Source organism: Procambarus clarkii, unplaced genomic scaffold (genome assembly GCF_040958095.1).
Source record: "Procambarus clarkii isolate CNS0578487 unplaced genomic scaffold, FALCON_Pclarkii_2.0 HiC_scaffold_103, whole genome shotgun sequence".
NCBI classification, from domain to species: Eukaryota; Metazoa; Arthropoda; class Malacostraca; order Decapoda; family Cambaridae; genus Procambarus; species Procambarus clarkii.
The window spans coordinates 3,572,430-3,644,338 of record NW_027189136.1 but is presented as its reverse complement, the minus strand read 5'-3'; the positions used below and the strand labels follow the sequence as shown (position 1 = coordinate 3,644,338).

At 48.1% G+C, this 71,909-nt stretch overlaps 1 protein-coding gene across 1 annotated transcript; it reads left to right on the top strand.

Annotated features, from left to right (window-relative positions):
* The first annotated feature begins 35,587 nt into the window (after positions 1 to 35,587).
* Positions 35,588 to 69,901, top strand: LOC123753220 (H(+)/Cl(-) exchange transporter 3). The gene is made up of 5 exons (XM_069320167.1): positions 35,588 to 35,718; positions 36,199 to 36,409; positions 44,636 to 44,799; positions 62,872 to 63,085; positions 69,411 to 69,901. The coding sequence occupies exons 1-5, from the start codon at positions 35,673 to 35,675 to the stop codon at positions 69,499 to 69,501; spliced, it is 726 nt and encodes a 241-aa protein (XP_069176268.1). The 5' UTR covers positions 35,588 to 35,672; the 3' UTR covers positions 69,502 to 69,901.
* The last annotated feature ends 2,008 nt before the right edge of the window (positions 69,902 to 71,909 follow it).

Here is a 71,909-nt window from a genome sequence, read left to right as displayed (position 1 = left end):
CTACAACATAATTGCTTCACAACGTAACTACAACATTGTTGCTTCACAACGTAACTATAACATTGTTGCTTCACAACGTAACTACAACATTGTTGCTTCACAACGTAACTACAACATTTTGCTTCACAACGTAACTACAACATTGTTGCTTCACAACGTAACTACAACATTGTTGCTTCACAACTTAACTACAACATTGTTGCTTCACAACGTAACTACAACATTGTTGCTTCACAACGTAACTACAACATTGTTGCTTCTCAACGTAACTACAACATTGTTGCTTCACAACTTAACTACAACAGTGTTGCTTCACATTGTAACTACAACATTGTTCCTTCACAACGTAACTACAGCATTGTTTTAAGTTGCTTCACAACGTAACTACAACACTGTTACTTCACAACGTAACTACAACATTGTTTTAAGTTGCTTCACAACGTAACTACAATATTGTTGCTTCACAACGTAATTACAATATTGTTACTTCACAACGTTACTAAAACATTACTTCACAACGTCACTACAATGTTACTTCACAACGTAACTACAACATTGTTACTTCACAACGTAACTACAACATAGTTACTTTACAACGTAACTACAACATTGTTTCTTCACAACGTAACTACAACATTGTTACTTCACAACGTAACTACAACATTGTTACTTCACAACGTAACTACAACATTGTTACTTCACAACGTAACTACAACATTGTTACTTCACAACGTAACTACAACATTGTTACTTCACAACGTAACTACAACATTGTTATTTCACAACGTAACTACAACATTGTTACTTCACAACGTAACTACAACATTGTTACTTCACAACGTAACTACAACATTGTTACTTCACAACGTAACTACAACATTGTTACTTCACAACGTAACTACAACATTGTTACTTCACAACGTAACTACAACATTGTTACTTCACAACGTAACTACAACATTGTTACTTCACAACGTAACTACAAAATCGTTACTTCACAACGTAACTACAACATTGTTGCTTCACAACGTAACTACAACATTGTTGCTTCACAACGTAACTACCACATTGTTACTTCACAACGTAACGACAACATTGTTTCTTCACAACGTAACTACATCATTTTTACTTCACAACGTAACTACAACATTGTTACTTCACAACGTAACTACAAAATTGTTACTTCACAACGTAACTACAATATTGTTACTTCACAACATAACTACAACATTGTTACTTCACAACATAACTACAACATTGTTACTTCACAACGTAACTACAACATTGTTACTTCACAACGTAACTACAACATTGTTACTTCACAACGTAACTACAACATTGTTACTTCACAACGTAACTACAACATTGTTACTTCACAACGTAACTACAACATTGTTACTTCACAACGTAACTGCAACATTGTTACTTCACAACGTAACTACAACATTGTTACTTACCGTAACTACAACATTGTTTTAAGTTGCTTCACAACATAACTACAACATTGTTACTTCACAACGTAACTACAACATTGTTTTAAATTGCTTCACAACATAAATACAACATTGTTACTTCACAATTTAACTACAACATTGTTTTAATTTGCTTCACAACGTTACTACAACATTGTTGCTTGACAACGTAACTACAACATTGTTGCTTCACAACGTAACTACAACACTCTTACTTCACAACGTAACTACAACATTGTTACTTCACAACGTAACTACAAAATCGTTACTTCACAACGTAACTACAACATTGTTGCTTCACAACGTAACTACAACATTGTTGCTTCACAACGTAACTACCACATTGTTACTTCACAACGTAACGACAACATTGTTTCTTCACAACGTAACTACATCATTTTTACTTCACAACGTAACTACAACATTGTTACTTCACAACGTAACTACAAAATTGTTACTTCACAACGTAACTACAATATTGTTACTTCACAACATAACTACAACATTGTTACTTCACAACATAACTACAACATTGTTACTTCACAACGTAACTACAACATTGTTACTTCACAACGTAACTACAACATTGTTACTTCACAACGTAACTACAACATTGTTACTTCACAACGTAACTACAACATTGTTACTTCACAACGTAACTACAACATTGTTACTTCACAACGTAACTGCAACATTGTTACTTCACAACGTAACTACAACATTGTTACTTACCGTAACTACAACATTGTTTTAAGTTGCTTCACAACATAACTACAACATTGTTACTTCACAACGTAACTTCAACATTGTTTTAAATTGCTTCACAACATAAATACAACATTGTTACTTCACAATTTAACTACAACATTGTTTTAATTTGCTTCACAACGTTACTACAACATTGTTGCTTGACAACGTAACTACAACATTGTTGCTTCACAACGTAACTACAACACTCTTACTTCACAACGTAACTACAACATTGTTACTTCACAATGTAACTACAACATTGTTTCTTCACAACGTAACTACAACATTGTTTCTTCACAACGTAACTACAACATTGTTTCTTCACAACGTAACTACAACATTGTTACTTCACAACGTAACTACAATGTTACTTCACAACCTAACTTCAACATTGTTACTTCACAACCTAACTACAACATTGTTGCTTCACAACCTAACTACAACATTGTTACTTCACAACGTAACTACAACATTGTTTTAAGTTGCTTCACAACGTAACTACAACATTGTTTTAAGTTGCTTCACAACGTAACTACAACATTGTTTTAAGTTGCTTCACAACGTAACTACAACATTGTTTTAATTTGCTTCACAACGTAACTACAACATTGTTGCTTCATAACATAACTACAACATTGTTGCTTTACAACGTAACTACAACATTGTTGCTTCACAACGTAACTACAACATTGTTGCTTCACAACGTAACTACAACAGTGTTTTAAGTTGCTACACAACGTAACTACAACATTGATACTTCACTACGTTTCTACAACATTGTTACTTCACAACGTAGCTACAACATTGTTACTTCACAACGTAACTACAACATTGTTACTTCACAACGTAACTACAACATTATCACTTCACAATGTAACTACAACATTGTTTCTTCACAACGTAACTACAACATTGTTACTTCACAACGTAACTACAACATTGTTGTTTCACAACGTAACTACAATATTGTTGCTTCACAACGTAACTACAACAATGTTAATTCACAACGTAACTACAGCATTGTTTTAAGTTGCTACACAACGTAACAACAACATTGTTTTAAGTTGCTACACAACGTAACTACAACATTGTTACACAACGTAACGACAACATTGTTACCTCACAACATAACGACAACATTGTTACTTCACAACGTAACTACAACATTGTTACTTCACAACCTAACTACAACATTGTTACTTCACAACGTAACTACAACATTGTTGTTTCACAACGTAACTACAATATTGTTGCTTCACAACGTAACTACAACATTGTTAATTCACAACGTAACTACAGCATTGTTTTAAGTTGCTACACAACGTAATTACAGCATTGTTTTAAGTTGCTACACAACGTAACTACAACATTGTTTTAAGTTGGTACACAACGTAACTACAGCATTGTTACACAACGTAACGACAACATTGTTACTTCACAACGTAACGACAACATTGTTACTTCACAACGTAACTACAACATTGTTACTTCACAACATAACTACAACATTGTTACTTCACAACGTAACTACAACATTGTTACTTCACAACGTAACAACAACATTGTTTTAAGTTGCTTCACAACGTAACTACAACATTGCTTTAAGTTGCTTCACAACGTAACTACATCATTGTTATTTAACATAACTACAACATTGTTTTAAGTTGCTTCACAACACAACTACAACATTGTTGCTTCACAACGTAACTACAACATTGTTGCTTCACAACGTAACTACAACATTGTTGCTTCATAACGTAACTACAGCATTGTTGCTTCACAACGTAACAACAACATAATTGCTTCACAACGTAACAACAACATTGTTGCTTCACAACGTAACTACAACATTGTTGCTTCACAACGTAACTACAACATTGTTGCTTCACAACGTAACTACAACATTGTTGCTTCACAACGTAACTACAACATTTTGCTTCACTACGTAACTACAACATTGTTGCTTCACAATGTACCCAGCAAACAATTTTAGGTTGCCACAACATATCTGGAAAGTATTTGAAAGTATTGGAAACGTTTGTTTTATCGTATCAGATACGATATTGTGTGTGGACTTAAATAGGTTTCCAAAACTTATAACCAAGACATATGTATCTAACACTAATTTGAGATGTTGTGGCAACTTTACACTCCTAACATGAGTCATTCATAATCCATTCATATACCAATATGAATCTCTTATGAAAGGTTTGAGCCAATAATCTGAACCCTTTTCACATCTTTGTGTTTAAAGTTAAATTTCTTGAAATTAAATTATATTTTATATTATATTATTTTTATTATATTTTATATTAGATTATTATTTTCAATTTAAATATTAAAACCAATTGAAGGGTAAAAAAAATCTAATAATTTATATTTCTTTTATTATTTACTAACAATTATAATTATTTACTAACGGAGAGAGGGGAGGCTGTACGGCGGAGAGTGGCGGCTGTGGCGGACAGTGGCGGCGGTGGCGGATAGTGGCGGCGGGCGGACAGTGGCGGCGGGCGGACAGTGGCGGCGGCGGGCGGACAGTGGCGGCGGGCGGACAGTGGCGGCGGTGGCGGATAGTGGCGGCGGGCGGACAGTGGCGGCGGTGGCGGATAGTGGCGGCGGCGGACAGTGGCGGCGGTGGCGGATAGTGGCGGCTGTGGCGGATAGTGGCGGCGGGCGGACCGTGGCGGCGGTGGTGGACAGTGGCGGCGGCGGTGGTGGACAGTGGCGGCGGGCGGACAGTGGCGGCGGCGGGCGGACAGTGGCGGCGGCGGGCGGACAGTGGTGGCGGCGGGCGGACAGTGGCGGCGGCGGGCGGACAGTGGTGGCGGCGGGCGGACAGTGGTGGCGGTGGCAGACAGTGGTGGCGGTGGCAGACAGTGGTGGCGGTGGCAGACAGTGGTGGCGGTGGCGGACAGTGGTGGCGGATAGTGGAAGCGGGCGGACAGTGGCGGCGGGCGGACAGTGGCGGCGGTGGCGGATAGTGGCGGCGGGCGGACAGTGGCGTCGGGCGGACAGTGGCGGCGGTGGCGGATAGTGGCGGCGGGCGGACAGTGGCGGCGGGCGGACAGTGGCGGCGGTGGCGGATAGTGGCGGCGGGCGGACAGTGGCGGCGGGCGGACAGTGGCGGCGGGCGGACAGTGGTGGCTGTGGCGGATAGTGGCGGCGGGCGGACCGTGGCGGCTTTGGCGGCGGTGGTGGACAGTGGCGGCGGGCGGACAGTGGCGGCGGCGGGCGGACAGTGGCGGCGGCGGGCGAACAGTGGCGGCGGCGGGCGGACAGTGGAGGCGGCGGGCGGACAGTGGAGGCGGCGGGCGGACAGTGGTGGCGGCGGGCGGACAGTGGTGGCGGCGGGCGGACAGTGGTGGCGGCGGGCGGACAGTGGTGGCGGCGGGCGGACAGTGGTGGCGGTGGCAGACAGTGGTGGCGGTGGCGGACAGTGGCGGCGGTGGCGGACAGTGACGGCGGTGGCGGACAGTGGCGGCGGTGGCGGACAGTGGCGGCGGTGGCGGACACTGGCGGCTGTGTCTGGCGGTGGTGGCGGGTGGCGGCGTCTGTGATGAGTGGTGGCGGCTGGCAGTGGTGGGTGGTGGCGGCGGTGGTGGTGGGTGGTGGTGGCGGCGGTGGTGGTGGGTGGTGGTGGCGGCGGTGGTGGTGGGTGGTGGTGGCGGCGGCGGCTGGTGGTGGTGGGTGGTGGCGGCTGTGGTGGTGGGTGGTGGTGGCGGCGGCGGCTGGTGGTGGTCGTGGGTGGTGGCGGCGGGTGGTGGGTGGCGGCGGCGGCTGGTGGTGGTGGGTGGTGGTGGTGGGTGGTGGCGGCGGGTGGTGGCGGCTGTGGTGGGTGGTGGCGGGCGGTGGCGGGCGGTGGCGGGCGGTGGCGGGCGGCGGCGGCTGTGGTGGGTGGTGACGATCGGTGGTGGGGGGGGCTGGTGGCGGCTGGCGGTGGGTGGTGGCGGGTGGCGGGTGGTGGTGGGTGGTGACGGGTGGCGGCTGGTGGTGGGTGGTGGCGGCGGCGGCGGTGATGGGTGGTGGCGGCGGCGGTGGTGGTGGGTGGTGGTGGCGGCGGCGGTGATGGGTGGTGGCGGTGGCGGCGGCGGTGGTGGTGGGTGGTGGTGGCGGCGGCGGTGATGGGTGGTGGCGGCGGTGGTGGTGGGTGGTGGTGGCGGCGGCGGCTGGTGGTGGTGGGTGGTGGTGGTGGGTGGTGGCGGCGGCGGGTGGCGGTGGTGGGTGGCTGGTGGCGGGTGGCGGCTGGTGGTGGGTGGTGGCGGCGGGTGGTGAGTGGCGGTGGTGGGTGGCGGTGGCTGGTGGCGGGTGGCGGGTGGTGGCGGGTGGTGGCGGGTGGCGGCTGGTGGTGGGTGGTGGCGGGTGGCGGCTGGTGGTGGGTGGTGGCGGCGGGTGGTGAGTGGCGGTGGTGGGTGGCGGTGGCTGGTGGCGGCTGGTGGCGGCTGGCGGCTGGTGGTGGGTGGTGGCGGGTGGCGGCTGGTGGCGGGTGGCGGCGGGTGGTGGGTGGTGGCGGCGGGTGGTGAGTGGCGGTGGTGAGTGGCGGTGGTGGGTGGCGGTGGCTGGTGGCGGCTGGTGGTGGGTGGTGGCGGGTGGCGGCAGGTGGTGGGTGGTGGCGGCGGTGATGGGTGGTGGCGGCGGCGGTGGTGGTGGGTGGTGGCGGCGGCGGTGGTGGTGGGTGGTGGTGGCGGCGGCGGTGATGGGTGGTGGCGGCGGTGGTGGTGGGTGGTGGTGGCGGCGGCGGCTGGTGGTGGTGGGTGGTGGTGGTGGGTGGTGGCGGCGGGTGGCGGTGGTGGGTGGCGGTGGCTGGTGGCGGCTGGTGGTGGGTGGTGGCGGCGGGTGGTGAGTGGCGGTGGTGGGTGGCGGTGGCTGGTGGCGGGTGGCAGCTGGTGGCGGCTGGTGGCGGGTGGCGGCTGGTGGCGGCTGGTGGTGGGTGGTGGCGGGTGGCGGCTGGTGGTGGGTGGTGGCGGGTGGCGGCGGGTGGTGGGTGGCGGGTGGCGGCGGGTGGTGGCGGCGGGTGGTGAGTGGCGGTGGTGGGTGGCGGTGGCTGGTGGCGGGTGGCGGCTGGTGGTGGGTGGTGGCGGCGGCGGCGGTGATGGGTGGTGGCGGCGGCGGCGGTGGTGGTGGGTGGTGGTGGCGGCGGCGGTGATGGGTGGTGGCGGCGGCGGTGGTGGTGGGTGGTGGTGGCGGCGGCGGCGGTGATGGGTGGTGGCGGCGGTGGTGGTGGGTGGTGGTGGTGGTGGTGGCGGCGGCGGCTGGTGGTGGTGGGTGGTGGTGGTGGGTGGTGGCGGCGGGTGGCGGTGGTGGGTGGCGGTGGCTGGTGGTGGCTGGTGGTGGGTGGTGGCGGCAGGTGGTGAGTGGCGGTGGTGGGTGGCGGTGGCTGGTGGCGGGTGGCGGCTGGTGGCGGGTGGTGGCGGGTGGCGGGTGGTGGCGGGTGGCGGCTGGTGGTTGGTGGTGGCGGGTGGCGGCTGGTGGTGGGTGGTGGCGGGTGGTGGGTGGCGGGTGGCGGCGGGTGGTGGCGGCGGGTGGTGAGTGGCGGTGGTGGGTGGCGGTGGCTGGTGGCGGGTGGCGGCTGGTGGTGGGTGGTGGCGGGTGGCGGCCGGTGGTGGCGGGTGGCGGCTGGTGGTGGGTGGTGGCGGGTGGCGGCTGGTGGTGGGTGGTGGCGGGTGGTGGGTGGTGGCGGCGACGGCGGTGATGGGTGGTGGCGGCGGCGGCGGTGGTGGGTGGTGGCGGCGGCGGCGGTGATGGGTGGTGGCGGCGGCGGTGGTGGTGGGTGGTGGTGGCGGCGGCGGTGATGGGTGGTGGCGGCGGTGGTGGTGGGTGGTGGTGGCGGCGGCGGCTGGTGGTGGTGGGTGGTGGTGGTGGGTGGTGGCGGCGGGTGGCGGTGGTGGGTGGCGGTGGCTGGTGGCGGCTGGTGGTGGGTGGTGGCGGCGGGTGGTGAGTGGTGGCGGCGGGTGGTGGGTGGCGGTGGCTGGTGGCGGGTGGCGGCTGGTGGCGGGTGGTGGCGGGTGGCGGCTGGTGGTGGGTGGTGGCGGCTGGTGGTGGGTGGTGGCGGGTGGCAGCTGGTGGTGGCGGGTGGCGGCTGGTGGTGGCGGCTGGTGGTGGGTGGTGGCGGCGGCGGCGGTGATGGGTGGTGGCGGTGGTGGTGGGTGGTGGTGGCGGCGGCGGTGATGGGTGGTGGCGGCGGCGGTGGTGGTGGGTGGTGGTGGCGGCGGCGGTGATGGGTGGTGGCGGCGGTGGTGGTGGGTGGTGGTGGTGGTGGCGGCAGCGGCTGGTGGTGGTGGGTGGTGGTGGTGGTGGCGGCGGCGGCTGGTGGTGGTGGGTGGTGGTGGTGGTGGCGGCGGCGGCTGGTGGTGGTGGGTGGTGGTGGTGGGTGGTGGCGGCGGGTGGCGGTGGTGGGTGGCGGTGGTGGGTGGCGGTGGCTGGTGGCGGCTGGTGGTGGGTGGTGGCGGCGGGTGGTGAGTGGCGGTGGTGGGTGGCGGTGGCTGGTGGCGGCTGGTGGCGGGTGGTGGCGGGTGGCGGCTGGTGGTGGGTGGTGGCGGCTGGTGGTGGGTGGTGGCGGGTGGCGGCTGGTGGTGGGGGGCGGCGGGTGGTGGGTGGTGGCGGCGGGTGGTGAGTGGCGGTGGTGGGTGGCGGTGGCTGGTGGCGGGTGGCGGCTGGTGGTGGGGGGTGGCGGCTGGTGGTGGGTGGTGGCGGGTGGCGGCTGGTGGTGGGTGGTGGCGGGTGGCGGCTGGTGGTGGGTGGCGGCTGGTGGTGGGTGGCGGGTGGCGGCGGGTGGCGGCTGGTGGTGGGTGGCGGGTGGCGGCGGGTGGCGGCGGGTGGTGGGTGGCGGGTGGCGGCGGGTGGCGGCTGGTGGTGGGTGGTGGCGGGTGGCAGCTGGTGGTGGGTGGCGGCTGGTGGTGGGTGGTGGCGGGTGGCGGCTGGTGGTGGGCGGCGGGTGGCGGCGGGTGGTGGATGGCGGGTGGTGGCGGCTGGTGGCGGGTGGCGGCTGGTGGTGGGTGGCGGCGGGTGGCGGCTGGTGGTGGGTGGTGGCTGGTGGTGGGTGGCGGCTGGTGGTGGGTGGTGGCGGGTGGCGGCTGGTAGCGGCTGGTGGTGGGTGGCGGCTGGTGGTGGGTGGTGGTGGGTGGCGGGTGGCGGCTGGTGGTGGGCGGCGGGTGGCGGCTGGTGGCGGCCAGCTGGGACACACCCTTCACCACTGAAGGTCTGAGAACAACTAACCATATGTCTCTCTCACCCACCAGCCCAGTGTTGCCAGCTCGCGCTCTCAAAATGTTTCCTTCAAAGATTGTATATTATCTTTGAACAACAAGTTTGATTATCAAGGAAATAATGCATATATTATTGTCACATTAATACTGTGCAACATCTTATTACATTCCTGCTAAATAATTATAATTTGAAACAGGACAAAAAATCCAACATATATATAAAAACCAACATTAGAGATCACGAGGCCTAGGCCTCGCCTGTGACCACACATCCTGCCTCCCTGGCCTGCTACCCTCTCACACCTCACACTCTTAACTCTCTCATAATCACTCTCACTCTCTTACTCTGTCACTCTTACTCTCTGTCACTCTTACTCTCTGTCACTCTTACTCTCTGTCACTCTTACTCTGTCACTCTTACTCTGTCACTCTTACACTCTGTCACTCTTACTCTCTGTCACTCTTACTCTCTGTCACTCTTACTCTCTGTCACTCTTACTCTCTGTCACTCTTACTCTGTCACTCTTACTCTGTCACTCTTACTCTCTGTCACTCTTACTCTCTGTCACTCTTACTCTCTGTCACTCTTACTCTCTGTCACTCTTACTCTCTGTCACTCTTACTATGTCACTCTTACTCTCTGTCACTCTTACTCTCTGTCACTCTTACTCTCTGTCACTCTTACACTGTCATTCTTACTCACTCTCAGTCACCCTTACCCATTCATACTCACTCTCTCTCTTACTCTCATACTCTTACTCTCAATTACTCTTACTCTCAATTACTCTTACTCTCAATCACTCTTACTCCCAATCACTCCTACTCCCAATCACTCCTACTCTCAATCACTCCTACTCTCATTCTTACTCTTACTCCTACTCCCAATCACTCTTACTCTCAATCACTCTTATTCTCATTCTTACTCTTACTCTCACTCTTACTCCCAATCACTCTTACTCCCAATCACTCTTACTCTCAATCACTCTTACTCTCAATCACTCTTACTCTCAATCACTCATACTCTCAATCACTCTTACTCTCATTCTTACTCTTACTCACTCTTACTCTCAATCACTCTTATTCTCATTCTTACTCCTACTCTCACTCTAACTCCTACTCCCAATCACTCTTACTCCCAATCACTCTTACTCCCAATCACTCTTACTCTCAATCACTCTTACTCTCAATCACTCTTACTCTCAATCACTCTTACTCTCACTAACTCTCAATCACTCTTACTCTCACTCTAACTCTCAATCACTCTTACTCTCATACTCACCCTTACTCTCAATCACTTTACTCTCACTCTTACTCATTCTGTCACCCTTACTCTCACTCTTACTCACTCTGTCACTCCTACTCACTCTCAGTCACTCTTACTTATACTCACTCTTACTCACACTTACACACTCTCTGGCACTCTCACTCACCTTCAGTCACTCTTACTCACTCTTACCCACTCTCGCTCACTCTTACTCACTCTAGTTAATAAGAACACGCCAATATAAGACAACAAAACGTTTTCAGATTCTTTCTCACCACTTTCCAGCAACTTTTATAATTTATATAAATTATCTTAGGGAATAATACATAAATTATATATTTAAACATTATATTAGTGTTTAGTGGAATGCATAAGGAGTCAAATTGTGTTAAAAAGAGCGATTTTTAGAAAATTTGGAAAACTACTTTTTTCTGTTCATATTATAACTAAATGGATTTTAAAGGTTTCACTCAGCCAATATATATCATTCACAATTTATTAAGGAATTTTACAAAAAAACACCATAAATTTTATATTTAAACATGTAAAAACTATTTGTTTTACATTTGGAAGAAAATAATTGTAGAAAAACTATTTATAATTAAACCTTTGTGTTTGGATTTTTGGAGTAAAATTTTCTCAAAGGCTCTCCTGCACCATTCTCAATGCAAATCATTCCCACACCTATGGGAAGAGATAGGCGAACGTTGTGTAGATGATTTGTGTTTGCTGGGTAACTACAACATTGTTTTAAGTTGCTTCACAACGTAACTACAACATTGTTTTAAGCTGCTTCACAACGTAACTACAACATTGTTTTAAGTTGCTTCACAACGTAACTACAACATTGTTTTAAGTTGCTTCACAACGTAACTACAACATTGTTTTAAGTTGCTTCACAACGTGACTACAACATTGTTTTACGTTGCTTCACAACGTAACTACAACATTGTTTTAAGCTGCTTCACAACGTAACTACAACATTGTTTTAAGCTGCTTCACAACGTAACTACAACATTGTTTTAAGCTGCTTCACAACGTAACTACAACATTGTTTTAACTTGCTTCACAACGTAACTACAACATTGTTTTAAGTTGCTTCACAACGTAACTACAACATTGTTTTAAGTTGCTTCACAACGTAACTACAACATTGTTTTAAGTTGCTTCACAACGTAAATACAGCATTGTTTTAAGTTGCTTCACAACGTAACTACAACATTGTTAATTCATACCATAACTACAACATTGTTGCTTTACAACGTAACTACAACATTGTTGCTTCACAACGTAACTACAACATTGTTACTTCACAACGTAACTACAATATTGTTGCTTCACAACGTAACTACAACATTGTTACTTCACAACGTAACTACAATATTGTTGCTACACAATGTAACAACAACATTGATACTTCACTACGTATCTACAACATTGTTACGTCACAACGTAACTACAATATTGTTACTTCACAATGTAACTACAACATTGTTTCTTCACAACGTAACTACAACATTGTTACTTCACAACGTAACTACAACATTGTTACTTCACAACGTAACTACAACATTGTTACTTCACAACGTAACTACAACACTGTTTTAAGTTGCTTCACAACGTAACTACATCATTGTTACTTAACATAACTACAACATTGTTTCTTAACATAACTACAACATTGTTGCTTCACAACGTAACTACAACATTGTTGCTTCACAACGTAACTACAACATTGTTACTTCAGAACGTAACTACAACATTGTTACTTCACAACGTAACTACAACATTGTTGCTTCACAACGTAACTACAACATTGTTGCTTCACAACGTAACTACAACATTGTTGCTTCACAACGTAACTACAACATTGTTGCTTCACAACGTAACTACAACAGTGTTGCTTCACAACGTAACTACAACATTGTTGCTTCACAACGTAACTACAACATTGTTGCTTCACAACGTAACTACAACATTGTTGCTTCACAACGTAACTACAACATTGTTGCTTCACAACGTAACTACAACATTGTTGCTTCACAACGTAACTACAACAGTGTTGCTTCACAACGTAACTACAACATTGTTACTTCACAACGTAACTACAGCATTGTTTTAGGTTGCTACACAACGTAACTACATCATTGTTTTAAGTTGCTACACAACGTAACTACAGCATTGTTTTAAGTTGCTACACAATGTAACGACAACATTGTTACTTCACAACGTAACTACAACATTGTTAATTTACAACGTAACTACAACATTGTTACTTCACAACGTAACTACAACATTGTTACTTCACAACGTAACTACAACATTGTTACTTCACAACGTAACTACAACATTGTTACTTCACAACGTAACTACAACATTGTTTTAAGTTGCTTCACAACGTAACTACATTGTTTTAAGTTGCTTCACAACGTAACTACATTGTTTTAAGGTGCTTCACAACGTAACTACAACATTGTTTTAAGTTGCTTCACAACGTAACTACAACATTGTTTTAAGTTGCTTCACAACGTAACTACAACATTGTTGCTTCACAACGTAACTACAACATTGTTGCTTCACAACGTAACTACAACATTGTTGCTTCACAACGTAACTACAACAATGTTGCTTCACAACGTAACTACAACATTGTTGCTTCACAACGTAACTACAACATTGTTGCTTCACAACGTAACTACAACATTGTTGCTTCACACCGTAACTACAACATTGTTGCTTCACAACGTAACTACAACATTGTTGCTTCACAACGTAACTACAACATTGTTGCTTCACAACGTAACTACAACATTGTTGCTTCACAACGTAACTACAACATTGATACTTCACTACGTATCTACAACATTGTTACTTCACAACGTAACTACAATATTGTTACTTCACAATGTAACTACAACATTGTTTCTTCACAACGTAACTACAACATTGTTACTTCACAACGTCACTACAATGTTACTTCACCTACAACATTGTTACTTCACAACGTAACTGCAACATTGTTACTTTACAACATAACTACAACATTGTTTCTTCACAACGTAACTACAACATTGTTTTAAGTTGCTACACAACGTAACGACAACATTGTTTTAAGTTGCTTCACAATGTAAATACAGCATTGTTTTAAGTTGCTTCAAAACGTTACTACAACATTGTTTTAAGTTGCTTCACAACGTAAATACAACATTGTTTTAAGTATCTTCACAACGTAAATACAACATTGTTTTAAGTTGCTTCACAACGTAACTACAACATTGTTTTAGGTTGCTTCACAACGTAACTACAACATTGTTTTAAGTTGCTTTACAACGTAACTACAACATTGTTTTAAGTTGCTTCACAACTTAACTACAAAATTGTTTTAAGTTGCTTCACAACGTAACTACAACATTGTTACTTCACAACGTAACTACAACATTGTTACTTTACAATGTAACTACAACATTGTTTCTTCACAACGTAACTACAACATTGTTACTTCACAACGTAACTACAACATTGTTACTTTACAACGTAACTACAACATTGTTACTTCACAACGTAACTACAACATTGTTTCTTCACAACGTAACTACAACATTGTTTCTTCACAACGTAACTACAACATTGTTACTTCACAACGTAACTACAACATTGTTACTTCATAACGTAACTACAACATTGTTGCTTCACAACGTAACTACAACATTGTTACTTCACAACGTAACTACAACATTGTTACTTCACAATGTAACTACATCATTGTTTTAAGTTGCTTCACAATGTAACTACAACATTGTTTTAAGTTGCTTCACAATGTAACTACAACATTGTTTTAAGTTGCTTCTCAACGTAACTACAACATTGTTTTAAGTTGCTTCACAACGTAACTACAACATTGTTTTAAGTTGCTTCACAACGTAACTACAACATTGTTGCTTCATACCATAACTACAACATTGTTGCTTTACAACGTAACTGCAACATTGTTGCTTCACAACGTAACTACAACATTGTTACTTCACAACGTAACTACAACATTGTTGCTTCACAACGTAACTACAACATTGTTGCTAGACAACGTAACTACAACATTGTTTTAAGTTGCTACACAACGTAACTACAGCATTGTTACACAACGTAACGACAACATTGTTACTTCACAACGTAACTACAACATTGTTACTTCACAACGTAACTACAACATTGTTACTTCACAACGTAACTGAAACATTGTTACTTAATGTAACTATAACATTGTTTTAAGTTGCTTCACAAAACTACAACATTGTTACTTCACAACGTAACTACAACATTGTTACTTCACAACGTAACTACAACATTGTTTTAAGTTGCTTCACAACGTAACTACAACATTGCTTTAAGTTGCTTCACAACGTAACTACATCATTGTTACTTAACATAACTACAACATTGTTGCTTCACAACGTAACTACAACATTGTTGCTTCACAACGTAACTACAACATTGTTACTTCACAACGTAACTACAACATTGTTGCTTCATAACGTATTGAAGTATGGATACCACACGTACGCGTCTTACTCTGTTTAATTTCTTTGATGCTCTACCTTCCTTCAAACGGCCTTTTCGCGCCTTTGAATCTTCCCTTCTTGCCGCCAAGCGTCGATAGAACCAGCTCAGGTTTCTTAAAGACTGTCTTGCTGAGCAAGTTCTTCTCCATTCTTTATCTCACTTTCTCCAGTTCAACACTTCGGGATCTCCTTTCCCTGAACATGCCCGCCTTCTTCTTCAAGAACTTATTCATGCTACCTCCTTGCAAGTTGACGAGGCTTTCCTTGCTGTTCGTCAACAGCAACGCTTTCTGTCCTCTTCTCTTCCCAGTGATCTATGCAATATCATTTTTCCAATTGCATTTGACACTGCTCACGTCTCCTCTTCCCACCACTCCTCCACACTACACAACAAACTTCAACGCCTGATCTCCAACAGTCCTTGGGCCAAATACTCTCTCTCTGACTGTGTTACCAACCTTTCGTCCTACTCTCTTTCTAAGCACCAGCAAGAACTTCTTGGTCTTGGTCTGTCTTTTGCTACTTCCCCTGGCCCACGCTGTGGCATTGATCTCATTAGTTCCTTTGACAGGTTTGTCAATTCTAACTCTAGTACTCTTTCGGACCTGTCTGCCTTTAGAGGGGCCCTTATCCCCGTTCTTGACAGCTTGTTTTCTAAAAATAACCACCTTCCTCGTCGCTTCCAGCTTGCCCTTGCCTCCCTGAAATCTAACAACTCTATTCTTATCCTTCCTTCAGACAAAAGCAATTCGGTGGTTGTCCTTGACCGTGAGGACTACCTCCGAAAAGCAGATGTCTTGCTCTCTGACTCTCACACTTATGCTCCTCTGACTTCTAACCCTTTGGATCGCCTCAAAACTTCCTTTAACCGCAAACTAAGACAGCTCTCTAGTCTTTGCCCTCCTGACTTTGATCTCATTAAACGTTTCCGTGTCATCTGCCCTTCTCTTCCTTATTTCTATGGTCTTCCTAAGACTCATAAACCTGGTGTTCCTCTTCGTCCTATCATTTCTTCACGGGGCTCTATCAGCTATCCTCTTGCCTCCTGGCTCGCTAAAACCCTGACACCTTACCTTGGCGCTTTTTCCCCTGCCCACCTTCGTCACTCTCAGGACTTCATAGAAAGACTGCGCCTGCAACCCTCTTGTAAAATGCTTAGTCTTGATGTCGACTCTCTGTTCACTAATGTTCCGCTCGATGACGTTCTCTCTTTCCTCAGACAGAAGGCGTCAGAGGGTCTCCTTCCTCTCCCACTTCCCACTGACGTTTTCCTCGATCTCATTAGACTCTGTGTTGAATCTAACTCTTTCTCTTTCAACGGTAAATATTACACTCAAACTTTCGGTGTCGCTATGGGTTCCCCTCTCTCCCCTGTTCTTGCTAATTTCTACATGGAATACTTCGAAACTGTTCTTCTTCCTTCTATTGATACTCGTCCCTCTCTCTGGCTTCGCTATGTTGATGACATTTTTGCTCTATGGCCTCATGACCTTAATCTTTTCCAGCCTTTCCTCGCCTCTCTTAACAATCTGGCTCCTTCTATCCATTTCAAAGTTGAGTGGGAATCTAATTCCCTCCTTCCTTTTCTTGATGTTCATGTTCACAGCTCTGTGTCTGGGTTCTCTTTCTCTGTCTACCGTAAACCCATGCATAGTGGCATGTACATTCACTTCTTTTCCTACCATCCTCCTTCTGTTAAGAAAAGTGTCCTCGTCTCTCTTCCTCCGCGCTCTACGCATCAGCGACCCTCAGTTTCTTGATTCTGAAATTGCCTTTATCTACAAATCATTCTCTCGCCTTGGTTATCCTTTGCATTTCATCAACTGTGCCCACTCTCAAGCTAAACGAAATTTCTTTCATCCTAAACCTGCTTCCAACACTAGTAGCACTGTACTATGCCTTCCCTTCATATCTGAACTCAAAACTTTTACCAATACCTTTCGTCCTCTTGACATTAAACTCGCCTTTCGACAAACTAACACACTTCGTAGCAATCTAGTTCACACTGCTCCTCCTGCTTCTAATGCTGCTGGTGTCTACTCTATTTCCTGTTCATCTTGTCCTCTCCAATACTTTGGCGAAACTGGCCGTACACTGAATGACAGACTTAAAGAACACAAGAGAAGTGTTATGTCTGCAGACACTAACAATGCTCTCTTCTGCCATGTGAGGGATTCTAATCATCCCTTTGATTGGTCTTCCTCCAAAATAATCTTTCCTGCCTCTACTCTACACAGACGCCGTCTTGTAGAATCGGCTCTTATTAACAATGTACCCAACATGAACTTGAGTCCTGGCTTTGTTGCTGTGGACTCTTCCCTTTCACAGTATATACTCAAATGCTCTAATCTTTCTAACAAACGTGACTTAACATAAGCTTTCCCCCTTCCATTTCTTTCTTTCTCTTTCCCTTTCTTTCTCTCTTCTCCCTTTTTCTGTTCATTGTCTTCTACGCTCCCTTGCTATCCTCTTCTTATTCCTATTACCATCTCCTTCGGTGGTTATAATAGGAGCTGCCTCGTATGGGCCAATAGGCCTGCTGAAGTTCTCATTACTACTATCCCCTACACCTGACTTTCCTCCTCAGCTCTCTCTTGCCTATTTAATTCTTGTCCCTACCTGTCCTCATCACAATCGACTTGAGAATGGTCCAGGACGGACCGAAACGTCGTCGTCTCTTCAATTTCTAGTGTGTGGTCTGGTCATCTAACTACAACATTGTTTTAAGTTGCTTCACAACGTAACTACAACATTGTTTTAAGTTGCTTCACAACGTAACTACAACATTGTTTTAAGCTGCTTCACAACGTAACTACAACATTGTTTTAAGCTGCTTCACAACGTAACTACAACATTGTTTTAACTTGCTTCACAACGTAAGTACATTGTTTTAAGTTGCTTCGCAACGTAACTACAACATTGTTTTAAGTTGCTTCACAACGTAACTACAACATTGTTTTAAGTTGCTTCACAACGTAACTACAACATTGTTTTAAGTTGCTTCACAACGTAAATACAACATTGTTTTAAGTTGCTTCACAACGTAACTACAACATTGTTGCTTCATACCATAACTACAACATTGTTGCTTTACAACGTAACTACAACATTGTTGCTTTACAACGTAACTACAACATTGTTGCTTCACAAAGTAACTACAACATTGTTACTTCACAACGTAACTACAATATTGTTGCTTCACAACGTAACTACAACATTGTTGCTTCACAACGTAACTACAATATTGTTGCTTCACAACGTAACTACAACATTGTTACTTCACAACGTAACTACAATATTGTTGCTACACAATGTAACAACAACATTGATACTTCACTACGTATCTACAACATTGTTACGTCACAACGTAACTACAATATTAATACTTCACAATGTAACTACAACATTGTTTCTTCACAACGTAACTACAATATTGTTACTTCACAACGTAACTACAACATTGTTACTTCACAACGTAACTACAACATTGTTATTTAACAACGTAACTACAACATTGTTTTAAGTTGCTTCACAACGTAACTACATCATTGTTACTTAACATAACTACAACATTGTTGCTTCACAACGTAACTACAACATTGTTGCTTCACAACGTAACTACAACATTGTTACTTCACAATGTAACTACAACATTGTTGCTTCACAACGTAACTACAACATTGTTGCTTCACAACGTAACTACAGCATTGTTTTAAGTTGCTACACAACGTAACTACATCATTGTTTTAAGTTGCTACACAACGTAACTACAGCATTGTTTTAAGTTGCTACACAATGTAACGACAACATTGTTACTTCACAACGTAACTACAACATTGTTAATTTACAACGTAACTACAACATTGTTACTTCACAACGTAACTACAACATTGTTACTTCACAACGTAACTACAACATTGTTACTTCACAACGTAACTACAACATTGTTTTAAGTTGCTTCACAACGTAACTACAACATTGTTTTAAGTTGCTTCACAACGTAACTACAACATTGTTTTAAGTTGCTTCACAACGTAACTACAACATTGTTTTAAGTTGCTTCACAACGTAACTACAACATTGTTGCTTCACAACGTAACTACAACATTGTTGCTTCACAACGTAACTACAACATTGTTGCTTCACAACGTAACTACAACATTGTTGCTTCACAACGTAACTGCAACATTGTTGCTTCACAACGTAACTACAACATTGTTGCTTCACAACGTAACTACAACATTGTTGCTTCACAACGTAACTACAACATTGTTGCTTCACAACGTAACTACAACATTGTTGCTTCACAACGTAACTACAACATTGATGCTTCACAACGTAACTACAACATTGTTGCTTCACAACGTAACTACAACATTGTTGCTTCACAACGTAACTACAACATTGTTGCTTCACAACGTAACTACGACAGTGTTTTAAGTTGCTACACAACGTAACTACAACATTGTTACTTCACAACGTAACTACAATATTGTTACTTCACAATGTAACTACAACATTGTTTCTTCACAACGTAACTACAATATTGTTACTTCACAATGTAACTACAACATTGATACTTCACTACGTATCTACAACATTGTTACTTCACAACGTAACTACAATATTGTTACTTCACAATGTAACTACAACATTGATACTTCACTACGTATCTACAACATTGTTACTTCAGAACGTCACTACAATGTTACTTCACCTACAACATTGTTACTTCACAACGTAACTACAACATTGTTTTAAGTTGCTTCACAACGTAACTACAACATTGTTTTAAGTTGCTCACAACGTAAATACAACATTGTTTTAAGTTGCTTCACAACGTAATTACAACATTGTTTTAAGTTGCTTCACAACGTAAATACAACATTGTTTTAAGTTGCTTCACAACGTAACTACAACATTGTTTTAAGTTGCTCACAACGTAAATACAACATTGTTTTAAGTTGCTTCACAACGTAAATACAACATTGTTTTAAGTTGCTTCACAACGTAAATACAACATTGTTTTAAGTTGCTTCACAACGTAACTACAACATTGTTACTTTACAACGTAACTACAACATTGTTTCTTCACAACGTACCCCCTCCCCGCTCAGCTCGTTGTCGCCGTGTGGGGGCTTCGTGGGCGGCTGCCGGAGTGTGATGCTCCTTAGGACAGTCCTCTGTCCTTTTCTGGCCTTGTGCTCCTGCTGCCGTCCTCTCCAATTCTGCTGGGCACCTTTTCCTTTTCCTTCTGTTTCGTTTTTCTCCCCCCTCTTCTCCTATCTGCTTGCCGTTTCCTGCCGACCTTTTGCTCGTTCTGGTTCTTCCATGGACTTCTTCTATTTTGACGCCCGGGTGCTTGAGGAGGCATATTCATGCATCCGTAGAACTGCAGTACCCGACGTCGAGAGCGAGGGGAACCTTTTATTGTCAATCCCCACTTCGTCACTGAACCCGATCTCGACGGACTGTCGGTTTCTTAAGGTGGCGTTTGTGGGGCGTATACTCACGACGCACCCCTAGGAGGCCCCGACAAGATCGGCGATAGCTTCTTGTTGGGTGTCCTGCCTCTAATTGTGGCTCCATGGTGGGTGTGGGGGCACATTCGTGAGTGAATTCTTCTTTTCGTCAAGATGATAACCCCTGTTTCGGCTGCTTCTGGCTTACCTTCTCAGGCTCGTGGGGTGGGCGACCAAGCCCCCGAGTCGGTCCGTATTGGAAGACCGGGCTCTGTAGCCTCCGCTGCATTGGGCCCCGACCTTGCTCCTCCTTTGGCCTCTCTGACTCCTTCCCCTGGCTCCCCTCCCTCCTCTGTGGTTGGGTCGAGCCCCAAGCCCCCAGTGGTGACTACCTCGTCCCCTGGCGCGGCTCCTTCTCTAGTTGTAACTACTGCGCCTTTTAACCCCTCTCTCTCTAAGGGTTCTCACCGCCGTCCTCGTCACGGCCGCCCTCGCTCGATTCCTTCCAGTTCTGCTACCTATCAAGCCTTGTTTGGTCCCGCTTCGTGGGCCAAATATTTTGATCTCCTCCCTCTTGATTCTGCGCCTCCTGACGATTTCTCCCTTCATCGACATCTCATTGATTCCGTGGATGCCTCCATTACTTTCAACCCCACTCGTCTCGGTACACGTGTCGTTGCTGCTCCTTCTCAGGATGCTGCTTCCCGCTTGGCTGCCTTATCCTGCCTTGGCGAGACCCCCGTTCGGGTCTCGAAGAACGCTCAGTTGAATGCCAGTGTTGGCACTATTTTGCTCCCGCCCCATGTTGCAACCGGTGTTCGGGACCTGCGCGACTGCCACGACGATATTCGACATATCCTCGCTGCCCAGGGCCATTCTATTCTCCAGGTGGACACGTTTACTCGTCCCCCTCGTGGTAGTCGCCGTCAACCCCTCCGGGTTGTGAAGATTACCTTTGATGGTAGGACCCTTCCACCCTCTGTCATTCTTGCTGGTGCCAGGTGCTCTGTCCAGGAGTACATTCCTTCTCCTCGGCTCTGCAACAAGTGCTGGAGGTTTGGGCATGGTGCCCTCCGCTGCTCCGGGACTGTCTCTCTCTGTCCTTTGTGTGGTGGCGAAGGTCACTCTAAGTCGGAGTGCACTTCTCCCCAGGCTCGTTGCCTCAACTGCGGTGAGGCCCATCCTACCTTCTCCCGTGCGTGTGTCCATTACAAGCTTGAGGCAGCCGTCCTCAACCTGAAGCAACGGGAGCGTTTATCTTTTCCTGAGGCGAGGCGCCAGGTTCGCCGGCTCCCACCTTATGCTAATATCTCTTATGCTCGCGTGTTGCGCTCTTCCTCTCCTCGTCCTTCCCGCCTTCCTCAGACTCACAACCGTTTCCGGGCCTTGGACCCTGATGCGCCCACTGCCCCCTCCTCTGTTCCTTTGGGTTCTCTCCCGAAGGATCCTCCTCCTGGTCCTCTGTCTGGGGTTCCCCTTCCTTCTACCCGGTCTGTCGTGTCTTCTGTGTCTTCTTCCTCGTCCCCCTCCGATCCTCTTCCTCCATCTATCGGCTCTCCCCACCGCCTGTCGGTGCGGGCGGATGTCCATCGCTCTCCTCACGGCCGTCGTGTGTGCTCTCGTTCGGCTTCTCCTGTTGAGACACTGGAATCCGTTGCCCGGTACGTACTTGCTGGGACACCGGTCTCTAAGTCAGAAGCGTAAGCCTGGCTCCTCTCCTTCCTCTTCCCCGGCGGGTAAGAAGGCTTCGCTTTCTTCCTCAGCTCCTCCTTCTGGCTCTGTTGCTCCTTCCCCTCCCGTTTCAGTGCTTGCGCCCCCTGTTCCTGCTATGGAGGTTTCTTTGGCCCCTGCTTCCCTTTCGGTTGCTGCTCTTGCTGGGGTGCGCTCCCCTCTTTCTACTCCCCCTCCTCCTGCTGCTGTCCTTGACGGCTCCTCTCCGTTGTCTCCTCCTCTTCCTCCTCCTCCTCCTCCTCCAGACCCTGCCCGCCCACCTCTGATCTGTTCTCCCGTTTCCTTCCCTCCGTCTTTGCTCAGTTTACCCATGCCCCCTAACCCTGACTTTGCTGACCCTGATCCCGACCCTGATATTCTTTAACGTGCTCTGTTGCTCTTTCGCCTTTGTTTCTTCCTTGTTCTCTGTTTTTGTCCTTTCTCTTCTCGTCGTTGTCCATTCTTCAATGGAACGTTCGAGGTTATTACGCCAATTTCCTCGAACTCCAACTTCTGATTTCGCGGTTTTCGCCCCTTTGTGTCTGTCTCCAGGAGCCAATGCTTGGTACTCGTCCTGGTCGTTTTCGTGGCTATTCCTTTCTCTCCCCCCCACCCCAGCCTTTGCTGGGGCTTCTAATTCTTCTGCTCTCTTGATTCGGGCTGATGTTCCCTTTGTTCCTTTACTTTTTCCTTCGCCTCTCCATTGTTCTGCTACTCGTATCTTTGTGGGGAAATGGTACACAGTTTGTTCCATTTATCTCCCCCCGAGTGTCCCGCTCTCTCTTCCTGATTTGAAACACCTCCTGGACTCCTTGCCGGAGCCTGTGCTCCTGCTGGGTGACTTCAATTGTCGTCATTCTCTTTGGGGTGACGTTCTGACGAATACCCGGGGTCGCCTCCTTGAGCCGTTTCTCCTCTCTTCTTCCCTGTCTCTTCTGAATTCTGGTGAGCCCACTCATTTGGACTCTCGGACTCGCACCCTTTCTTGTCTTGATCTTTCTCTCTGCTCTTCTTCTCTTTACTTAGATTTCACGTGGCAGGTTCTTGATGACCTCCATGGAAGTGATCATTTCCCCATCCTTGTTTCCTTTTTCTCTTTTCGCCCTTCCCTCTCTTTCCCTAGGTGGCAGTTTGCTAAGGCAGACTGGACCCTATTTACCCTCAGTGCTGCTCTCCCTGACCTCTCCCTTCTGCCTCTCTCTCGCGCTCTCCTCCTTTTTCATGACACTGTCTTCAACGCTGCCCTCCGGTCTATTCCTCGCTCTTCCTCTCGGGGTCCACGGAAGTGCGTTCCCTGGTGGAATGCGGACTGTGCTCGGGCTGTCCGCTGTAAGCGTGCAGCCTGGAAGAGGCACCGCCGTAGGCAGACGACCGATTCTTTTCTTTTCTTTCGGAAAGCGAGTGCGGTGGCCCGTAGGGCCATCCGTACGGCTAAACGTGAATGTTGGGCATCTTATGTCTCAACAATTATGTCCGAGACCCCTCTGGCCCAGATCTGGGAGCGTATCCGCAAGATAGCGGGTAAGTTCGTTCCCGATGTTTCACCGGTCCTTCACCTCCATGATACTCTTGTGGCGGACCCGTTGCAGGTCGCTTCCGAACTGGGTTCCCACTTTTCTTCTGTTAGCTCTGGTCTTCATCTTCCCCAATCTTTCCTTCTTCGTAAACCTGTCCTTGAGTCTCGTCCTTTAGATTTCTGCACTCATCTTCAGCTTCCCTATAATGATCCCTTCTCTCTCTCTGAACTTCGTTCTGCCCTGGCCCTCTGCGGTTCTACGGCGGCGGGCTCCGATGGTATTCATTGAGATGCTTCGCCATCTCCCTCCGAGCACGTCTCAGTATTTACTGAGTCTGTATAATCGGATCTGGGAGTCTTCGTCAGTCCCTGAGGACTGGCTCGATGCCGTTGTCCTCCCTGTTCGCAAACCGGGGTCTCTGGGTACTTCCCCTAAGGACTTTCGCCCTATTGCTCTCACAAGTTGTGTCTGCAAACTCTTTGAACGTATGGTTAACGTTCGTCTGATGTGGTTCCTGGAACACCATCACCTCCTCTCCCCTTCTCAATTTGGTTTCCGCAAGTGCCGCAGCACGACAGATGTCCTGGTGAACTTGGAGGTCTATATTCGTACTGCTTTTGCTGCGAAGACCTCCGTTGTTGCCGTCCTTTTTGACCTAGAAAAGGCTTACGACACCACTTGGCGTTATCATATCCTATCTCAACTTCATTCTTTTGGCCTTCGTGGTCATCTCCCTCTCTTTCTCTGCAGCTTCCTCTCTCGTCGTTCCTTTCGGGTGCGCCTTGGTACCGCTCTCTCTGCCTCTTTTCAGCAATACGAAGGTGTGCCCCAGGGTAGTGTTCTGAGCACTACTCTTTTTCTTGTTGCCCTCAATGGTCTTCTTTCCTCTCTTCCTTCAGGTGTCTTCTCCGCTCTCTATGTCGATGATCTTACCCTTTGTTGTCAGAGTGATGATTCGCCTCTCCTTCAACGCCGGCTTCAACTTGCAATTGATGCCATGTCGTCTTGGGCCACAGGTCATGGCTTCAAGTTCTCTACTTCTAAGACTTGTGCCATGACTTTTACGCGGAAACGGGTTGTTCTTCGTCCCTCTTTGTCACTTTATGGTCATCCCCTTGAATACAAAGATTCCGCGAAGCTTTTGGGGTTATTCCTTGACACTCGTTTGTCTTGGTCTCCCCATATCTCTTACCTCCGTGTTGAGTGCTCTAAGGCCCTTACCCTCCTTCGGGTCTTGTCCCATACTTCTTGGGGGGCAGATAGGCGCACTCTCCTTGCTTTACATTCCTCTCTCGTCCTGTCTAAGCTCGATTATGGTTGCCCTGCTTACTCATCTGCTTCTCCTTCTACTCTTCGCCGTCTTGATGCTTTGCACCATACTGGGTTGAGCCTCAGTTCTGGTGCCTTTCGTTCGACTCCCATCCTTAGCTTATATGTTGACACTGGCTTCCTGTCTCTCCAGGACCGCCGTGATCGCTACTGTCTTCGCTATCTTGCGAGGTCCTTGCAACATCCTTCCTCTCGCCTCTGTCGTGCTTTAACTTTTACCCCTCCTGCGGTTCCTGTTCCTCTTCACCACCTCCCTCTTTCTGTCCGGTTATCTCGCCTACAGGATTCTCTCTCCGTTCGTATTTCTGATGTTTCTCCTCGTGTTGTTCCTTCTTTGCCCCCGTGGAGGGTCCCTCTTCCGCGGTTTTGTACTTCCTTGACCCGTATCACTAAAGCTTTTACCCCTCCTGCGGTTCTAAAACGCCTTTTCCTCGAGCACTTTTCTTCTCACTCCCGCTCCGTTTCTGTCTTCACCGATGGGTCTAAGTCAGCGGACGGTGTTGGCTACTCTGTTGTTTTTCCTGATCGCACTTATGTGTCGCTTGCCTCCGGAGACTAGCATCTTTACAGCGGAACTTTATGCTATTCTCTATGCTCTTCGTCTCCTGCTTTCTCGTTGTCAGTCTTCCTTTGTGGTTGTTGTTGACTCTCGTAGTGCCCTCATGGCTCTCGGGTCCTTTAATCCGGTTCATCCAGTAGTTGTCGAGATCCAGCATTGGCCGTTTCTCGTTCACAGTAAATTTAAGTCGGTTGAGTTTTGTTGGGTTCCCAGCCATATTGGTGTGTCTTTAAATGAGCGTGCGGATGCTGCCGGTAAGGAAGCTGTCCGCTCTTGTCCCATCTCTCGTAAAGGCATTCCGTATTCCGACTTTTACCCGGTTATCCATTCCTCAGTCCTTACCCGTTGGCAGGCTTCTTGGTTGTCTGTTACTGGTAACAAGCTACGTACTCTTAAATGTTGTGTTTCCTCGTGGCCGTCCTCCTTCCACCGTAACCGGCGGTGGGAAACAGCTCTGGCGAGGTTGCGTATTGGCCATACTCGCTTAACCCATGGTCACTTGATGGAGCGCCGCCCTGCTCCTTATTGTCCTAGTTGCATTGTCCCTCTTACGGTCGTGCATGTCCTTCTTGAATGTCCTGACTTCCAGGTCGAGCGTGTGTCTTGCTTTCCGACCGCCCCTCGCGGTCACCTGTCCCTCGATAGAATTCTTGGTGACTCGGATACTTTTGATATCGTTCGCCTTATGCGTTTTTGTTCTCGTATTGGCATCCTTGGTGATATTTAGCGCCCTCTGATTATTTTGCGTAATTGATGGTGCTACATAGCCTTCCCGGTTTGGTGCCTTCTTTTGATAATTACTTACTTACTTACTTCTTCACAACGTAACTACAACATTGTTACTTCACAACGTAACTACAACATTTTTACTTCATAACGTAACTACAACATTGTTACTTCACAACGTAACTACAACATTTTTACTTCACAACCTAACTACAACATTGTTACTTCAAGACGTAACTACAACATTGTTACTTCACAACGTAACTACAACATAGTTTTAAGTTTCTTCACAACGTAACTACAACATTGTTTTAAGTTTCTTCACAACGTAACTACAGCATTGTTTTAAGTTGCTTCACAACGTAACTACCTTGAGGCTACCTTGAGGTGCTTCCGGGGCTTAGTGTCCCCGCGGCCCGGTCGTCGACCAGGCCTCCTGGTTGCTGGACTGATCAACCAGGCTGTTAGACGCGGCTGCTCGCAGCCTGACGTATGAGTCACAGCCTGGTTGATCAGGTATCCTTTGGAGGTGCTTATCCAGTTCTCTCTTGAACACTGTGAGGGGTTTGCCAGTTATGCCCCTTATGTGTAGTGGAAGCGTGTTGAACAGTCTCGGGCCTCTGATGTTGATAGAGTTCTCTCTCAGAGTACCTGTTGCACCTCTGCTTTTCAACGGGGGTATTCTGCACATCCTGCCATGTCTTCTGGTCTCATGTGGTGTTATTTCTGTGTGCAGGTTTGGGACCAGCCCCTCAATTATTTTCCACGTGTAAATTATTATGTATCTCTCCCGCCTGCGCTCAAGGGAGTACAGATTTAGGCTCTTTAGTCGGTCCCAGTAATTTAGATGTTTTACTGAGTGGATTCTAGCAGTAAAGGATCTCTGCACGCTCTCTAGGTCAGCAATTTCTCCAGCTTTGAAAGGGGCTGTCATTGTGCAGCAGTACTCCACTCTAGAGAGCACAAGCGTTTTGAAAAGTATCATCATCGGTATAGCATCTCTAGTGTGAAAAGTTGTTGTTATCCAACCTGTCATTTTTCTTGCAGTTGTGACGGCTACTTTATTGTGTTCTTTAAAGGTAAGGTCTTCCGACATGAGTACACCCAGGTCCTTTACATTGCCTTTTCGTTCTATGTTATGATTTGCCTGAGTTTTGTACGTGGTTTCTGTTTTTATATTTTCAATTTTTCCGTAGCGCATGAGCTGAAACTTATCCTCGTTGAACACCATATTATTTTCTGTAGCCCATAGAAAGACCTGATCTACATCTGATTGGAGGTTTGCCGTGTCCTCTATGTTGCCAGCTCTCATGAAAATCCTAGTGTCATCTGCAAAGGATGATACAGTGCTATAGGTTGTGTTCTGGTCTATGTCCGATATGAGGATGAGAAAAAGTACTGGGGCAAGCACAGTACCCTGGGGGACTGAGCTCTTCACGGTTGATGGGCTGGATTTTATTTTGTTGACTATTACACATTGGGTTCTGTCAGTCAGGATATTGTAGATCCATCTGCCTATTTTCCCGGTAATTCCTTTTGAACGCATTTTATGTGCAATAACACCATGGTCACATTTATCAAAAGCTTTTGCGAAATCTGTGTAAATTACATCAGCGTTTTGTTTGTCTTCCATAGCATCTAATGCCATATCATAGTGGTCCAGCAACTGCGACAGGCAAGAGCGCCCTGTTCTGAAACCATGTTGTCCGGGGTTATGGAGATGCTGTGATTCCATGAATTTTGTGATTTTACTTCTTAGCACTCTGATGGCAAGATAACGTGTATGGCACTTCCTCCTAACACAACCTCTCTCATTCAGCCTATGGATCAGGGAGTTATCTGTGCTACGAAGAGGTTGTACACCAAAAAAATGCTAAACGAAGTTTTGGTGGTTTTGCCTCTTCCGGAAGATATTGAACTCGGTGTGGATAACAGGGCTAAAAAACAACTTCAGAATTTGAAGAACTATACAATCAAGGAAGCCATCTATAACTGGGCCAAGGTATGGAGTGAAGTAAAGGAATCGACTTTGAAAAATTCCTGGAAAAAACTCCTCACGTCTACGGTCAGAAATGATGAAGAAATGGATTTTGAAGGATTTACAGATGAAATCCATGGAATGTTTAGAAATGCCGGCGAAAACTTAGAAAGACAGGATGTGGTTGATTGGCTTGAACAAGATGCCAATGATCCAGGATATGGTGTGATGAGTGAAGACGAGATTCTCCAGTCTGTTACTGGTTAGGTGGACGAAGAGGATGAAGAAGGCAGTGAAGAACCAACACCAATGACCACGAAATACAGTACACTCATGACGTATGTTGACGGATTAATAAATTTTTCATCAAATTGTGCTCATCCAGAGGTTGGAAACATGTATCCGTACCTTAGGCGAACAAAAGAGCTGATCATACAACTGGCCAGTGAACACAGAAGGCAAGCAACACTTGATTCATATATGGTACGAAAATCAAACCAAGCGCCTTCAACAAGTGAGGCGGCACGCGCAACCCAAGCGCCTTCAACAAGTGAGGCTGCACGCGCAACCCAAGAGCCTTCAACAAGTGAGGCGGCACACGCAACCCAAGTGCCTTCAACCAGTGAGGCATCCTCAGCAGACAGTGAGAACTAACTTTGCCTAATGAACTGTACATTAATTTTAAGTGTTAATTTTAGTGTTGTGTTACTATAAGTTACGTAAGTTGTCAAGAATTTTTAACTTCAAGATGAGTCATCAATCAAGAAGACGAACAACAAAAAGGTAAGTTGAGGTTTCTAGTTGAATATTTAATAATTATATGTGGCATGTCTATTCAAATTATGTTATTTGTAGTATAAAAATAGTTGGAAATGGTTAGTTTTGGACTCGTAGGTGAAAAAGTACCATTATCCGAAAAACGTGCTAATCCGGCTGGGGGTCCTTCCCATATAGTCCGGATGATCGAGTGTAGACAGTATATCATTAGACTTTGGCACCAGTTAGTGTGAATGTTAGGCCTACCGAGGACCACGGCCAGAACCTGGCCCTCTCGGAGAGACATGAGGAGCAATGGCCTATAGAAAAGCACATGTGATTTTGGAGCATTCTGTATCTGACATCGACCGGGACAGGTACTCAGAAAAATAAGTGCCTCAAAACACACCCCTATTTTGATTAAAACGACGGAAATAGAAAAACGAGTGGACAGAAATCCCCAAATGAAAATGAGCACAGCCCCACAGCGCCGGCGATCCACCCTTCAGTTATTCGGCTGTGATTATAGCATGGTCGTGTGGCTCCAGCTTCAGACACACGCTTGTTGTGCTGTACCTTGGGTCCAGTACTGTTCTTACGGTGGCGTGCAAGCTGGGAGTAATATTCACAGGTCCTCGAGCTGCATGTGCTTAGGGTTTCCTTCCTTGAGTGCCCTGTAAGTACTGTACTGCCCTTGGGGCTTGGGGTTATCTTCCACAAGTCACCTTGGGGTCTGCCTCTGTTGGTCTTTTGCTGCCCGGTGATTGACTGCCCCGAGTGTGTTGGGGGGGGGGGTTTCCTCCCTTGTTTACCTTGTGGTAAGTGGTAGTTTTTTCACTGATAAAGGTGCGGAGTGCTGCGCAGGTAATTTTCCAACCCGTTCTCGCAAATTTAATAAGTCAATATTGACTTACTAAATATGTGCATAGGTGACATACTTAACATAATAGATACCCTTAAAAAGATTCATAGAAAACACTGACCTTACCTAACCTTGTTAGTATCTTAAGATAAGCATCTTATAGCTTCGTAATTACAATTATTACCTAACCTATAATAGGTATTGGTTAAGTAATAATTGTAATTACGAAGCAATAAGATGCTTATCTTAAGACACTAACAAGGTTAGGTAAGGTCGGTGTTTTCTATGAATCTTTTTAAGGGTATCTATTATGTTTAGTATATCACCTATGCACGTAGTTAATAAGTCAATATTGACTTTACGAATTTGCGAGAACGGGTTGTAATTTTCACCTATAACAGAGGCTGGCTCTGTTCCTCCTGGGTATGTTGTCCTCTTACCAGGTTTTTAATTTCTTTTTGTTTTTGCTTGGTGGGGGTCTGCCTTTGTTTTTCCCCCAGTTATATTAGGGTTGACCTTCGGTTTTCGGTGGTACACCTCGCTTCGCCCCCGTGAGTGGACACGTCCCGGGGATTCAGCTTTAGCAGTTTGTTGGCAGCATTGGGCGCCGGTTAGCAGTACCCTGCCTGGGCTTACCCTTAGCGATGCCAGTCTAGGGGCCCTTGGAAACCCTGGGTGGGGGAGGGGCACGCGGGGTCCAATGGATGTGACCCCTGGGTCCCCTCTTGCTTTGTGGGATTTTGAGAGTTGCTCTGTCCCCTTGTCTCAGGGTGACGCTCATTATTTTTGCCTCCGTAATGCTGCCTGTTGGGTCGGTGACACATTCGACCCTGAGTCCTGCGAGCTATGTTGCTTGTTTGTGACTCAATTCACCCAATCTACTGATGATATTGTTTGGGTGCAGGCGGCTACTGCATTGCAGGATAGGTTAAGGTTATTGCACGTGCTAGGTTGGATGCACTGCCTTAGCAGTGCCTTAACAGTCTTAACAGTGATAAATTTCAGGTACTCAGGTACGGCAAAAATGAGGATCTGAAACATAATACAGGGTACAAAACACAATCGAATCTTCCCATAGTAGAAAAACATCATGTCAAGGATTTGGGAATAATGATGTCCGACGATCTAACATTTAGGGAGCATAACCAAGCAAATATCGCGTCAGCCAGAAAAATGATCGGATGGATTACGAGAACTTTCAAATCCAGGGATCCCATCACAATGGTTGTACTCTTCAAGTCACTTGTGTTGTCCCGTCTCGAGTACTGCTCAGTACTCACTTCCCCCTTTAGAGCAGGAGAGATTGCTGAAATAGAGGGAATACAGAGAACATATACGGCACGCGTAGACGAGATAAAACACCTAAATTATTGGGATCGTCTCAAAGCTCTCCAAATGTATTCTCTAGAAAGGAGACGAGAGAGATACCAAATAATATACACATGGAAAATACTGGAGGGTCAGGTCCCAAATCTACACAGTAAAATAACAACGTACTGGAGTGAACGATATGGAAGAAAATGCAAGATTGAACCAGTGAAGAGCAGAGGTGCCATAGGCACAATCAGAGAGCACTGTATAAACATCAGGGGTCCGCGGTTGTTCAACGTCCTCCCAGCGACTATAAGAAATATTGCCGGAACAACCGTGGACATCTTCAAGAGAAAACTGGACGGTTTTCTAAGAGAAGTTTCGGATCAGCCGGGCTGTGGTGGGTACGTGGCCCTGCGGGCCGCTTCAAGCAACAGCCTGGTGGACCAAACTCTCACAAGTCAAGCCTGGCCTCAGGCCGGGCTTGGGGAGTAGAAGAACTCCCAGAACCCCATCAACTAGGTATCAACCAGGTATGCTTTTCTGGATGCCCCGAGGCTGCCCCGTTTTTGCTTATAGGGACCCGGACTTTGGGGGTGCTGGTCGCAATGGCTTTGGTTCCGTCCGCGCCCCCTCGCTCTTCCCATGCTGTGGTTCATTCTGCCCCCCCCCTCCCCCCCCCCCCCCTCTGCCTCCGGCTCCTAAGCGTCTAAGGGCCTCTGGGTCCGGGGCAGGGTTTAGAGGTTTCTAAGACTCAAGCGGTTTCGAGGGTTGCCCGTTCCGGAGTGGCGACGGAGGCATTCGAATCGGCTCTTCCAGCCGTAGCACTGGGGTCTGACAAGCAGACCCCTGCTCTTCATGCTTTTCCGGTCGCCCCGGCTTTTTCTTGTGAGGCCGGGGCTTTAGAGGATGACTCGCTCCAGGGGGGCCTGATGTGGAGGTTCTCGGGGTTAGGGAGGAGCTGACTTGGGGGCCCTTGGGCCCCGTTGGACCCTGCCTGGGTTTTCTGAACCCAGGGCTTACTGTTACAAGGAGTGGAGTTTTCCTTTTCCCTCTGTGTATGAGTTGGATTTGGGTTCGGGTCCTCCCCGGGTTCGATACCGTATCCCTGCGGTTCCTTCGGTTCCATATTTTCTGAGGTTTTCGGCTTTCCACGTCTCACCTACTGAGGTGTAGGCGGCCATTGCGGCTTATCTCCTGCGAGGCCCAGAATGTGCCTCTATGATGGATCCATCTTACTTCAGGTTAGGATCTTCATCTCCATACTGGTTTCGTTATGAGGTTCCAGAGTCGTCCTGGCTTGCGGACTGCCCGTTGTTGTCATTGGATGCTTGGGGCGCTTTCTGTCATACCCACTTGAGTGGTGCGAGGCATTGACTGTGGTCCAGGTTTACCTGTGGGCGATTTTGAGCACTTTAATGAGTGTCTTCGCTCCAGCCCTTCTGCGGATGGATGTGGGAGCAATTCAGCTTAACGTGAAGGTTCCTTCCCTGTCAGCGGCACTTGTGGCTGAGGACTTGCCGCTTGTGGCTTGCTGGCTTCGGTCTTTCATTTCTTTTCCCTCCTGGAGCTGTCTTCGGATTGGCTTGCTGAGGATGTAAAGGCGCTTGGAGCCGTCCCTGGGTCTGGTGCCTTGGTCTCGGCTGCTGGTGCATCGTCTGCGCCTTTGAAGCTGTTTGCGCCGATCCTGCGGGATGCGCTGTTGCAGTTTTTCAGTCCGTAACGGGACTGTGCAGACCTGCGGTTCATTCTGGATTTGTCTTGTCTGAACCCCCTGAGTTTCTTGCCCCCCCCCCTCCTTTCGGATTACTACTCTGTCTGAGGTCCGGCTCCTGTTAGAGTCAGGTGCTTGGTTGGTGTCCCTGGACCTCAAGGACGCTGACTGGCATGTCCTGATTCATCCGGGGTTCAAGGACTGGCTCGGTTTTGTTGTGGGGCATCAGAGTTACTGCTTTTGTTGTCTCTCTTTTCGGGTTGAACCTGGCACCTCACATGTTCACACGCCTTACCAGGGTCGTGATTGCCCATCTGCATCTTTTAGATGTTCAGGTGTTGGCTTACCTCGACGACTGGCTGATCAGGGCTCCTAGTTAGTCCGCGTGTCTGAGTTTGGTGCTTTCTCCAAACCCCTCGCCAGGGGTTTGATGCTTTTCCAGCTAGCCGGGTTCGGGTTCCTGGAGAACTGGTGGAAGTCCCATCTGGTCTCCCAGGTTCAGACCTGGCTGGGTCTTGTGTGGGACTCTCGGACCACTTCCTTGTCTCCCCCTCCAGAGTCTCTCCTTTGGCTGCGGTCCTGCATGTGCTTGTTTCTGGGGGCTCCCAGGTCACCCGGCAGTTGCTAGAGGGTTTGTACAGGTGTCTGAACTTTGTGATGATGGTCTACCCACTGGGTCGGGTTTGGTTTCATCAGCTGTTCTGATTCCTTCGGGGACATTCCTTCCGCCTCTCTCGCGGTCATTGGGTTCCTCCAAGGGCTTTGCGTCGGCTGCTGCATCGCCAGCTTCCTCTTCAGGTTTTTCAGGATTCTGTGTCATGGGTCCTACCCGAGCCCTCGCTCATTGTGTTCACGAATGCGTCGTCTCTCGGCTGGGGCTTCATGACCAGTGCTCACCAGGCCGGTCAAGTGCGATGGGGTCCGTCCTTCTATTGGACCACAGCACGGTGCAGGAGTTTGTGGCGGTGTGGTTTTCATTTCGGAGAGTTCGGATCACCTGCAAGTTGACGATTCGACTCCATTCTGACTGCTCCCCGGTGGTTCATTGCCTGAACCGAGGGGGTGCGGTTCTTGGCTTTTTGGGTTGGTCGCTTTGGGTGACTCGTCTGCTGAGTTCTCTGTGTTTGGTTCTCCTGGTTCTCTCCCATGACATTTGTAAGTTTGCTGTGCTTGCTACCGTCTTCGGTAACATGTCCTGGGCTGATATTCGGGCGCGGGGATTTTGGCAGTCGAACAGGGTCCTGGCTGCACGCTACCTCGTGAATGTTCCTGGACCTAGTCAGGACTGTGTCACTTTATATCGGCGGATGCAGCCTGTTGTCTTGACTTTGAGTTGAGATGCGAGCACCAACCGCCTCCAGGGTAAGTCCCTCTGGTTTTTGTCTTTGGTGATGTAACTCCAGGGAACAGAAGGGGCTTCCTTAAGAAAACCAGTGTTGAATGTAATGAAACACCATTTTCTAGGTGAGTACTGGAGGCTCCCGGCAACCCTCCCTCCCTCCCTCCGGTCGGCGTTTTTTTCAAGTGTTTTTGACATCCAGCCTCAGAACTGCAGGGTGGATTGCCAGCGCAGTGGGTTTGGGGCTCCCCCTTCCTTCCCTGGGTTTGTTTAGGGGCTCTTACCTTACAGGGTGCCTGTTCCGGTCGATGACAGATACAGAAGGCTCCAAATCCCATGTGCATTTCTATAGGCCATTGCTCCTCGTGCCTCTCTGAGGGGGCCAGGTTCTGGCCGTGGGCCCTGGTAGGCCTAGAACTCCATTCACACTGACTGATGTCAAAGTCTAACGATGTACATATCAACCTGGATAACTCTGGGGAGCCTCTGGGATTCACTCAGAAAATGGCCTTTCATTACATTCAACGCTGGTATTTTGTTGTATACTGCTTTGAAACTACTGACGGTTTTGGCCTCCACCACCTTCTCACCTAACTTGTTTCAACTTTCTACCACTCTGTTTAAAAAAAAAACATTCTGATGTTTTTTGGCATCTTTGTGTGTGTGAAATGTGAAAGTGAAGTATGAAAGCGAAGTGAAAATGTGAAAGTGAAATGTGAAGTGTATGTGTGTGTGTGTGTGTGTGTGTGTGTGTGTGTGTGTGTGTGTGTGTGTGTGTGTGTGTGTGTGTGTGTGTGTGTGTGTGTGTGTGTGTGTGTGTGTGCAAGACTTGGTGTAAACCTTTACATAAAATATACAAACATATAACTGTGGGTTTTTATCCTATGTTGTTATATCTGTGAGAAGACATCACCATTACTTGTATGATTGTTATTACTGCTACAGTACTGATAATTATTATTAGAATGCTAGTTGTCATAACTGGAGTATTGATTGTCATAACTGGATTACTGGTGGTCTTTATAGGTACTCTAATACTGGCTGACATTATTGGAATGAATGAAAGTGGAGTTTTAATTTTTCCAGTCATAATCAAGACTGGGCCGTGTTTGCTGGGGAATGTAGCACAGGAGAGAACTGCATCACACCGGGACTGTACGCAATGGTTGGGGCAGCCGCTGTTCTCGGTGGAGTCACTCGCATGACGGGTAAACTTTATTTACACTGTTATAAATTGTTGACACATGTATCTTAGATATCTTAACATTTATATTCTTAAACAAAAAATAATCATTTACTATGTTAGTCAGTGTTTGTGTGTTTACTGATAACTCATAGATAATTCTAAATTCTAGTCTCCTAAATAATTTTAACTTTATCCTTTAGTTTCATAGTAATGCTCGTGTTGTCATTGACAAACCTTGTCAGATTTGTATTATAATATGAAACACATATTCAGACATAATTTGCTAATCAGTATTCAGTTATGCACTCAAATGCTTCAATCCAGCTTTAACTAATTCAATTCAGTACATGTTATTTAAATAATACAAAGCAGATGTTGTAACAATATCTCAAAATTGAATTACAGTTGCCAGAATGATTCTTACAAAGTAGAACATAATAACACTACATTATTAAGTATGATATTTAGAAATATCACACAATTAGTTTTATTTCCTCCCAAGTATCACTGGTGGTGATCATGTTCGAGCTGACGGGAGGTGTGCGCTACATCGTGCCCCTCATGGCTGCAGTCATGGCAAGCAAATGGATTGGAGATGCATTTGGCCGTGAGGGTATTTATGACGCTCACATCATTCTTAATGGATATCCGTTCTTGGATTCCAAAGAAGAGTTTAGTCACACCACCTTGGCACATGATGTCATGAAACCAGGGTCAGTAATTGTTATATGCTTATGTTCTCACACTTTCTGAGTAATGTTACTTCACTCTGCATGCAACTGTATGTAACCTGGCAGCATTAGACGTTTGCCAAACAATAATAATAATAATAAAAAAAGAGCTCCTCACAACCAATAATCACAGCTCCTACGGATTTTCTCACTGATACATCATGTTAGTGTGATTTCTCTCTGTACATTGAAAGAGGAGCATCAGAGGTAAAACATTCCTTCCTCTGAAGCTCACACGACAGACCCAAAGTGCATTGGGGGATTGTGTGAAACCCGAGTTCGGCTTCAGTAGAAGCCTCGGGAACCTTCGTGGGATCATAAGAACCCCCAGGTTGCAATCCTTTTGACCAATATGTCGTGGCCTAGTTGTCTGGAGTGTGGTCTGGGAATACCCAGTGTATGGGTTCAAATCTTCATCACGGCTCCTACATATTTTCTATTGATACATCACTTTAGTGTGATTTCACTCTGAATAATGATGATAATCAACAACACAGAAATCACACTAATGTGATATATACTGTACCAATGAGAAAATCCACCAGGGCTATGAGGTGGCACGAACCTACGACCCCAGCATTGCCAGTCACATACTCTACCACTGGAGTATGCTTGTGGGTCATACGTAAACCTAATCACCGAGTGCTTTTGGGTCATACTTAAAAACATGGACTGGCTTCAATACTTCCTGGCCTAGACTCCAGACTTCCTGTGATTTCAGTAGAAATCCAGTTGTAGTACTTGTACAAGCGACGGTGGTCCAGTGGTAGAGTATGCAAACAGTTTTGCAAAATCCAATGTTAAATAAGTATACAATGATATTCCTGGCTTGTCTTAATTTGGTAGGAGAGTCAAGTTCAGAGAGAAACTCTTCATCTTCTCAACTTGATGCAGTGAAGGTGCAACATTTTTGTCCTGCTGGGATTTTTCACCAAATTTGAATATAAATTCCTGTTTCTAGTACAGTGACACCTCAGCTTACGAATGCCCCTATTTACGAACTTTCGGGTTACGAGCCCAATTTCTTCGTAAAATGCGAATCGGGTTACGAGCTTTGCCTTTCTGAAACAAAGTTTGTTGATATGCTTATGGCCGACCTAGCGTGTGGTGCATGACGATCGTGCCTCAGTTTACCAGTGCTTTCCGCCTAGTGACAATCATACCTGAATTCATACCTGAAAGAATTTCATCTTTTTTTTCGGATTTTTGGGGTATTTGAACATAAAAGTTATTATATATCTCGCCATAGGTCCCAAGAGAGCCAGTGGTAAGGTTCAAGCCAAGAAAACACATGTGAGAATGACCACAGAGGAAAAACAAAAGATGATTCGTAAACATGAAAATGGTATAAGGATTGTTGTTGTAGAGTCCCTTCTTCATTTATTAAGAAAATGATTGCAGTATGAGAAGAATTGCAAAATTTGGCTGAAAAGTGTCACACAAATCAAGCTGCAGCAGGCCATTGTGTTAACCTTTATAATGACAATGTGATGTCTTACTTCAAACAAGTGTTACAATGTAGGGAAAAAGAAGTGTCGCTAGACAGGTTTTTAGTGAGAAAACCAAGCGGTGAGCCACAAGCAGGTCCTAATGGTATGCAGGATACACTCTGCCAGAGAGTGTATCCCAGAAAGTCATCACTCCCTGATGTTATAATGGAAGGGGACTCCCCTTCCAAACACCAACTCCTCTCCTCCTTCCCCCCTCCTCACCATCTTCCATACGCCAACGAGAGTCATCAGTAAAGGTAAGTAATAACTTGTACGTACTTTAGTACTGAAGATTTGGGTGAATTAGGTATAAAATTTACTTTGAAATTAATATTTTGGTGAGTCTGGAACAGATTAATTCAATTTACATTATTCTTATGGGGAAATTCCCTTTACTTTACAAATATTCGGCTTACAAACCGTCCCTGGGAACGGATAAAATTCGTAAACTGAGGTACCACTGTATTTTAAACATGAACCTAATGATTTGATCATCACTACTATTCTGTTTCCCAATTCCACAGAAGAAATAGAGGAGCAAATAGAAAACGAAAGATACAAAAACAGACAATTCATTGGTGTATCATCCACACAATGTGCAGCAGCATTACAGAGAACAAGTACTCTTACCCCAGCAATATAACACACAAAGGAAAGGAATCAGAGAGCCACAACCCCGATCCCTACAACCCCGGAGGGGAGTGGGGAACCCTCCTCTAACAGTGCAATAGCCACAGGGAGTGCGGCACCACCCCCCACATTCTACCCAACAGACACCCTACCTGCCCCATTTCCTGTCAGCCCCCCACCAAGTACCCACCTAAGGCACCCTGCCCCCACCCAACCCCCTCCTCCCACACACCCTCCTCCTCCCACTCCCGCCTCCCCCCCAGGACCCCCCGTCTTCCCCATCCCCCAAGCCCTCCCTTCTCCCACATGCCCTCCTGTCTCTCCCACCCCCAAGCCCTCCGTTCTCCCCTGCCCCACTAGGCCCCCTCACTCTCCCCCACCCCACCTAAGCCTTCCCCTCTCCACCACTCCTCTAAACCCTTCCCTCTTCCTCACCCACCTCAGCCTTCCCTTTCCCCCCAAGCCCTCCCCCCTTTTCTGCCTCCCAACCCCCCCCCCTTCTCCCCCATCCTCCAAAGCCTCTCCTTCCCCCACGCTCCCCCAACCCTCCCCCTCTCACTCTTCCCCCCTACCCTCCCCCTCTCACCCACCCCCTACCCTCCCCCTCTCACCCACCCCCTACCCTCCCCCTCTCACCCACCCCCCCTACCCTCCCCCTCTCACCCACCCCCCCTACCCTCCCCCTCTCACCCACCCCCCCTACCCTCCCCCTCTCACCCACCCCCCCTACCCTCCCCCTCTCACCCACCCCCCCTACCCTCCCCCTCTCACCCACCCACCCAACCCTCCCCCTGTCACTCTTCGCCCCTTCCCTCCCCCCTACCCTCCCCCCTCTCACCCACCCCCTCTACCCTCCCCCCTCTCACCCACCCCCGTTACCCTCCCCCTCCCCCCCCCTCTCACCCACCCCTGTTACCCTCCCCCTCTCACCCACCCACCCAACCCTCCCCCTGTCACTCTTCGCCCCTTCCCTCCCCCCTACCCTCCCCCCTCTCACCCACCCCCTCTACCCTCCCCCCTCTCACCCACCCCCGTTACCCTCCCCCCCCTCTCACCCACCCCCGTTACCCTCCCCCCCCTCTCACCCACCCCTGTTACCCTCCCCCTCCCCCCAACCCCCCAAGCCCTTCCTCTTCCACCAGTCTCCCTGTACCAGATCCTCCCAGCTCCCACTCACCCCCAGATCCCACAGGTCACCCCCCCCCCCCAGAGGAGAAGCAGAAGAGAGTCAGTTTCAGGGTAATGTATTCGAGCATAGATGGGATCACAAGCAAGGCAAGTGAACTAAGGGAAAGGGCACAAGAAGTGAACCCGAATGTAATCGGACTCACTGAAACAAACCTCTCAAGAATCATAACGAATGCCATATTTCCCCAGGAGTACACAGTAATAAGGAAAGAGAGGGAAGGTAGGGGAGGAGGTGGAGTGGCCCTACTCATGAGAAAGGAATGGAGTTTTAAGGAGATGGCTATACCGGGCTGTGAGGGTTTCAGAGACTACATAGCAGGCACCATGACAATAGGAGGACCAAGAATAGTAGTAGCAGTAATATATAACCCTCCACCAAATGACAGAAGACCTAGTCAAGAGTATGAAACCAACAACATGGCAGTTAACACTATAATTGAGAGGGCAGCCTCTGCTACCTGTAGAAATAGATCCCACCTGCTCATTATGGGGGATTTCAATCACGGAAGGATTGACTGGGAGAACAAGGAACCGCATGGAGGCGAGGATACGTGGAGAGCCAAACTATTGGAGGCGGTGACTAGAAACTTTTTAAACCAGCATGTCAGAGAACCCACAAGGATGAGAGGAAATGATGAACCAGCAAGACTCGACCTAGTCTTCACTCTGAACGACTCCGACATAAGAGAAATCGGTTTTGATGCCCCAGTAGGAATGAGCGACCACAGTGTACTGGTGTTTGAGTACTTGATTGAAGAAGGGTTATTGAACTCGAGGAGGGATACCGAAAACAAAAGGTTAGCATACCGAAAGGGAAATTATGAGGAGATGAGAAAATTCCTAACAGATATAGCATGGGAAACAGAGCTCAGGGGAAAGACGGCCCAAGACATGATGGACTACATCACGCAGAAGTGCAAGGACGCAGCAAACAAGTTTGTCCCAGTCCAAAAGGAAAACAGTGAAATGAAGATGAGAAACCCATGGTTTAATCAGAAATGTAGGCTAGCTAAGCAGCAAAGTAAAAGGGCATGGAGAAACTATAGGAATAATAGGACACTTGAGAGCAGAGAAAAATATCAGAATGCCAGGAATGAATATGTCAGGATGAGAAGAGAGGCAGAAAGACAATACGAAAATGACATCGCAAGCAAGGCAAAGACTCAGCCTAAATTGCTGCATAGCCACATCAGGAGAAAAACAACAGTAAAGGAACAGGTTATGAAATTAAGAATAGGGGGAAGAAGGATTCACTACAAATGACAAGGAAGTTTGTGAGGAACTGAATAAGAAATTCCAGGAGGTCTTCACCTTAGAGCAAGGAGAAATCCCAGAGATAAGAGAGGGAATAGCTAACCAGGATCCACTGGAAGAGTTTGAGATTACCAGCGGGGAAGTAAGGAAGTGTTTACTGGAGTTGGATGTGACAAAGGCTATAGGCCCAGATGGAATCTCCCCTTGGATACTAAAGGAAGGAGCAAGAGAACTGTGCCTACCACTCTCCATAGTGTACAACAAATCAATGGCAACAGGAGAACTGCCAGATATTTGGAAAGCAGCTAACGTAGTCCCGATATACAAGAAAGGGGATAGACAGGAGGCACTGAACTACAGGCCAGTGTCCCTAACCTGTATACCATGCATGCTGATGGAGAAGATTGTGCAAAGAAAGCTAGTGGAACATCTGGAGCGAAAGAACTTTGTAACACAGCATCAACATGGGTTCAGGGATGGCAGGTCCTGCCTCACATGGTTACTTGAATTCTACGATCAGGCAAGAAAGAGAAGGGTGGGGATAATTGCAACAATTATCCAATAGTATAATGTTGCAATTTTCTCACATGGAAATTTAAATAAATTGTAGTTGGTCCTATAGTCAGTATCTAAGGATCTACAATACTGAATTGCTATAATTTCCTTTGGAATTTACTTAAGGTTACATAATTATTCTTGAGCTCCTGTGATGAGAGTGACTGGCAGGAACCCGTGCACAACCTCAGCTGCCAGGTATTGGTGGCTGGATAACTTGGAGTTGGGGCTGTTTTCCTCTTAACAACTCCTCCTGTATTGTTTGACTAGTTGTCTTCATTTGTTTTTTCATTAAAATCTTTACTTTGTTTCCTTATTCCTGGTACCGTGAGTGGTTCAAAGTACCACTCCTTTAGAAGCATCTAAACTCCTTGTATGAGGAGTTTAGATGCTTCCCTCAAACCAGATGGTTGCCTGGTTGCCTTACAGGTCGCGTAGGTCCAGAAACGTGGTTTGTTATAGAGGCTCTGTTGTACTAGTGCATGAGCTCCAGGGAGCTACTTTTAACATAGCATTTCATTACACTCAACTCTACTGTCTGGGGGGGGCGAGCCCCTTGTGGCTTCCTTAAGCTACCATACTGATATAGTGCCAGACTATTAGGTGCCATCAGTCGTGGAGGTGTTCTTTACTTCCGGGCACCACAAACCTGAACCCGGTCCCTTCAAAGAGGCAAAAAAATAAATGTGCAGTATAACACAAACATTTGTGTTATACTCCTGTGTAACACAGGAGTTGGCTGCATCAACCTTGTGTCAACCTGAAGAACCCCAAGAAGCCAAATGCCGCACCAACCATGAGGTTGGCATGACGTTTGGTTTCTTGAGGTTCGGATCTGCCCTTTCCGATGGGGGGGCAGCTGGCTCTTTTTGCCCGCGATTCGTGGGGTTTTCAGGTTGTTTCTTCCAGTCTTTGGTGGCGTTGGGCGGCCCTTCCTCCTATCGAAGGGTCAGGTCTAGGGGGGCCGGCCGCTTCCCCGTCCCTCTGTTGGGTCATCTCGGAGAGGCTTTGCTTGGGCGTGATCGAAACGACCTTGTCTCTCAAGTTGGTTTCCTGCATGTTTCCAGTTCCAAAACGGGACCGTGCGGATCTCTGGTACATTCTGGACTTGTCTCGTCTGAACCGGTTGATTCCTTGCACCTCCTTTCGGATGACCATATTGTCCGAGGTTCAGCTTCTTCTCGAGCCGGGCACTTGGATGATTTCCATGGACCTCAGGGACGCTTATTGGCATGTTGCTATTCATCAGGGGTTCAGGAATTGGTTGGGTTTTGTGGTGGGGCAAAGACACTTTTGTTGTCTTCCCTTTGGCTTGAATCTGGCACCTCGCATTTTCATGTGTTTAACCAGGGTCATTGTGGCCCATCTGCGTCTGCTAGGTCTTCAGGTTTTGGCCTACTTCAACGACTGGTTGGTGTGGGCTCCCAGCTGGTCTGCTTGCCAGGTTCATTTCCAGCGTGCCAGGTGCGGGTCCCTTGTGAATTGGTGGAAGTCCCAGTTGGTTCCGTCCCAAGTTCGGACTTGTCTGGGCCTAGTGTGAGACTCTCAAACTGCGTCCCTTTTGTGGCTTTGCTCCGATTGTGGTCCTACCTTCAGCTGTTTTTGAGGGGTACCTGGGTCACTAGGCGGTTCATCGAGCAGCTGTGCAGGAACCTGAATTTTGCCATGCTGGTTTATCTGCTGGGCAGGGTTTGGCTTCAGAGGCTGTTCTGGTATCATTAGGGCAGTCTCTTTCACCACTCTCGCAATCGCTGGGCATGTTCTTTGGTGTCCTTGCGTCCGTTGCTTTGTCTCTGGCTTCCTCTTTAGGATTTTCAAGGTTCGGTGCCATGGCATCTTCCTTTCCTCTCACTCAATGTGTTCACGGATGCCTCACCCATCGGTTGGGGTTCTGTGACCAGCTCTCACCAGGCCGGCCAGGGGCGTTGGGATTTGTCCTTCCTTCGGGTTCACAGCACAATGCGGGAGTTTGTGGCTGTGTGGCAGGTGCTGCAGCGGATTCGGCTTCCTTGGGGCTCTGTGATCCGGCTCTATACAGAGTGCTTCCCTATGGTTCATTGTCTCAAATGGGGGGGAAGGGGTGTCTATGCAGTCCATGGCTCTTTGGGGGTTGTAAGTTTAGCTCTCTGTGCTGTTCACATTCAGTGCGTGTCCAACATCCTGGCAGACAACCTGTGGCTCTTCATAGAAAACCAGCGTTGAATTTAATGAAGTACCATTTTCTGGGCAAGCCCCAGAAGCTCCCTGACACCCTCCATCCCTCCGGCTTGCGATTTTGCATCATTAAAGAACTGAGTGGGCAGGGGGGGGGGGAGGGGGGGACTCTAATGAGCAGGAGTGCTAGTTGAGTGAAGGGTTGCTGGTTTGCTTTTTTTCTGGGGGAGTTCCTTTGCTCTTTCTGGACGTACTTCGCAATTTTCACAAAACTGTCGTTTTTGTTTCGCCTGTCTTTCTGGGTGCCTTCCCTGGTCGATGGCAAAATATGACATACTTGAAATGTAAAGTGCTCATAGGCCATTGCTCCCTGCACCTCTCTGAGGGGAGCAGGTTCTGGTTCATGGTCCCAGTAGACATAAGGACTCCTATGACTGATGACCCCAAATTAATAAAGCACTATATCAGTTGGATAGCTTCATGGAGCCTCCGGGGCTCGCCCTGATAATGGCGTTTCATTACATTCAACGCTGGTTTTTTCTTCTACCCTGTCCGACATCCAAGTAGTAGGGCATCATTTCTTCCCTCCTTCCTATCCCAAATCCTTATCCTCATTCCTTCCGAGTGCTATACAGTCATCATGGGTTAACACTTTCTCTTGATAATTATGTTGCCTTACTGTTCTTCCAGTGTGGGATCCCTTGCAGATTAAGGATTGATGGTATCATACTGTGGAGGGCTGAAATATAGCAGCAGCACTTTACATTTTTTGTGGAACTCTTTCACAGTAATGAAGCATGTGTTACTAGTTTTTGTATATGGTTTATGCTGTAAGTTATTTATTAATAAAAGTAATAATGAGGTTCTAAAAAATTGTCATGAGGTTCTATGAAACCTGATCATTTATAATTGGTAATGTCCTGAATGTACTCTACAGGAAGAACGAATCTTTCTACGTAATTACACAGGACAGCATGACATTGGATGATGTAGAGCAACTTCTTCGGGAGACAGATCACAATGGGTTCCCTGTGGTCGTGAGCAGACAGTCTCAATACTTGGTTGGCTTCGTTGCCAGACGAGACTTAAATATTGCCATCAGTAAGTAAATGGGCATTGGCCAGTTCTCCTCGTATGATATGTTATTTAAAGAAGTATGTTTGTGTCAATACAGGCTTCTCACCAACCTTGAATATTTAACAATATTTTTCAATTTCATTAAGTTCAGAGAAAATTAGCAAAGGAAATTAAAAAATTTGAGGGTATTAAATTTTTCTGGATGGTTACGTATGCATGTTGAATATCCTGTTTTGAAAGGTACATTTTCCGTCTTGTTTAGTTTTCCCTCTCAGGAATGTTGTATACTTTGCACATTATGGGTAAACATATTCTTGATGCACTAATAAATTTTTATCTAAAGAAAGTAGTGTCAAATGTACATGACACCTTTCTGGTCATTATATTTGGTCGGTCCCTCAGCATGATCCTATACTCCCTTCTGGTACACAGAAAAGTGCTTTCATTAAAAAGAAAGTTTGTCCAGGCTCTGCTTGCAACACAGAGTTCATGAGCTGTGCCCTGGCAAACTACCTTTCTACAGCAGGTCCTACCACTGACCAACAACAGGTCAGTGTCAACACCACTGCCATATCCTCTCACATATTCTCCTGTTGCTGTAGATGGCAGAGCTAGAGGAAACCTTCAAATACAGAGAAGCTAATGAAAGAAGTACTAGGGCAAGAGTGACCGAATATGCTACTCAAGAAAGTTCCTTTGGAGTTATCCCACTTGGTTGCTGCTTAAGACAAATCTTAGTTGAAGTGCCACATACTACAAGAAGGATGAGGCTTACCTGGGCTGCAGATTGGTGTTTAGGAGATGTATAAGAAGAAGCTGTAGGAAGAACAGCAGCTGAAGCCTTGATATCTGGCCCTTAAGAGAAGAGAGTCAATAAGATGAGTCTGCCCAAGGCACACATCCAGGTGCATTTCCAAAACCCTTGTGCTCTGATGTCAGCAAAAGACATTGCTCAGTGAGTGTCGAGAGTTATTTTCCCTGGACCGTTTGGGAATCTTTCCCCATTTCAGACCTTCATCACGTGATGTTGTCTTTGCCCTTGGGGTAAATTGGAGGTCTTGGGCTTTCCGTCTTGCCCTGGGTAGAGGAGTGTTATTGGCTGGGTGGGGTGCACTGTGGCTGGCACAGCTAGCTTTACTTCAACACAGCGGCCATGTTTCTCTCTGATTGCCAGTTTGTTTGTTGTGTGTCGTCAGTGGGTTTTCTTTTCATTTTCTTTCTGGGGGGGAGCCCCTACAGCTCCCCGGAGCTATCCACGGCTGATATGGATACCCTAACTATTTTGCATCAGTCGATGTGGGTGGAGTTTTAGGCCTACCGGGGACCACGAGCCAGAACCTGGCCCCCTCAGAGAGGCACGGGGAACAATGGCCGATAGAATTGCACATGTGATTTGGAGCATTCTATATCTGCCATCGACCGGGACAGGCACCCAGAAAGGTAAGCGCCACAAAACAAACCCCTATTCTGGTTAACAACAAAAATCGACAAACGAGTGGACAGAACTCCCCAAGAAAAACGAACTAACAAGTATGACGTCACACGAGCCACGCCGCATGTCTGCGCAGCTCCCCCCCCCCCTCCCCGGGAGGAAGAAGACGGAGCCCCAGACCCCCGCGCCGGCGATCCCCGCCCCAGTTCCTTGGCTGATGGGATAGTGCATGGTCGTGTGGCTCCAGCTCCGGTCTTGTCTCAGTGCTGTGACTTGTTTGCAGTGCTGCTCTTACGGTGGTCGTGTGAGCTGGGAGTAGTATTCTCAGGTACTCAAGCTGCATGTGCTTAGGGTCATTTTCCCTAAGTGCCCTGTAATTACCACCTTTGGGGCTTGGGGTTGCCTTCCACAAGTCACCTTGGGTCTACCTCTGTTGGCTTTTCGCTGCTTGGCGTTTGGCTGCCCCGAGTGTTTGGGGGTTTTCCTCCCTTGTTTACCTTGGGGTAAGTGGTAGTTACAGCACTGGTGGGGCGCAGGGTACTGCGTAGCTAATTTTCACCTATAACAGCGGTCGGCTCTGTTCCCTCTGGGTACGTTGTCCACTTGTGTGGTTTTTCTTTTATATTTGTTTTTGCCTGGTAGGGGGGGGTCTGCCTTGTGTTCCCCCCCCCCCCCCTTATATTAGGGTTGTTTGTTTGGTGGCACCCCCTGCTTCGCCCTCGCGAATGGACACATCCCGTGGGTTCAGCTTTAGCTGTCTCAACTTCGTGTTGGTGAGTGGTGCACCTACCGCTTCCCGGGTATGTCCTCTTATTTTTTTAGGTGGTCTTTGGTGAAGTAGCTCCGGGGAGCCACAGGGGCTCCCCCAGAAAACCAGCGTTGAATGTAATGAAACGCCATTTTCTCGGTGAGTCCCGGAGGCTTCCCAGCACCCTCCCGCCCTCCGGTCGGCATTTTTTCGCGGTTTTGATATCCAGCCTCAGAACTGAGGCGGGGGTCTGTGGCTCCCCCTTCCCCCTCCCGAGGAGGGGGGAGCTGCGCAGACATGCGGCGCGGCTCGTGTGACGTCATGCTTGTTAGTTCGTTTTTTTTTCGGGAGTTCTGTCCACCCGTTTGTCGATTTTTGTTGTTAACCAGAATAGGAGTTTGTTTTGTGGCGCTTACCTTTCTGGGTGCCTGTCCCGGTCGATGGCAGATATAGAATGCTCCAAATCACATGTGCAATTCTATCGGCCATTGTTCCCCGTGCCTCTCTGCGGGGGCCAGGTTCTGGCTTGTGGTCCCCGGTAGGCCTAGAACTCCACCCACATCGATTGATGCAAAATTGTTAGGGTATCCATATCAGCCTGGATAGCTCCGGGGAGCCTCCGGGACTCACCCAGAAAATGGCGTTTTATTACATTCAACGCTGGTTTTTTATTCACTGGCATTCTCACCTTGTTTAGACAGAGGTGGTCTGCTTAGCTCCTTATTAGGCAAGCCTAGGTTGTGTTGGTAGTCATCCTCTATTTCTCCCGAGGTTTCATACCAGCTGTTGGTAGTTAGTTTGCCTGCTACCTGACAGGGTTCTACCAGCTTTGCTAGCTCCTGTGCCTGGGCTTCCAGTAGGGTGCTCATTCACCCTATGGGCCCTGGAAAACCCCATGGGCTTGGTCGTATAATGGCTACTTCTGAGGCCGCTCTTGTCTTGTGCGAAGTCGAGGGTTGTTTGTTGCTCTTGCCTCAGGGAAACCATCATCCGTACTGCCTCCTTCACACTGCCTGTTGGGTCGGGGACACCACTGACCCAGAGTTTTGCAGGCCTTGTTCCCCCACTTGTACTTCACTTTACCCATTCCTTGCCTGGTGATCTCAAAGATCAGGCAGCGGCTGCATTGCATGCTTGATTCTCCTTACTGCAACGAGCCAGGTTGGTTGCCCGGTTGGTGGCCCCAGAAGCTGCTCCACTTGGGTTTTAGGGCCCAGGATTTGGGGGTGTTGGTCGCTTTGACCTTGGTTCCTTCCTCACCACTGCTTCCTTCCCAGGTGGGCATGATTCGCTCTGTTCCTTCCTCCCCCTGCTTCTGACTCTTGAATGTCTGAGAGTTTCGGAGTCAAGGCGGGGTTTTGCTCGAGTGGCTTTGGGGGTTGCCCCTTCCAATTTGTCTGCGAAGGTGGTCGAGTCAGATTTTCCCGCTGAGGCTTCTGGGTCAACCCAGTGGACTTCCTTCTTGGAAGCTTTTCCTCTGGATGCCACCTTTTCTTCAGGGGTGGTGGGCGTGGAAGCCTCTGCCCTGGGGCCTGTGTTTGGGATTCTCGGAGCTTGGTGGGAGTCCTCTTGGAGCACTTGAAGCACAGGGGCAGCCCCCAGAGCTGCCCCTGCTTGGGTCCTTGTGCGTTCTGGGCTGGGGTTGTTGCTGCAGGAAAGGGAGTTTTTGTCCCCCTCTTCCCTTTCTGAATTAGTTTTAGCATATTTGCTGGTGTGATTTACCCACCCTCACGTCAGGTGCATCCATCTTTTACTTGGATGTTTTATCTGGGGGAAAAAACAAGCGTTGAATGTAATGAAATGCCGTTTTCTGGGCGAGTACTGGAGGGTTCGGGTCACTTGGGGCTTTACCATCCGGCTCCGGACTGTTCTCTGGTGGTTCATTGCCTGAACCACAGGGGTTCTCTTCGGTCCTTGCCTCTTGGGGTTGGTTCCTTCGAGTGGCTCATCTGCTTGATTCTCAGGGTTTGGCTTTCTGTGCAGTTCATGTCCTGAGAGTGTCCAATGTCCTGGCAGAAGGGTGCCTTGTTTTGTTTCTAGGGAAGATATTTTGATTTTCTGTGGGGAGCCCTTACAGCTCCTTGGGCTTATCAGGCTCAGTATGTTATTAGACTGGGACATTAGCTAAGGAGTTTAGACCTACCAGGGACCAGTGCCAGAACCTGGCCCCTTCAAAGAGGTTTCAGGGAGCAATGGCCCTGGAAAAGCCCCCTTGTGGTTGGGGTTTTCCTTCTCTGCCATCGACCGGGGTTAGGCACCCAGAAAGGTAGGCATAACAAAACAAACCCCACATGGTAAAAAACTAAAACAGAAAACCAAACAGAGAGGTAGAAACTCCCTACAATCCCAAGGAAACAAGCAAACATCACACTTTACTGCCACGCTGATCATCTGCGCAGCCCTCCCCACCCAGAGAGGGGAAGGGGGGAGCCCCGGACCTCACCATGCTGGCTGCCTAGCATCACTTCGTACGCTAATGTCAACCGGGATAGACGCTTCTCTGGCCTCGGTTTCCTAGGCGGTGTTTGCCTTTCGTGGTGTTCACTGCCGTGTGTTGGGTTGTGCGGTGGCCAGGTGTTCCTCATCAGTACCGGGGCTGCATGCTCTTAGGGGCTTCCTTCCCTAAGTGCCCTGTGAGTACTGCCCCTGTGTGACAGGGTTATCTTCTCTGGGGCGTTCGGGAACCATTCCCGTAGAGGTTCTTGCTGCTCGGCATTTGCCTCACCCTTGGGGCCAGCTGGGGCTTGGGGCCCTTGTTTGGCCCTGGGTAGGGACTGGTATTGTGCTGGTTAGGGCGTCAAGGTGTTGCGCGACTTGCCACCTAAGCGGCGACTGGTTCCTGTTGCCTCTGGAGACAGTGTACTTTTGCTGGGGTTTTCTTTTGTTTTTATTTTCATTTGCTTGGTAGGGGGTCTGCCTAGTGTGGCTATTGTTCCACTGGTAGTGTTTGGTGGCCCTCTGCTAGGCCTCCGTGATTGTACACGTCGCAGGGGTTTTCAGTGTTGTCCTCTACCCCCTTGTTAGTTTTGGGTTTTAACCGGTGAGCAACACCTTGCCCGGGCTTCCCGTAGTTGTTACTCTACGGGCCCTGGAAAACCATCAGGACTCTGTGGACCGTTGAATGTGTCTTCCGGGTTCCAACCCGTCTTGTGCAGGTTCGTTGGTTGCTGTGCCCTTCTCTCCGGGTGACAGTCGCCACTTTTACCTCCGTCATGTTGGATGTTGGGTCCCGGACACTTTGACCCGGAGTCTTGCGAGAGATATTTTCTGCTTGTTCTCCAGTACTCTCCTGATGTTATTACTGTTGAGAGTATAGGCAGCATCCGTGTTGCAAGCTAGGTTAGGTTGCTGCAACACGCTAGGTTGGTTTCCCACTCGGATGCCCCGGGGCCGCCCAGTTTTGGTTACGTGCTGTTCGCCCCTTTCCCTCCCTGTTCCCGGCTCCGGACCGTCTGCGGGTTTCGGGGTCGGGGCGGGGTTTAGTTGGGGCTGAGACTCTGGCGGTTTCGGGGGCTACCTTGTTCGGGTTGGGGATGGAGGTTTTTGAGCCTGTTCCTCGTGCCAAGGCTTCCGGGTCTTACCAGCGGCCCTTTCTTGCTGCCTTTCCCATGGACTCTTCCTTTTGTGTAAGGGCGGAAGGCGTGGAGGATGGCTCTGCCCTGGGGCCTCTGTTGCAGGTTCCCGGGGCTGTGGGAGATGCCTGCTAGCAGTCCTGGTGCTGTTTGCCCCTGCCTGGGGTTTTCTGCTTCAGGGCGGAGTTTTTCGCCGATCTAGTATGCTTGCTTCCCACTTTTGCTGGTGTGTTTTCGTATCTTTCGCGTCGGTCACAGCCCCCTGTTCTGGTGGCCATTTTCTTTCTGCCGGTTTCCCGGCGTGGCCACCAGGGCAACGCAGCTGTTTGTTTACATGCGCCTGGGTGTGCAAGCGTCTTGGGTGAGTTTTTTCTCCTCTTTCAGGGGTTTTATTCTCCTGTTGTAATTTCTTTGCTTTTCTGGTGTTTTCTGCCCTTCTTCTGTTCCTCTGGGAACGTTTGGATGTTGGTTTTTACACCGGATTTTCCGTTTTCTGTCTGTTTTGGGTCTGGGCCCTAGGGTTTGGGCTCAGTGTCCCTGTCCGTTTATGCTTGCTCCCACACCTTGTCCCTCGGTTTTCGGTCTGTTTTGGCCGTTTCCTTGGGGGGTTCTCTCTGGGGGCTGTGCCTTGCCTTTCTGTGGTGTATTTCCGCCGGCAAATGTGATGGTTTGGGCTTCCCCGCGTTCAATTCCGGGTTCCTTTGGGTTCTTTGGTTTCGTTCCGAAGGTTTCATCCTCTTGGGATCCTTTGTGGGTTCAAGGGGTATTGTTTCCTCATGTGTGACCCTGTTCTGCCTTATGGGGTTCCGGGGTCTTCTTGGCTTGCAGCCTGATCTTTTTGGGTCTTGGCATGTGTTGTGATCTCGTGCTGGGGCTTTGGGTTTTGTTGTCGAGGTGGGCCTTTTGATGCAGTTTTGTGCTTCTTTGTGCCTTCTTTGCCTGGCCGGCGTGGTACTCTCTGCCCGCTGGTCGGCGGCTAGTATTTTTCTTTTCACGTGTGTGTGTGTGTGTGTGTGTGTGTGTGTGTGTGTGTGTGTGTGTGTGTGTGTGTGTGTGTGTGTGTGTGTGTGTGTGTGTGTGTGTGTGTGTGTACGCACGTACATGTAATTACCTAAGTGTAGTTACAGGATGAGAATTACGCTCGTGGTGTCCCGTCTTCCCAGCACTCTGTCATATAACACTTTGAAACTACTGACGGTCTTGGCCTCCACCACCTTCTCACCTAACTTGTTCCAACCGTCTACCACTCTGTTTGCGAAAGTGAATTTTCTTATATTTCTTCAGCATCTGTGTTTAGCTAGTTTATATCTATGACCTCTTGTTCTTAAAGTTCCAGGTCTCAGGAAATCTTCCCTATCGATTTTATCAATTCCTGTTACTATTTTGTATGTAGTGATCATATCACCTCTTTTTCTTCTGTCTTCTAGTTTTGGCATATTTAATGCCTCTAACCTCTCCTCGTAGCTCTTGCCCTTCAGTTCTGGGAGCCACTTAGTAGCATGTCTTTGCACCTTTTCCAGTTTGTTGATGTGCTTCTTAAGATATGGGCACCACACAACCGCTGCATATTCTAGCTTTGGCCTAACAAATGTCGTGAAAAATTTCTTTAGTATATCGCCATCCATGTATTTAAAAGCAATTCTGAAGTTAAAAAGCATGGCATAGGCTCCTCGCACAATATTCTTTATGTGGTCCTGAGGTGATAGTTTTCTATCTAGAACTACCCCTAGATCTCTTTCTTTATCCGAATTCTTTAAAGATTTCTCACATAATATATAGGTTGTGTGGGGTCTATGTTCTCCTATTCCACATTCCATAACATGGCATTTATTAACATTAAAGTCCATTTGCCAAGTGGTGCTCCATATACTTATTTTGTCCAGGTCATCTTGAAGGGCATGACAATCATCTAAGTTTCTTATCCTTCCTATTATCTTAGCATCATCAGCAAACATGTTCATATAGTTCTGTATACCAACTGGTAGATCATTTATGTAGACAATAAACATCACTGGTGCAAGAACTGAGCCCTGGGGCCTCGGGGCCCCAGGGGCCTCCAAGGGGCCTCGTAGCCTGGTGGATAGCGCGCAGGACTCTTAATTCTGTGGCGCGGGTTCGATTCCCGCAAAAGGCAGAAATAAATGGGCAAAGTTTCTTTCACCCTGAATGCCCCTGTTACCTAGCAGTAAATAGGTACCTGGGAGTTAGTCGGCTGTCACGGGCTGCTTCCTGGGGGTGGAGGCCTGGTCGAGGACCGGGCCGCGGGGACACTAAAGCCCCGAAATCATCTCAAGATAACTCAAGAAGATAACCTGTGGTACTCCACTTGTGACATTTCTCCAGTCCGATACATTGCCTCTGATTACTGCCCTCATTTTTCTATGTCAGAAAATTTTTCATCCATGTTAAAAGCTTACCTGTCACCCCTCCAATATTTTCCAGTTTCCAGAACAACCTCTTATGTGGAACTCTGTCGAAAGCCTTTTTTAGGTCCAGATAAATGCAGTCAACCCAACCATCTCTTTCCTGTAATATCTGTGGCTCGATCATAGAAACTGAGTAAATTCGATACACAGGGTCTTCCAGATCGAAAACCATACTGTCTGTCTGATATTATATCATTTCTCTCCAGGTGTTCTACCCATTTAGTTTTGATTAGTTTTTCCAATACTTTCACTATTACACTTGTCAATGATACAGGTCTATAATTGAGGGGGTCTTCCCTGCTGCCACTTTTGTAGATTGGAACTATGTTAGCCTGTTTCCACACGTCTGCTACGATTCCTGTACACAGGGATGCCTGAAAGATCAGGTGAAGTGGAATGCTGAGCTTAGATGCACATTCTCTCAGAACCCATGGTGAAACTCCATCTGGGCCAGCTGCTTTGTTCTTACTGAGCTCCTTTAGCATCATATTTTCCACTTCATCTCTAGACACCTCTATCCGCTCTATGTTGTTCTCTGGAATTCTTATTGTGTCTGGTTCTCTGAAGATTTCATTTTGTACAAACACACTTTGGAACTTTTCATTTAATGTTTCACACATTTCCTTTTCATTTTCCGTGAATTTGTTTCCCATTTTCAACCTCTGGATATTATCCTTTACCTGCAATTTGTTGTTTATGAATTTGTAGAATAGGCCCGGTTCTGTTTTACATTTATCCACTATCCCTTTTTCAAAATTTCTTTCTGCCTCTCTCCTTACTGTCGTAGTTATTTCTCACATCTTTGTATCGCTGGTATGTGTACACGTGTGTGTGTGTGTTTGTGTGTGTGCGCACATGTGTGTATATGCATGTGCATACGCCCATGTGTGTAATTACCTAAGTGTAGTTACAGGATGAGAGCTACGCTCGTGGTGTCCCGTCTCCCCAGCACTCTTAGTCATATAATGCTTTGAAATTACTGATGGTTTTGGCCTCCACCACCTTCTCACCTAACTTGTTCCAACCGTCTACCACTCTGTTTACAAAAGTGAATTTTCTTATATTTCTCCGGCAGCTTTGTTTCGTTAGTTTAAATCTGACATCTTGTTCTTGAAGTTCCAGGTCTCAGGAATTCTTCCCTATCAATTTTATCGATTCCCGTTATTATTTTGAACGTAGTGATCATATCACCTCTTTTTCTTCTATCATCTAATTCTTGCATATTAATGCCTCTAACCTCTCCTCGTAGCTCTTGTCCTTCAGTTCTGGGAGCCAATTAGTGGCATGTCTTTGCACCTTTTCCAGTTGATGTACAGTACTTCTTAAGATATGGGTTGTGCGTGGTGAGGTCTGGGGCTCCTCCTCCCTCTCTTGGGGTGGGGAGGGCTGCGCGGATGATCGACGTGGCAGTAAAGTGTGATATTTGCTTGTTTGCTTGTTTCCTTGGGATTGTAGGGAGTTTCTACCTCTTTGTTTGATTTTGTTGTAGTTTTTTACCATATGGGGTTTGTTTTGTTATGCCTAGCTTTCTGGGTGCCTAACCCTGGTCGATGGCAGAGAAGGAAAACCCCAACCATTAGGGGGTTTTCAAGGGCCAATTCTCCCTGAAACCTCTCTGATGGGGCCAGGTTCTGGAGCTGGTCCCTGGTAGGTCTCAACTCCTTAGCTAATGTCCCGGTCTAATATAACATACATTAGCCCGATAAGCTCCAGGGAGCCTCCGGGGCTCACCCAGAAAATGGCGGTTCGTTATTTCAACGCTGGTTTTTTACGATGTAGATTGCACAGGTTAACCAGACAGTGGTCTATTTTGATTCGCCTACCTTACTGGGTCCTTTCCCAGTCGATGGCAATTATGACATTTCTTAACTATAAAGTGCTCATAGTCCATTGCTCCCTGCTCCTCTCTGAGGGGACCAGGTTCTGGCTCGTGTTTCCCTGGTCGGCAAAAAGAACTCGGCAACTGATGACGCTAGGTTAGTATAGCACCTAATCAGTGATGATAGCTTCGGGGAGCCTCCGGGGGCTCACCCAGAAACTGGCGTTTCATTACATTAATATATATATATATATATATATATATATATATATATATATATATATATATATATATATATATATATATATATATATACAGATGGTTTAATTATTAAAGTGGTTGTTTGTGAGGTCAGGAAGTTTTGGTGCCTTCTGGCAAACTTGGACCCGAGATACCCGAGCCCTGCACGTTGCCTCTACAAGTCTCACTTGGTTTCGGTCGCTTCATCTTTTCCAGGTGTCACTGGCTCCTGGCCAGCCCTCTACCCACCTTTGCCATGCAATCAGTGATTTGTTGGGCAAGGGGGGGTGATCACGTGACTCACTCGCTTTGAATTGTGTCCTGTTTCATAACTATTCCCAAATAGGACTCCTTTCTGCCATGCTACATCCTCTCTTGACTTTACAAGTTTACATTGTCCAACATTCTGTATGACCACCATGTCCGTAGTTGGCAGCCAGTCATGGCTTATTTTCATGGATCTGCATGATGCCTATTAGCATGTTCCCATCCAGCCATAGTTCAGGGACTGACTGAAGTTCTGAGTGGGACTCCTTGCTTGCCATTAACAGGCAAGCAAGGATTCAGCCTGGCACTCAATTTCTTCACCAGTTTATCCCTTGCCAGGAGGTTGGTTCTTTAGATATTGACTCGGTTTGACTTCCTTGTCAACCTGGAAAAGTTTCAACTGGAGGTATTCCAGGCTCTTCAGTGCTTCTGTCTAATTTTGACAGAAGTAGATGTGGGTTCCAGCCAGAGATCGTCACAGCTCCCTGTGACGATCTCTGGCTGGAACCCGAGGCCGGCTTCGAGTAATAATTATTAATTGTATTATCGTCATAATAATAATTATAATAATAATTGTGTTAATTGATAATTATTATTCTTCCTTCTGCTGGGTCATGAAGAAAGCCGGCCTCGGGGTGAAAGGGGGCTGTGATGATCTCTTTCTGAACCCTTAGGTGCTGGACTCAGTTGTCTAGCTCTTAGGAGTCGTTCAGCTCTAGCTCTGCTTCAGGAGGCTGGCGTTGTTTTTGCCCCTGCTGGGGGTGGTTCTTCTCTGGCCCCGACCACGTCGGTCTCCGGGTTTGGAGTCACTGTATCTTCTTTTACCAACCTCGAGGTAAACTCCGAAACTGGAGCCCCCTAGGGCAGTTCGTTGTTGCCTTCAACCTCATTCTGACAGTTCCTGCAAAAGCGCTGGAACCAATCGTATTAGCGTTTGCCTTTCCATTGGAGACTTGGCGCTGTGGAGAGGGGGGACCTGCTGCATGGGTGACAGCTTCTCCCCCGTATCAACCTACCCTGGCTTTGCACCCTGTAGAGGCCTCTCCTTACCAACAGACAGTGCAACTGCATAGTCTCCTGAGACTGATGGATGCCTACTACTTGATGTGGTTTGCCCTGCCTTCCGTCGTGTATATGCAACACATTCCTATCTCAGGAGGTGGACCTGTCTGCCTAGTTTTTTTATCGCCTGGTTTCTTTGAGGCCAGGAGATAATATGGGGTGACTTAAAAGGCATTTTACAAGTTTTTAGCACTTCACCAGATTTCTTTGTTGGTTGCAGTGTTCCTATCCTTTCTTTTCTCACTTAGTTTATTGAGAACTGTCAGCTTATTCTGAATGCTGTTGTCTTGGATTGTTTGGCTGTAGCAGAGCCTCTCTCTTCCTTGAGTTTGTTCCTGCTTTATTATCAGAATATTGCTACAGTTCTCTCATTGGTGTCTTTGCCAGCCATTATCTACTACACAGTTATTACATAGATGTGAGTTATTTGAACTGTGAATTGATGCACAATTAAATTTTGTCTTGCCATACTGCAAATTTACTCCAAGATTAAGCACAGTCCTTGCTTGGTCTTGAAGAGTTTTGATAAACTCGCCTATTTCATCTTAAAGCATATTGATCTGTGTGTGTTGGTTGGCCTGAGGCACATCTGGTGACATGTGAATGTCTATTTTAATTACATCTCTTTGGCCCGGGTCTATCTGCCCAAGATAGATTGTTGATACAGGATGTAATAGTCTCTCAAGCTGACTTTGTCTTTCATACCTTCTTAACAACATTTTTGTAGGCAGTCATGTTAAGCAATTCTCACAAGGTGCCTAAGTAAAGTAGGCATTTTAATTTAAAAAAAGTGGTCTTACCACTGTTGTATATCTGGTCTTTTTCTAGTTTTATTGAGTTTTTTCAGGTAAAAATTTCAGGCTGGAACATGTGCACAAGCATATGCTGGAAGTGGCATAAGCTTAATAAAAATTCCTTTCTGGGGGAGTCCCGGAGGCTCCCCGGAGCTTACCAGGCTGATATGCTAATGTCAGACTTTGGCATCAATCATGTGTACGGAGTTCTTATGGGCCTACCGGGGACCACGAGCCAGAACCTGGCCCTCTCTAGAGAGGTAAGGGGAGCAATGGCCTATAGAAACCCCTGTGTGGTTGGAAGCATTCTGTGTCTGCCATCGACCTGGTCAGGCACCCAGAAAGGTAAGCATCCCAAAACAAACCCCTATTCTGGTGAAAATTGCAACCAAAACGCGAACGAGTGGATAAAACACCCCAAACAAAAACGAGCAAACTAGTATGACGTCACCCGTCATCGCGCCGCTGTCTGCGCAGCTTCCCCCTCCCCGGGAGGGAGAAGGGGTAGCCCCAGACCTACCACGCCAGCGATCCACACCCCAGTTCTTCGGCTGATGCTAATGGCACCGTTTGTGTGCTCCGGCTACAGTGATTGGTTCAGCACTGTACCTGGAGTGTGGTGTCTGTCTTCTAGTTGGTGCGTGAGCCAGGAGTGAGTCTCCAGTACTCAGGCAGCATACGCCTAGGGTTACCTTCCCTAGGTGCCCTGTAAGTACTGCCCTTGGGGCTTGGGGTTGCCTTCCACAAGTTCCTTGGGTCTTGGTTCTGCTAGGCCGTTTTCTGCTCGGTTTTTGGCCGCCCTTTGTGTGATAGGGGGGTTCTGTCTCCTTTGTTCGCCTTAGGGTAAGGGGCAGTTTGCACTGGCGGAGCGCAGGGTGCTGCGCAGCTTGTTTTCACTTATCATAGCGGCCGGCTCTGTTCCGCCTGGGTACGCTGTACTTTTGCGGGGTTTTCTTTTTCTTTTTGTTTGCCTTCCTGGTGGGGGCTCTGCCTTTGGTTCTTTCCCCCTTTGTGTCGGGTTCTCTTCCTTCTTCTGGTGGTTCTCTCAGCTAGGTCCCTGTGAGTGTACACGTCCTGGGGGTTCAGCTCTTAGAACGTTGTTTGGTAGCCATGGGCGCCGGTTAGCAGTACCCTGCCTGGGATTACTTGAGCACGAGTCCTCTTATAGTAAACGCTCGGGACCCTGGGAAACCCCTAGGGGAAGTGTGGGCCCGATGGATGTGGCCCCGGAGGCCCCCCCCCCTCGCTTTGTGCAAGTTCGAGGGTTGCTCTGTCTCCCTTGTCTCAGGGTGACTCTCACTGTTTTGCCTCTGTCTGCAGCCTGTGGGGTTGGTGACACCTTCGGCCCAGGGTCCTGCAAGTTTTGTTGCTTGTTTGTGACTCGGTTACCCAGTCTTATGTTGACTATGTGGCTGCACGCTGCACGGGCATTACACATTGGGTTTTGGTGGCAATGCGCTAGTTGTTTGCTCCTCGGAAGCCCCGAGGCTGCCCCGTTTTGGTTGGTGGTCTTGTCGGGTTCCCCCCCCCCCTTCCTCCCTACATCCGGGTCTTTACTGTCTGTGGGTTCGGGGTCGGGGTGGGGCTTCCTTGGTTTTGAGACTCAGTTGGTCTCGGGGGCTTCCCCTTCCGAGGTAGTGACGAGGGCATTCGAGCCTGTTTCCTCCACCCATGTTGTAAGAGTCTGCCAGTGGGCTCCCTTCCTTGGTGCTTTTCACGGCTGCCCCGGTTTTTTCTTGAGGCTGGGGCTTTGGGGGGACAGCTCGGCCCCGGGTGGGTTCCCGGGGCTGGGGTGGGGGCTGACGTGGGGGGGCCTTAAGCCCCGTTGGACCCCGCCGGGGTTTTTCTACCCCTCTGGACGAGGCTTGCGGTTATGTGGAGTTGGATTTTTCCTTCCCCCCCACCCCTCTCTGCACGAGTACTTGGGCGTCAGCCCCTCCCCAGGCTCAGTTCCTTGTCTATTATGCCCAATGCTTCCGTCCTGTCGGTGGGTGCTTTTCTCCGTTCTTCGCCCCTTTTTCCTGGGACGGAACTTCTCCATCATGTCCCCCTCTTCTTGGGGTTCTGCATGACTTTTGGTCTTGGGTGCGACTGGGTTTTTCTGTGCCTTCGTCCTTTGTGTTTGCTTCTATGTGTTCTCGAAGGTTCGGGACGGTTTTGCTCCTTCCCGTTTTACTGGTACGTCTGTCGTCGTTCGGTGAGGCTTCCCTCCGGGCCTTTCTTGGGCTTGTTGGTCCTATTCCGGGCATCATCTTGGTGTTTTGGCCTTCTCGTTTTTTTGTTCATATCTCTTCTCTCCGTGCTGTGTCTCGGCACTGCTCGTTTTCCTTCCGTTCTGGTCCGGGATGCCAGATTGGGCTACTTGTAGCCGGTTGGGCTCTTTGTCACCATGTTGGGCTACTGGTAGCCCGCTTGGGTTCCGATTCGGTTCGTTGTTTTCCTTACATGAGCCGGCTAGGTTGTTGTTGCTTCCTTCTTTTTGGCTTCTGTTTCCATGAGTTTGCCTGTTTCTTCAATGGATCGCTCGGGATACGACCCGTTGGGCTACTTTTCTGTTCTGTTGTTGGACGGAGTAGGATGGACCTGTGTAGCCCAACCTGTTGGGCTACTTTTCTTTCGTGTCCTGCGCATTCGCCGTGGGAGTTTGTTTTGGTTCAGGGTGGTGTGCTGGTGTTCTGCGTCCATTTTCTCTCGAGGGGGGCTTCGCCTCTCGCTCTTATCATTCTCCAGTCTGTGCCCCGTTGCTCTTGGGGGTGTTCTGGAGTGCCGCTATGGGGAGATCACAGGGTTTTCCCCGTGTTTTTGGGTGGGGGTGCCTTCTTCGCCGTTCCCCTCTTCTTCGGCATGAGCAGCTCTGGCCTGCCTTCCGCAGGCAGTGCTCCCGGTTTTCTCAGCTATGGGTGCACGATACCCTGGCTGCCTCCAGCGGCTCCATTTTCATAGGCTTGCGTCATGGCCGTTCCGCGCCTATGTTCTGCAGGTGAGTTGGTGCTCATTGTGCTCGCCTAATTGTGCTTGCGGGGTTGGGCTCTGGCTCTGGTTCCGCCTCTCACCTGTCATTCGACTGACGTGCGGATTTCTGAGTCTCCTGGGCTCTCTCGTCTTTACACTTGGAACTGTGTATGGGGTCAGCCCAGGTATGGGCTGCCTAATGTGTTCCATCTGTTACCTGTGACACTGCAAACGTTTCTTCTAACGACCCTGTGGCTCGGTTGGGTTCTCGGTTTCCACCTGTGTCCCCTTGTTTGTGTGCCACCCGTGTTACAGTTTATCTTTATCTACCCTGTCACTTCCTCTGGGAGTGTGGTGACGTTTTGCTGCCGTTTTGATACTGCGGCTGCGTGTGGGAGTATGGTTGTGGTGTTTTGTTTAGCCCTTCCGTGCTCCTTCTGGCGCCTTCCTTGTTTGGGTTTTTTGTTCCCTTGATTTTTCTGGGGCCCTCCTTCCTTGCTGGCCTTGCTGTGCTGGGCTTAGCTTTTCCATGTTCCTTGGATTCTCTGTCCTAACCTCGTTGTCCTCGCGTAGTTGTGCTGGCTGGGGATGAGCTTTGGCTCTTCGTCTCGCCCCTCGCCTATCATTCGCTTTCTGTACAAGTTCTAGAGGCTACTGGGCTCTTACCTGCACTGGACACTGGGTGTGGGGTTGGCCTCTGCCACTTCCCTTCCTCATGCATTCTTCTCATCTTCCTGCTTCTTTCTTGTCCCTGGCCGCTGGTGCTGGGGCGTTTCTGCTGGTCTTTTTATTATTTCCTCCTTCACACTGTTGTGTGTTGTGTTTTGTGCCTTTTGGCCTTCCTGTTGCCAGGTTTGGATTCCTGTTTTCCTGGCTTGCCCTGCCTGTTGTTTTTTTCAGGGTCTTGCGATGTCCCTTCTCTGGTGTCTCACGTCGGACTTGTGGTTTCCGATCCCCCTGGCGAGCTTGCTCGCGTTGGGGAGATTTCTGTTCGGCAGACGTTCCATCTCCTCCTTGCCGGCTTGGGCTTCCGACTCTGCTTCCTTGGTGGTCGCACCCGAGATCTTCCTGCGGCTCCGCTTCTTCCTAGGCTCGGATGACCCTTGGCAGGGCTGATTACGTTCTGCCCCAGGTATCTCGCGTCCGTTGGTGGTCAGGTGGCTTCGTTTTTGGTGTCCCACCTGTGTGCTTCTTGGCGGCAGTATGGGGTGTTTTGGCGGTCCTTCCTTTTCCTTTGGTCCCTTCTTCAGTGGCTGCGTTTGTTGGCGTCGGCTTGGCTTTTCTGCTGGGGGTTGGGGGCCGTCGACTTGCCGCATACTGTCGCCTCGTTTTATGCGGCACTGGCGGAGCCGCTTCGGCTTGCTTTTGGACTTTCATCTGCACCGTTCGTAAGCTGTCTCGTGGTTGTTTCACCTCCGGCCTGTTCTTGCGCCGCTTGAGCCGTCCTGGTCATTGGACAGAGTGCTCTCTTTTCTTTCTTCTCCTCGTTTTCTTGTGGCCCCTTCAGTTTCGGTTTGTTTTTCTATGCCTCTTTTCCGGTTGGCATTGCCCTCTGCGGGTCGGGTAGGTGAGCTTCATGCTCTCCTCCTGCGCAGGGGTTTTCTGCTCCTTCGGTCGGGGTGATCGGTTTGGTCGTCTGTTGCCTTCTTCTTTTCTGGCGAAGAATGAGACTGCTGCTTTCCGGAGGGGTCCCTGGGTTGTTGATGCTTGATTGATTGGGCCGAGGGTGCATTTTGTTTTTGTCCGTTTGCGGCTCTCCGCCGTTATTGGCATGCCACGGCTTCTGGGTTCGTGGACACGCTTTCGGTTGCTCCGGTTTCCTTCTTCCCTGTTCGAGGGTGCGGGTCTCCCAGGTCGTCCGCAGGGTTCGTACGGCTCTCCAGCCTGTGGTCTATCTCCGTGCCCATGACGTCCGCAAGTTCGCGGCTCTTGCCGCCATCTTTGGTACTGTGTCCTGGGAGAACGTTTGGGCACGGGGAATTTGGCGGTCGAACAGGGTCCTTAGCTGCTCGTTAACTTATACACGTTCCTGGGCCCAGTCGGGCTTGTGTCGCTTTGGTCGGTGGATGCGGCCTGTTGTCTCGACTTCGGGTTGAGTAGTGTGCAGCGACCGCCTCCCGGGTCAGTCCCTATTCTTTTCCTCTGTGGGTAGTTAGCTCTGGGGAGCCATAGGGGCCTCCTCCCCAGAAAACCAGCGTTGAATGTAATGAAAAGCCATTTTCTGGGCGAGTCCTGGAGGCTCCCCGGATTCCCTCCCTCCCTCTGGTTGGCGTTTTTTCGCGTGTTTTGACATCCAGTCTCAGAACTGGGGTGTGGATCGCTGGCGTGGTAGGTCTGGGGCTACCCCTTTCCCCTCCCGGGAAGGGGGGAGCTGCGTAGACAGCGGCACGATGACGGGTGATGTCATACTAGTTTGCTAGTTTTTGTTTGGGGAGGTCTATCCACTCGTTCGGTTTTTGGTTGCAATTTTCACCAGAACAGTGGTTTTTGGGATGCTTACCTTTCTGGGTGCCTAACCCGGTCGATGGCAGAGATAGAATGCTTCCAACCACACGGGGGTTTCTATAGGCCATTGCTCCCCTTACCTTTCTAGAGAGGGCCAGGTTCTGGCTCGTGGTCCCCGGTAGGCCCATAAGAACTCCGTACACATGACTGATGCCACAGTCTGACATTAGCATATCAGCCTGGTAAGCTCCTGGGAGCCTCCAGGACTCGCCCAGAAAATGGCGTTTCATTACATTCAACGCTGGTTTTTTCATGTTATTTAATTGGTTACGGTTACAGATCAAGCCAAAAAGAACACAGAAGGCATAGTGGGAGAGTCAGTGGTGTTATTCACAGCATCTGTCCCATCGCCGTGGATGGGTCCTCCTCCTCTCCGCCTCCGCAAAATCTTGGATCTTGCTCCTATTACGATCACTGATCAAACTCCAATGGAGACAGTGGTGGACATGTTTAGAAAGCTGGGGTTGAGGCAAACTCTTGTCACTCACAATGGGTAAGTCATTTTTGTATCATTTTACTTTCTGCTTTCTCACATGTGTTGAAGTGTAATTATGCAATATTTTTAAGTTTTTTTTTTTTTTTTTTTAATGTATAAAATTGGGACCATAAAACTTGGAAGTTCCTAAAGTCTGTCATGGTGCAGGTTTTAGTGAAGATTCTCATAAAAGGGTAAAGACCTATGCCTACGTGTGTAATGCCCGGCCTAAGGCCTAAGCCAGCTAAGTGATAGGAAGATTTGGTATTCAATGTTGCTTATCAATTTCAGTTTACAAAGAAATTTGACAGATGGTTAATGTACAGAACCTTGCAGAATATTATTGCATTATGGTGGACGGAAAGAAAAACAGTAAGGTGTCTCCAATAATTATATCTTTTTAAACAGAGGAGTTACCGTATACATGACTTGAAACAGAACAAAAAAAAAGGACAAATACAAAAAAAAAATAGAAACCTACTCTGGCAACCAATACTCTACCTTGCATGCAATTTTGCTTTGCTACAATTTATCCATTGGGTTGTAGCGAATATTACAACGTATAAAATTATTCCTGACCTTTGTATTTTTTGACAGTTTTATAAAATAAATGTAGTAAATTTCCCTTATTGAATTAAAGCATCAACTATGGAGAGTCGTGAAGACTAAACATATAAATCTTGTCATAAATTTCCATAACTGAACCAGGATATCTAGAGGAAAAGGTGTGTTGGAAGGCAGAACACATGGAGTTAAATGTAAACAATGAGGTGAGGGAGCCCTCCTGTCACCTACACTGTTCTTGATTATATTATGGGCTTTCCTGAAGCCTTGGTGTCAGGGGCAAGTCAGTACATAAAGTCCTTCACCACACACTACCACCAAGAATGCTTCCTATTATCTCCATTGCTTTGGATAATGCTCAAGTGCATTTAGGTTCTGAAAATGGTTCAGATACTGCTTAGATTTGTTATGGTGTGTAGATTATATATCTGGACTGAACATTGGCTAGTTTGTAAGTTATGACATTTATATCTGATGGGGGTTCTTTTTTATGTGGTTAATGTACATTAACCACATAAACATTAACCACATAAACATGTACATTAACGTTGAGCAGAAAGGTTTTGGGAATCTTAGATGTCATTGTTTTCAGACCAATGTTGGTATTAATGGTTGTAATGGTATTTCTGGGGGGAGCCCCTTCGGCTCCCTGGAGCTTACTAGGCTGATATGCTAATGTCAGACTTTGGCATCAGTCATGTGTGTGGAGTTCTGTGGGCCTACCGGGGACCACGAACCAGAACCTGACCCCCCCCCCCTCAGAGAGGCATGGGGAGCAATGGCCTATAGAAACCCCCGTGTGGTTGGAAGCATTCTATGTCTGCCATCGACCGGGTCAGGCACCCAGAAAGGTAAGCATCCCAAAACAAACCCCTATTTTGGTGAAAATATTGCTACCAAAAGCTGAGCAAATGGATAGAACTCCCATAAAAGAAACGAGCAAGCGAGCATGACATCACACGTTGCCGCACCGCTGTCTGTGCAGCTCTCCCCTCCCCGGGAAGGGGGAGCCCCAGACCTCTTGTGCCGGCTATCCACCCTTCAATTCTAAGGCTGAGGTCATGTGCTCTGGCTCCGGTGGTTATTTCAGCACTGTACCTAGTGTGTGGTGACTGTCTTCTAGGTGGTTCAGAAGCCAGGAGTGATTCTCCACTACTCGGGCTGCATGCGCCTAGGGTTTCGTTCCCTAGGTGCCCTATAAGTACTTCCCTTGGGGCTTGGGGCCACCTTCCACAAGTTCCTTGGGTTCTGCCTCTGCTGGGCCGTTTACTGCTTGGTTTTCGGCCACCCTTTGTGCTAGGGTGTTCTGTCTCCTTTGTTCGCCTTCGGGTAAGGGGCAGTTTGCACTGTTAGGGGTGCAGGGTACTGCGCAGCTTATTTCACCAATCATAATGGCCGGCTCTGTTCCGCCTGAGTACGTTGTCCTCTTGTGGGGTTTTCTTTCTTTTTGTTTGCCTGCCTGGTGGGGGGTCTGCCTTGGTTCTTGGCCCCTGTGTACTCTTCCTTCTTCCAGTGATTTCCCCTGCTAGGTCTTCAACCTAGCCAAACCTAGACTTCAACCTAGTCTAGGTTGTTTGGTAGATTTGGGCTCCGATTAGCAGTACCCTGCCTGGGTTTCCCTGAGCGTGAGTTCTGTCTCAGGACCCTGGGAATTCCCACAGGGACGCGCGGGTCCTATGGATGTGACCCTGGAGTCCCCCCCTCGCTCTGTGCGAATTCAGGGGTTGTTCTGTCCCCTTATCTCAGGGTGACTCTTACTGTTTTTACCCCCGTCTGCTGTCTGTGGGGTCAGTGGCACCTTCGACCCGGTGCCTTGCGAGTTTTGTTGCTTGTTTTTGGCTTGATTACCCAGTTTTATGCTGACTTTGCAGGTGCAGGTAGCACGGGCATTGCACGTTGAGTTTCAGTGGTGGCAACGCGCAAGGTTGTTTGCTCCCCGGAAGCCCCGAGGCTGCCCTGTTTTGGTTGGTGTGACTGAGCTTAGGGGTGTTGATCGCTTCAGTTTTGTTTCCTTCAGTGCCCCCTTGTCTTTTTCCTGTTGTGGTCTAGTCTGGTTCCCTCCTTCCTCCCTGCATCCAGATCCTTACCCTTTGCGGGTTCAGGGTCGGGCAGGAGCTTTGATGGTCTTGAAACTCGTCGAGGATTTCCCCCTTCTGGGGGAGCGAAGGAGGCATTCAAGCCTGGTCCTCCAGCCGTGTTGTATGAGTCTGCCAGTGGACTGCCTTCCTTAGTACTTTTCCAACTGCCCTGGATTTTTCTTGTGAGGCTGGGGCTTTGGGGGGACGGCTCGTCCCCGGGGCCTGCCGTGTGGGTTCCCGGGCCTTTCATGGGCTTGTTGGTCCTGGGGTCTTGGGGTCCCATTGGACCCTGCCAGAGTTTTCTACCCTCTAAGCGGGGCTTGCGATTACGAGGAGTGGGGTTTTTCTTCCCCCCCTCTCCGTACGAGTTGTTAGGCGTCGGCCCTTCCCCGGGTTCGGTTCCTTGTTCCTTGGGTCTGTCGTTCCGTACTGGTGGAGGGTTCTCTTTTCTGTTTCTTCACCCATCTACCTTTGGACGGGACTTTTCTGTCTTGTTCCCCTCTTCTCGAGGTTCTACATGACTTTTGGTCTCGGGTGCGACTATATCTTTCTGTGCCTTCGTGCTTAGTGCTTGCTTCTGTGTGTTTTCGAAGGTCCGAGAAGGTTTTTACTTCTTCCCGTATTATTGGAACATCTGTCGTCTTCCGGTCTGGCTTCCCTCCAGTCCTTTCATGGGCTTGTTGGTTCTCTTCCGTGCTTCTTCTCGGTTTTCGGTCCCGTGTCTTTCTTTTGTAATGGTGCAATGGTGGGGGTGGATGTTATGAGGTAAATGTTACTGTCAAGATGTTGTGTGGTGACATTTTGCTGCAGTTTTCATACTGTGGATGTGTGTTGGGGATTGGTTGTGGCATTTTGTTTGGCCCTTGCTTGCTTCTTCCTGGGGCCTTCCTTGTTCATCTGTGTTATTTGTTACAAGGGGGGGGGGGTCATGGCCCTGTTTTTCGTGGTTTTCTCTGGGTCAGTTCTTCCTTGCCTGTCTTGCAGTGCCTGGCTTAGCCCTTTCATATATGTTGGGTTCTCTGTCCTCACCTAGTTGAGCTTTGGCTCTTTAGTCCTGCCTCTCACCTGTCACTCACCTGACATATTCGTGGCCTCTGTACCGAGGCCACGAAGATGTCAGGTGAGTGACGTGGCCTCGTTGTCCTTACCTAGTTGTGATTGCAGGGCTTGAGCTCGGGCTTTTTGGTCCCACCTCTCACCTGTCATTCTACTACTGGTTCCTGAGCCTACTGGGCTCTAACCATTATACGCTTAATGCTGTGTGTGGAGTCGGCCTCCACCGCATCACTTCCTCTTGCATTCCTTTTGTCTCTTACTGACACTGAAATACTTCTTTCTGATGTGTCTATGGCTTTGGGCACTCCTTTCCGTCTGTGTCCCCTGGTGTGTGTGCCCCTTGGATTTTTGTCTTTCTCTGCCCTATTGATTCCTCTGAGAATCTTGAATGTGGTGATCATGTCCCCTCTCGCTCTTCTGTCTCCCAGTGATGTGAGGTTTCTTTCCCATAGTCTCTACTCATAACTCGTACCCCTCGGTTCAGGTACTAGTCTGGTGGCATACCTTTGCACCTTTTTCAGTTTAGTCTTGTGTTGGGACATGACCATCAACTCTGTTGTTGGCATGCTTTTTGTTCCCGTTTGCTACCTGTCTTCTTCGTTCCGCATCTTCTTTCTACACTCTTGTCCCTAGCCGCTGGTGCTGTTCTTCTGGTCTTTTTTCTTGTGTTTTTATCTTACACATTGTGTGTTTTGTTTGTGCCTTTTGGTTCTCCTATTGCCAGGTTTGGGTTCCTGGTTTCCTAGCTTCCCATGCCTGTTGACATTTTCAGGGTTTCGCGGTGTCCCTTCTCTAGCGTCACACATTGGAGCCGTAGTCTCCGATTACTGGTGTCCCACCTGCGTGCTTCTTGGCGGTGGTGTGGGGTTTTTTGGCGGTCCTTCCTTTTCCTTCCGTCCCTTCTTTGATAGCTGCATTTTGTTGGCTTGGTCTTGTCCTTCTCTTGTAGAGGTTCGGGGCCGTCATCATGCCACATACTGTCGCCTCGTATTGTGTGGCGCTGGCAGAGCCGCTTCCGCTTGCTTTTGGTGTTGCTGTGCCTTCTGCACCGTTTCGCAAGCTGTCTTGTGCATTGTTTCACCTCCGGCCTGCTCATATGCCACCTGAGCCGTCCTGGTCATTGGATAGAGTACTCTCTCTTTTTTTTTCTCCTCGGTTTGTTGTGGTCCCTTCGGTTCAGGTTTGTTTCTCAAAGGCTCCTTTTCTGTTGGCATTGGCCTCTGGGGGTCGGGTCGGGAAGCTTCATGCCCTCCTCCGGCACAGGGGTTTCTGCTCCTATGATCGTGGCATTGGCTTTGTTTGCAGCCATCTCCTTCTTTTCTGGCATAGAATGAGACTGCTGCTTTCCGGAGGGGTCTTTGGGTTGTTGTTGTTTGGTTAGGCCGGGGGTGCATCATGTTTTGTGTCTGGTTGTGGCACTCCGCCGTTCTTTGCGCGCCATGGCTTATGTGTCCTAGGACGCGCTTTGGGTTGATCCGGTTCCCTTCCCTGTTCGCGGGTGCGGGTCTCCCAGGTCGTCCGCAGGGTTCTTCAGGGTAGTCAGCCTGCGGTCTATCCCTGTGACCCATGACGTTCGTACATTCGCTGCTCTTGCTGTCGTCTTAGCGGCATGTCCTGGTCTGACATTCGGGCGCGGGGATTTGGGCAGTCGGACAGGCTCCTGGCTGCTTGATATACAGTATAGTGTCCGTTCCTGGGCCTTGTCGGGCCTGTGTCGCTTTGGGTCGGCGGTTGTAGCTAGTTGTCTCGCCTTCGAGTTGAGGTGTGAGCAGCGACCGCCTCCCGAGTAAGTCCTTATGTTTTTCCTCTGTGGGTAGTTAGCTCCGGGGAACCGAAGGGGCTCTCCCCAGAAAACCAAAGTTGAATGTAATGAAACGCCATTTTCTGGGTGAGACCTGGAGGTTCCCCGCATCCCTCCCTCCGGTCAGTGGTTTTTTTTGCGTGTTTTGACATCCAGCCTCAGAACTGAAGGGTGGATAGCCTGCTTGAGTGGTCTGGGGCTTCCCCTTTGGAGCTGCGCAGACAGCGGCACGGCGACATGTGATGTCATTCTCGTTTGCTCGTTTCTTTTAGGGGAGTTCTATCCAATTGTTCAGCTTTTGGTAGCAATAATTTCACCAGAATAGGAGTTTGTTTTGGGATGCTTACATTTCTGGGTACCTGACTCGGTCGATGGCAGACATAGAATGCTTCCAACCACATGGGGGTTTCTGTAGGCCATTGCTCCCCATGCCTCTCTGAGAGGGGCCAGGTTCTGGCTCGTGGTCCCCGGTAGGCCCACAGAACTCCATACACATGACTGATACCAAAGTCTGACATTAGCATATCAACCTAGTAGGCTCCGGGGAGCCTCCAGGTCTCACCCAGAAAATGGCGTTTCATTACATTCAACGCTGGTTTTTTGGTGGTGATATTTCTGGCGTTTGTATGATGATGGCATAGCAGTTATTCCTCACAGCTGTTTGTAAAGTAAAGTAAATTGACTGATATGCCATCATCATTATAGATGACATGATCTTGTTATCTATGATGAAGGCATATTAGCTAATTTATTTTAATTTACAAACAGCTGTGAGAGATTATTTGTTGTTGGTGGTGGTAAAGCACGTGTTATTAACTGAAACGAGTACTGTTTTGTCTTGCAGGCGGTTGTTGGGAATCATCACAAAGAAGGACGTTTTGCGTCACATCAAGTTCCTGGAAAGTGAAGATCCAGAATCGGTCCTCTTCAACTGATTACCTCACATCACTTGGGCTCAATCACTCACCTTGTTTTAATTTATTATACATCGTTGAGGGGTATTGTTCAAACTGTACCGCCTCATTGGGTGTGTACGTTGCCCCTTGGGTTAACAGATTTCTGCCACGTCTCGCCATGTTTTCTTAGTTGCCTATCTGCCAGGTTCAGGGATGAATCCCACTTGATGTAGGATATCCTTCAGTGATGGGGCTCAGCTGATGGGCAGGTGTATATGCCAAATAGTTAAATGAATACAGTCCTTTTATCAGTATATTTTTATAGTATTGTGTTCCAGATGTACAGACCTCCTCTGATGTGATAATGTGTCACACTCTGTATCTATTTAATATACAGCACTATAATGAGGAGGATTAAATTATATTACATATATCTGTATATTGTGCTATTTATACTACCTTTTCTTTGGCTGGTGTATATTGCTTAACACTAAGGAAGCCACCAGGAGCTTTAAGTAAGCCATCCACGGTGTGGGAACCGACCTGTGAGATTTATATTTAATTTATATGAATTTATATTTACGTTAATTTATATACTTCGATAGCAATTTGTATAATGATAAGTGGACTGTATTTCTGCAATAATCTCTTAATCTCACAAATCGATCCTCTACACATTAGGGGGGGTTTATATTAATTGTATATAGATGCAGCCAATCAAACTACAGTATTAACTACATACATTGAAGAGGTTCCTTATCTTATAGTACAGCAGGTTAGTCCACCAGGTATAACTAGGGTGTAGACACCAAATTATCCTCTTTGAGGTAGCTTCCATCACCCAGTAACTGATGCACAAAGCTTTCCTCGCCTTGACCTGTCAAAAGGGCGCTAGCTGTAAAGCCAGATTCTATATATGACAAGCTATATCAGAGAAAACACTATACATGGAACCTTAAAGACCTGGCTTAATTACCTTTAGTTTGAGGCTTCCACGTGCTCTAACCGGATCACCCTATATAATGACATTAATGGCCATAAATGAAGATACATGGGTTTCGGAAAGAACACTTAACTTGAATTTGTTGACAGCGTGTTGAAAATGGTACACCTTTGGTTTCCATAACACTACGTCCAAGTAAAATTAACAGGAGCCGAATTTGCTCCCGTGTGAGCCTCTGGTCTCGTATCAACAATGGCTGCCCTCCTTCCCCACTGACGCCTGGCTTACATTGTCCAGATTTCAGAAAGTGATAGAAGGGTCACATTTACTCTACTTTAATATTGATAATTAAGTTAATTTATATAAGATGTTTTTATGATGGTAAAGTCCAAAGACTAATGTATTTAAGAATAATTCCCACCATAATAGGTGGAGAATATAATAGTATGTGGTGATGATATCCCGTTTTCTTTAGATGGTAATTCCACTACAAGTTACGTTTTCTATGGGTAACTTGTTTGTAATACAGCAGCAATTATTATCTGTCTGTATGATATTAAATGGTGTCGGATTTTCCGACACACGGTGGCTTTGAGTAAGCCACAGTGGATGCTGGAGTCCTGCAGTCATCATGTAATGGTCACTGGTGTTCTGCTAGCTGTGCAAAGATCAAATGATTGTTATTGCTTCCCTGGAGGGATTATGAGACTTTTGCTAGTCCTCTGCCATAACCAGATGCCTCTTTGTGTTCCTTGTTAGTAGCTTGAGGCCTGCTGGTGGCCCTTGGGAATGATCAGATACTTGTGAGTAAACCTCGGAAGTGACCAAGTGCCCTCTGGTGGTGCTCGGCAGTTACCAGTTGTTTATCCGTGATTCAGAACAGTAACTGGGTACCTGCCTGTGGTTCACAACAGTAACCGGGTGCTTGCTGGTGGTCCACAACAGTAACCACATGTCTTCTGGTGGTCCACAGCAGTAACCGGGTGCTTGCTGGTGGTCCACAACAGTAACCGGGTGCTTGCTGGTGGTCCACAACAGTAACCGGGTGCTTGCTGGTGGTCCACAACAGTAACCGGGTGCTTGCTGGTGGTCCACAACAGTAACCGGATGCTTGCTGGTGGTCCACAACAGTAACCGGGTGCTTGCTGGTGGTCCACAACAGTAACCGGGTGCTTGCTGGAGGATCACAGCAGTAACCACATGGCTTCTGTATCTATTTAATGTACAGCACTATAATGCTGTACATTAAATAGATACAGCAGGTGGTCCACAGCAGTAACCGGGTGCTTGCTTGAGGTCCACAACAGTAACCACATGTCTGCTGGTGGTCTACAGCAGTAACCGGCTGTCTGCTGGTGATCCACAGTAGTAACCGGTGTCTGCTGGTGATCCACAGTAGTAACCGGTGTCTGCTGGTGGTCCACAGTAGTAACCAGTGTCTGCTGGTGGTGCACAGCAGTAACCAGCTGTCTGCTGGTGGTGCACAGCAGTAACCGGTGTCTGC

What these genes read in the sequence shown, in the direction of transcription:
- LOC123753220 (XM_069320167.1), top strand. Translation starts at nt 35,673, where the DNA reads ATGGTTGGGGCAGCCGCTGTTCTCGGTGGAGTCACTCGCATGACGG. An exon ending in CATGATGTCATGAAACCAGG is followed by an intron (nt 36,410 to 44,635) that starts GTCAGTAATTGT and finishes TGTACTCTACAG; the next exon opens with GAAGAACGAATCTTTCTACG. An exon ending in ACTCTTGTCACTCACAATGG is followed by an intron (nt 63,086 to 69,410) that starts GTAAGTCATTTT and finishes TTTGTCTTGCAG; the next exon opens with GCGGTTGTTGGGAATCATCA.